Source organism: Numenius arquata, chromosome 2 (genome assembly GCF_964106895.1).
Source record: "Numenius arquata chromosome 2, bNumArq3.hap1.1, whole genome shotgun sequence".
NCBI lineage: Eukaryota > Metazoa > Chordata > Aves > Charadriiformes > Scolopacidae > Numenius > Numenius arquata.
The window spans coordinates 129,101,068-129,173,156 of record NC_133577.1 but is presented as its reverse complement, the minus strand read 5'-3'; positions in this window follow the sequence as shown (position 1 = coordinate 129,173,156).

Genomic DNA, 72,089 nt, shown 5'->3' with positions numbered 1-72,089 from the left:
ATTGAAAACAGCTGCACAGAAAGGATCGACTCTCCCATCAGATGCTGCATGTTAGTGATGATCTACCCAGTCCACGGATTATCCTATTCATATTGACAGAGCACCCAGCATCATGGGGGTTCTGACCCCAAATCTTCAGTGTTTCTGCAGCACAAGTAGTTGGGTGCCTGTTTGGGTGAACTGGAGCAACTGAGTTAGCATATCTGAAGAACAGCATATCCCTTTTAAAACAGCTTAGCTTGCTCATCCATGACCAATAGCCATGTTCTCAGCACTCCAGTGTCTGCAGATTTGTCTTCCTTGTGGGGAACAGGTCTTCCCAAGATTGTGGAAAGGGAACAGAACTTCACCGTCCCTCTGGAAAAGAGAATTAGAAGTGCTGAGATTTAAAACTCCGATTTTTGGGCTTGTCTGCCACCCTCCTCCTGACACTGTCCAACATCCATCCCTCACCCCAGATGCTTCAAGCAGCCATGCTTCTCACACTGACTCGGGAACACGGGCTTTTCCAATTAACCTGTCAGGAAGAGCAATGTATCATTTTCCAGCACTCGAGTCATTTAAAAATCAGCAGATCTCAGTGATCTGCTTGGCATGTTAAACTCCAAGTCAGTCTCAAGGAGGTACATGATGCTGGCTTCACCACAGCCTCAGAACAGATGCAGACCCCATGGACCACAGAAGCACCTGGTGTTGGAAGGAGATGCTGCATCTTTAAAAGAGGAGAAGACCACACAGCCACAGTGTAAAAGCCTCATTTGGGAACTTTGTTATATTATTATAAATCCATAACAAATCTGTCACTGGCAGAGACACAGTTTGGACAGCCATGCCCTAATTCACCAACGAACCAAAGGGATGCTCTCCTCTCGGGTCCTGTTACCTTCTGACTGTATCCCAGCACACTGAGGACCTGGGCTGGAAGTTTCAGATGCATCCAAAGGGCTCATAACTTGCACCTCTACCAGTCTGATGCCCTAGTCATGTTGATGAAGGTAAGCCCCCCATTTTGACACATCAGTAGTTTCCTATGATATAGAATCATAGAATGGTTAGAGTTGAAAGGCACCTTAAAGATCATCTTGTTCCAACCCCCCTGCCATGGGCAAGGACACCTCCCACTAGATCCGGTTGCTCAAAGCCCCATCCAACCTGGTCTTGAATACCTCCAGGGATGGGGCGGCCACAGCTTCTCTGGGCAACCTGGGACAGTGTCTCACCACACTCACACGAAATAATTTCTTCCTCATACCTAATCTAAATCTCCTCTCTTTCAGTTTAAAACCATTACCCCTTGTCCTATTGCTCCACTCCCTGATCAAGAGTCCCTCCCCATCTCTCCTGTAGGCCCCCTTCAGGTACTGGAAGGCTGCAATAAGGTCTCCCCGGAGCCTTCTCTTCTCCAGGCTCAATTTTTATATCTTTCCCTCCACAACCCAGCTCCCAGTATCAACCATCTTCTGGCCAGTATATCATGTCCTAGCTAAATATTTCTAGGCAGAAAGCACACACCTGAGGTCTGCACTTTAAAGCACATGTGAATGCCTGGGGACTTGAGGGGGGGTAAATGGTTTTCTTTGCAGGCTCCTCCTGTGCTCTTGGGGACATGATGTGGTTTTTTGCCTGTCTTCAATCACAGAACAAGAGCTAAGTGTTATTGATCTGAGACCTAGAGGGAATATTTCTGAGCAGTTCACCCTGGCATTAGTCCATCACTTAGCTGGTATTTATTATTCAAGGCTGGCAAGAGATTCCTGGCAGCGTGCCCTGGCCAGAGAGCAAACTGGTGACGGAGGAGCTGAGTGAGTCAAGGGCAAATGAAGAGGGGAAGGAAGAGAAGAAATTGCAAAGTAGATTTTCCCTTCTCAAATTAATGTAGGTTGTTCCCAAAGTCTCCCTCTGCAAAGTTGCCCCTGCATGCATTAAAAACCCAAAAGCAGGATGCACACATGGATCTTGGCACATGGTCAGCTTGAGCTGATTTTTAACTAAGACTTCAGGTAAAAATGCAGAAAAACACGACAAGAACAGGTCAAGACTTCACCCACCGAGAAAGCATGAAGGGTGCATGTGATGGAGTAAAGGGGCAGCTGTGACACTTGCAGAATGGAAAGGGGCTGTTCCTCAAAGCTGGAGGATCTAAGGGGAAGGGTCATGACAGTATCTGTACCACTGAATGAATAGTGTCATTTGGTTTGTTCCCATCAGTTAAGATAGTCTTCTCTTGCCTTATGATTAACAGAAAGACATACAGCCAAGTTGGTTGATCTACCCAGTCCCTTCTGAAGACTCCTATCAAAACCATCCTTTATTCTGTGCTAGGCAGTGCTGAGCTAATTTGACATGACCTGATGTAGCAGCTCCTCTTGAAAGCTCATCAGACCAACAGCACAGCAGATGCAAAGCAGGTATCTCTGCTTGCATAAAGGGGTAAGAAGTAACTGAGTCTGAAATAGAAACAGAAAGCTTTAGTGATCATCACTGGTGTCCTTGCCAAGGAAAAAAAATCAGGGAAAACACATCCTCAGCAGCCCAGTTCCGTGACAATTCCCTGTTTCTCTCCAATGGCCATCCAAGAGCACAGTGATGATTTTGGGCAATATCAGGGCTCATTCCCTGCTGATTTGGGGATAGAGGCTGCAAACTTTCAAGGACAGATTAGATGAAAAAAAATACGTCTACAGTATTAGCTCCAAAGCTGCTATCCCCATGCCAGTTATACAGGGCACTTTGCACAGATCCTGGCTTTGAAGAGTCAATGAAAACCAGCAGCAAATCATGCGACATGGAGCAGGCTGAATGAGGGCATCCTAAGGGGCTTGTAAGAAGGGTCAGAGGATCTCCTGGGAGGAAGGAGCTAAGTCGCTGCTTAGCCTGGCCCTAAACATTGCAGCAGGTTTATGGCAAAGCAGAGACAGATCAAACCCTCTGTGGGGTTGCAGGAAAAATCTATGAAAATCAGCTTCTGGAGAGACAGCAGGCTGGGCAGAGCCTTTGAGAAGTTGAGCACAAGGCACCTCTTCTTCAGAGGCTGTAAACTTGTTTGTGTCTTTCCAGGCAATAATTCTGCCAGTTCAAAAGCTCTTCTAACCTTTGCACTAAGATAACATTGGTAGAAAGGAAGGGGGGGAAATAATCCCCCAGGCTTGGTCAGATTAAAGAGCCCTATCTTCTAGGGTGCAATGAATTCTCCTGTTATTGATCTCTGGGTTCATCATTGAGACAGTGGACCAGTGGACCAGCACATTTGCTTGGTTCTCCTCTAGCTAAAAATTATATTAAGTTCAAATGGGATGTTGATAATAATAATAATAATAATAATAATAATAATAATAATAATAGTAATAGTAATAAATAGCACACCATTCCAGCTTTCTCAGACAAACAGTTACAAGGTTCGTTCAGCTCTCATTGATTTTACAAGAACCCCCAGGCACCAAATTTTCACATCTTGAATCATTGTGTTCCCTCCTTCTGGATGTTTCAGTCCTCCTCTAAATGTTCGTACCAAGACCTGGACAAAAATCTCCCTGTTTGGCTTCCACCTTAGGAATAGCATTTGATTTCTTCAGCTCACTGGTCTAATATCTCAGGTCTGAAAATGGGCTCATTATGAATGTCAGTCTAAAAATGCCATATAAAAAGCTCTCCAATTACTGCTGAAACAAACCAAACCAAAACCATGCAAACAAACAAACAAACAACATCAAAAACAAAACCTCCGTCCAGGCTCCTAAGGTGTTTTGGTTAACCAGCAGAAGATATGGCTGCTCTTCTCTTTGTGGGAGCCTGCAAAGGGCTCCCTGATCTTTCACATCAGTTATTCCTTGGATACAAGGCGGAGAGAACAAGGCTGAAAAAGTCAGAGAAAAAGCCTAAGTAGCGATGGATGCCCATTCCCATGAGCTGCAAAAACATCTTTTCCAATGAATTGTACAACATTGTCATGTTTCACACCATCGCTGCTGCCTTTCACAAAGCAAGGACTGTGGAAATGAAGCAATCAGTGTGGCTTGATAATTAAGATGGCAGCTACTGTGAGCTCAGTAGGTTTGGGCTGAAAGAAGGTATATTTTAATTATTAGTGTCCAATTAAATATTGAATAAGTTCCATTATTGTAGGGGGATTTTGTGTCTCTCAGGGACCCTCAAAAGAGTTAATTAGAGAGTCTGCACACTTGTAGACATGATGTGTACGTGCTTCCACCCCCTTCTGTGCTGCTACAGATCCCAATGCAAGAATGCAGGTATTTTCCACCCTGTGAGCCTGATTTTTCTGTGTTCTTTAAACAACCAAGTAGCAACCTGTCTTCAAGAACACGAAACTTGGCATAAATTGTGAAACGGATAGCTGATCCCCTGCTGCTGTAACTGGAGTAACTGGTTAATTTAAAGCAAGCATGTGCACGTCCAGCCTGTGGCCAGAGCAACGACCACAGTACGGACACATCCTCACCTTGGTAAGAACATGTCCGGCAGTGATCTCTTCCCTGACTGGATGTGGCTTCTGTTGCTGAGAACCTAATCTCAGACACCTTATTGTGAGTTCCTCTCCCACCACACCATTCATGAGCTTTTCAACAACTATGGCAATGTGTCTGGCTCTATTTATTTGGGAATGGACCACAGCCCTGTCCTTTAGTTGTCCCCATAGTTTAATTTTTGGCATGATGTCGGATTTTTGGCTCATGCCAAATAGTCCACTCCTAGACATCAAATAGGTAGGTATTCAAGGGATAGTACAGTACCATTCTCACTAAGTTGTTTTCATTGAATCATAGAATCATCTTGGTTGGAAGGGACCTTTAAGATCATTGAGTCCAACCATCAACCTAACACTGACAAAATCACCACTAAACCACGTCCCTCAGCACCATGTCTACACGTCTTTTAAATACCACCAGAGATGGTGCCTCAACCACTTCCCTGGGCAGCCTGTTCCAATGCTTGACAATGCTTTCAGTGAAGAATTTTTCCTAAAACCCATCCGAAACATCCCCTGGCACAACTTGAGGCCATTTTGTCTTATCCTATCGCTTGTTACTCGGGAGAGGAGACTGACCCCCACCTTGCTACAACCTCCTTTCAGGTAGTTGTAGAGAGCAAGAAGGTCTCCCCTGAGCCCCCTTTTTGTTGTTATTAGGGATAAGAGAGCTTAACCCTGTCAGTGCAAGCCATACCATACCAGTAGCTGGAGTAGAGGAGAACAGTGCCAGGACATCGCATCTGTTAATAAAGATGTAGCCTGTGATTAGAAATCAGGTTTTGGCATCAAGTTGCAGAAGTGCAGAATGAGCCAAATGGAGTGGCTGGCCACTCAGTACCTAGCACACCAGTCCATACCTGTCAAAATTTAAGGGTGGCCCAAATGTCCAACACCAGAGGGAAGAAAAGCAACCCTGCATGCCATTGGGAAAATGGCGCAATCCTCTCATTTTGTGGGGAAGAGGATGACGTGACCCCAGCTGGCAATCAATTTGCATGTGGCATCCATCAGGCTGATGCGAAAGTGAGCTACAAATGGAGTGCTTGTCATTAAGAGAAGATACATGGAAGAGCCAGAGATGGGGAAATAGTCCACTGGGGCCTATTCCTGAGGCAGCCCCATCTAGCAAATAGGATTATTGGTAATGATGAGATAATTCACTAAGAAGTCATGTCAGATTTAAGTGACCCTCCTAGATGACAAGGGAATGATGGGGAAAAGGGGGTTGAGAGGTCCCAGCTGGGTGTTGGCCTTTGTTCCCTGCCCAGCACAACCACTGCAATGGGAACCTGGGTGGGCTGGGGGTGCTGATTGCAATCTTTCGGAGTGAAATTATTTCTTTTCTCTCGAGAGAACCTTTTGAAGTTTTACAAACAACATTTCAGACTGAAACTGAATTTGCCTCCAACAGATAGTTTGTCTGTATTTTTAAGCCTTCTGTCATGCCACAGCCCATCTGTAACGCATACATCCTCCGAGAAAAATCCATCCCAAGGGAACCAACACAAAAAACAGCCAAGTCCCACAGACAGCATTGGTAGGAAAAAGATCTAAATCCAAATCTCGGGCTACCACAGTCACTATGTGACCAGCCAGCCTCTTCAATATTCAGGAACCCTCACGTGGAGATGAGCCAGAAAAATCTGCCCTGTTCACATCCCCATCAGCAAATTTGTGCTCATAGTTAGGCTGGCCTAAAATTAGAGTCACTCCAGTTTATTGCATAGTGTGTAAAGGACTTATACTGTAAGTCCTTTAAAATTCTTACAACACTGGATAAATTTCTTTCTACCTTCTCCCTTATATGTATTGGCAAATAAAAAGTGTCCTTTGACCTTGGTGCTTTAAAAAGGAAATGAATCCTTGTTTTAGTGAGAAACAAAGCTAAAAACAGTCTGAACAGTGAAGTTATTACTGTAGTTCCTAACATTTAGGGCTGTTCTCATTACATGGATACACAACTAGAAATGACAAAGCAGTCACCACTTGATTCATGCCAGCAGAAACCAGAACACATTTTTGATGACAGCCTTTTCAAATGTTTTGGGAGCCCTCTGAGAGAAAGATGGTAATAATTAGATAAATCACACTAATTTTTAATGATGACTATTGCAGTGCGGTTTCTCTCAACCAGGAAAAATAAGTGATATATAAGCCTGCTGCAATGCAGTCTGATTCTGTTCTCAGCTCCTCCCCTTGTTAGGGGAATCCACCACAGATAAAATAGTGATGGTCAGAGACAGCTGACATGAATCAGACTACCATCACCTTGTAAAGAAGTGTCATAAATAAGCAAGCTCACTGTTTTCTCTGTATTTTTTCTTGGCCCTCCATTATACTAGATCCTGTACAAGCCTAATCCAAAAAAGATGGTCCGTGCCCCATAATAAAATAATAAGATGAAAAAACGTGCACCTGAACCCAAATTCCCAAGCCCATCTTTTCCTCAGTTTCTTATTCATAGGGAGACTTCTCATGCTGAGTTTATTTTTCTTCTCCATCAGACAAGTTGTTCTAGGAACACAGGCTGTCTTTCAGAGGAAGACAACAAATTGATCCCGTTTAAAATTCTACTTCATCCATGACCAACCCAATTTAAAGTGCTATCAATCTGAGCGGTGGCTTCCCCCAAATGCAAACCAAAGATTTGCCTTTTTTTTTTGTTTCTTTGTGTTGGATTTCTTCACTGGTGCTGTTTGTGTTTTCTTTTGTTTTGTTTTTAAAAATGCACAGACATAACTGCATCATCTGGGTGAAGGCAGCTCACCAGCTGCCACTGTTTATTGATTTGTTTATCTTCATTTACCTTTACAGAAAAAAAAAAAAAAAAAAACAGGGAGCACAGTTTATGTCCTTCCTGTGACCAGAGCCAAGTGGCAGGGATTCTAGGCATGTGCATCTTGACGGAGAAAATGACCTCGAAGAACATGAGAGGGACAGCTTTTGAACACCTGGTGACCACATGATTTCAGTTGCAAAACTGCAACCAGAATAGAAATGCTGTGGGTGCATCACAGTGGTGCAACCAAGAGAGAAGTGAAGACAACTCATTGTCATCACAAAGTGTGATGGGTCTGACCTTCACCGTGGTCCTACAGAGGGGCGACAGCACTGCTCCTGCAATGTCTGTGCCAGTGCAGAGTGGATAAGGGACTCAACACACATGCTTTTTAAGATGCTGTGGAAAAAAAGGTTGTTGGTAGCCTTTAGTGCAAAACCTGAGAGCAATGACTTGGAACTGGATCATAGAATCATAGAATGGTTAGAGTTGGAAGGGACCTTAAAGATCATCGAGTTCCAACCCCCCTGCCATGGGCAGGGACACCTCCACTAGAGTAGGTTGCTCAAAGCCCCATCCAGCCTGGCCTTAAACACCTCCAGGGATGGGGCAGCCACAACTTCCCTGGGCAACCTGTTCCAGTGCCTCACCACCCTCACAGGAAAGAATTTCTTCCTGATATCTAATTTAAATCTCCCCTCTTCCAATTTAAAACCATTACCCCTTGTCCTGTCACTACACTTCCTGACAAAGAGTCCCTCTCCGGCTCTCCTGGAGGCTCCCTTCAGATATTGGAAGGCTGCTATGAGGTCTCCCCGGAGCCTTCTCTTCTCCAGGCTGAACAACCCCAGCTCTCTCAGCCTGTCTTCATAGGGGAGGTGCTCCATCCCTCTGATCATCTTCGTGGCCCTCCGCTGGACCCGTTCCACCAGGTCCATGTCCTTCCTGTGTTGAGGACTCCAAAGCTGGACACAGTATTCCAGGTGCGGTCTCACGAGTGCAGAGTAGAGGGGTAGAATCATCTCCCACGACCTGCTGGCCACACTTCTCTTGATGCAGCCCAGGATGTGGTTGGCTTTCTGGGCTGTCAGCGCACACTGCCGGTTCATGTTGAGCTTCTCATCCACCAACACCCCCAAGTCCTTCTTCTCAGGGCTGCTCTCCAGCCATTCTCTGCCCAACCTGTATTTGTGCCTGGGATTGCCATGTCCCAGGTGCAGGACCCTGCATGTGGCCTGGTTGAACTTCATGCGATTTGCACGAGTCCATCTCTCAAGACTGTCCAGGTCCCTCTGGATGGCATCTCTTCCCTCCAGTGTGTCGACCATGCCACCGAGCTTGGTGTCGTCAGCAAACTTGCTGAGGGTGCACTCTATCCCACTGTCCGTGTCTCCAACAAAGATGTTGAGCAGCACCAGTCCCAGTACCGACCCCTGAGGAGCTCCACTCGTCACTGGCCGCCAATTGGACATTGAACCATTGACCACAACCCTTTGAGTGCAGCCATTCAGCCAGTTCTTTATCCACTGAGTGGTCCATCCATCGAACCCATGACTTTCCAATTTTGAGACCAGGATGTCGTGCGGGACAGTGTCAAATGCTTTGCATAAGTCCAGGTCTTTAAGGTCCCATCCAGCCCAAACCATTCTATGATTGTAGGATTCTAGGGTTCTATGATTGGGGAATTAGGCTGTAGACAGAGAAAACCCTGCTCAAACCTGAACAGCACCTTGCTTTAGAGGTCCATGCTTAGGCTCTCAGATGGATCTTCAAAGGAAAATTAATTCAAACTGTAATGGGAAAACAAGAACCTTCATGTTTATAACAAGACTTATGAAACCTCTCTGTATATTTATGTATATGTCTACTTCTATACCTTCCCCTAACTTTTGGCAATTTCTTCTTTAATTCTAACCGATTTCCACTGCAGGGCTAATGGCATTAGCAAGGTGGAGTTCTGACAAGTTTGTAAGCAACTGGCAGCCAAGTAAAGAACACAAGTCTACCTTTGCTCTGAGGGAAAGCTTGCAAAATGAGTTTGCCCCTTATGAGCTACTGGAGAATCCATGTGAGATTGAGCACATCCCAGTGGTCCCACTGACGGAAAAGATTTGGCTGGAGTTTTCACCTTCTGAGAAGCTGGCATCGCTCAGACTGAGGATGCCAGTCCTTGGCAAAAGGAGGCTTCCTGAGTGCAGCAGTGTGGTGGAATGATTTGTTTCATTTAAAAAAGGCAGATTTTCTCTCTGTCCCCCAGATTCTCTCATCTCTCTGGACGTTTCTCTGCCCTCCTCACAAAGATGTACCCCTGACATGATGACACAGGAAACAATGTACAGGGGTAAATCATCTGTCGGCAGCATCAAGAAGCTGCTGTGCAGGGGGAATGGTCTGTCTTCCTGCTGTTGTTTTAAGGTTTCTCTTTTCTGATATAATGCTACACAAAGCAGCCCTGATATCTACCCTTTTCCAGATAATCTGCTTTCTGTTTGCAGTTTCTTTCTGATCATATCGACCAGAAGAACAAGCTGAAGCAGACAATTGCCTCCCTGGGCTGGCTTCCTCATGCCACTCTGCCCTCCAGACCGAGTGCCATGACTGCCTCAGCGCAACCATTGAAGATGGAAAACCTGAGGGCTGAAGTGCCTAATCCCCAGCAAATGCTTCTGCTGGCATCTACCATGAGCTTCTGTTCAAACTGTAGCAAGAGGTCCTTGTTGGAGGGATAAATCCCCTAGAAGATGATAAGGGGACTAGAACATCTCTCTGATAAGGAGAGGCTGAGGGACTTGGGTCTTTTTAGTCTGCAGAAGAGAAGACTGAGGGAGGATCTGATCAATGCTTATAAATACTTAAAGGGCGGGTGTCAAGAGGATGGGGCCAGTCTTTTTTCAGTGGTGCCCAGTGACAGGAAAAGAGGTAACGGGCACAGATTTGGACATAGGAAGTTCCATCTAAACATGAGAAGGAACTTCTTTCCTTTGAGGGTGGCAGTGCCCTGGAACAGGCTGCCCGGAGAGGTGGTGGAGTCTCCGTCTCTGGAGACATTCAAAACCCATCTGGACACGTTCCTGTCCAGCGTGCTCTGGGTGACCCTGCTCTGGCAGGGGGTTGGACTAGATGATCTCCAGAGGTCCCTTCCAACCCCATATCATTCTGTGATTCTGTAAAGACAAGAGGTGGCCTGTCGACATTAGGAAACCACGGCCAGTTAGCATCAATCATCATGATTGATACTATCAGGGAAGAGGGGGAGGGAGCAGTCAGCAATAGCTTGGGGACCTGGAACACATCACCATGTCACTGGGACGAAGGCTGTTCCCGCACTTTAACACCGGCTGGAGCAAAGCTAGGAGCCATTAATTGACTTTTAGCTCTAACTGTAATCCTGATGTCTTTTAGATGTCAATTAACCACCAGTAATAGGTGGCTAATTGTGTAAGATGGCCTTTCAAATGAGCTGTAAGACAGAGACCCAACCACTTTGTGGGCATTAAGGGTCCTTCAGCATTTTGCATGAGAGCGGGGAATGACGAGGGCAGTATTCTCTGGCCCTTCTCCAGTATCCTTTATTACGTTACACCCTAAGTCTGCATTGGATAATTTTTTACTGTAGCTTTATTTTTACCTTCACTTTAGCTTCCATCTTCTGTTTTTCTATGTCCAGGGGTGTACAGAGTTGTCTTATTGTAATTACATTTAAAGGTCAAGGCAGAAGTATCTCACAGGCGCACATTATGGGGTCTAACACCAGCGCTGTCTTTTGATAGAGGATAGAGTGAGAATCACAGCTGACAGCTCCTCCCATGACCTGCAGAGTCAGTGAAATCAGCTTTTGCAGAAAGCAACTTCTCCCTGCTCAGATGTCCTGAGATCTAAAGAGGTCCAGGTACCCTACCTGGGCTGGAGCTTTCCCAGGGGGAAGGGTGTGGTTGCACCTACGCTGTCAATGTCAATTGTCAAGCGTTAATTACCCAGACACACCCACCTTTGGGGGGTCACAGGGACTCCTACATGAGTTATCTGCTGTCTAATAGTAAGGTCATACTACTGCCTTTCCATCAGGAAGCTGCTGAGAGACGTACCTGTCCCCTGCCTGGTTGTGTCATGCCATTAAGTTTGAAAGAATGTTAAATCTTTCAGATATCTGCATCCTGTTGAACATAGTAGACAGAAATGGGGACAGAAACGAATCAGAAATATGCATCCCTGGACTGCATGGGCTTTTTTCACTTAGGCAACTAGGCTAAAAACAGGCTACAAAGAAACCTAAAAGCCTCAGAAGAATCACACTGCTTCAGGGTCTCAGAAGTTGTTCTGGCCCTAGCAAAACCATAAACAGTTATTACTTTTCCAGAAGCCACTTGAAATCTCTAAACACCCTCATTTTCCCTGACCTATTTCCCATTCGGTTCTCTCCCGTTTGGGGTGAGACCAGAACTGCACACAGCATCCAGAACCTAGAGATATCCTGAGACAAAGACCTTACATCTTTCCTTCTCTGTTCCTGCCACAATGATACCCAACATTTGACTTCCTTGTTTTGACCCATATGAACATTGAGCAGTTTTTTGAATAGGATACTCTCTTACATATATCTCTAATCCCAAGAGCACAGGTGTCTGTCACTGGGGGCTATTCTCCTGCAGCCTTACTGGTGACTGCTGTTACACTTTCCTTCAGGCATCTCTTCTCTGCACTAAAAGGTTTCAATTCATGTATTCTGGATTCTGCTGTCTTCATAGTCCAGCTCAGTTCATGGCTTCTGTGTGGAGAACCAGTTTTGTAATGACTCTTTCCCACCACAGAGTAAAGCTTCAAAAGGTAAGGAGCAGCTGTGAGGGTGCAATGAAAGGAAACTATCACCACCCATGGTTTCCCAGGTTGTACACAGGTGGTCACCCAGGCAGGGGTTCCCCAGGAGCATCCCACAGTGGGCATCTCATAAACAGCAATGGTGATTCCAGCATCTGTTTCTCTACACATTCCTCTTGCTTTCTCCTCCTCCATCTGCTGTATGAATTAACCACCTGTGCACTGGCACTCCCCAGGCTTGCAAGCAGAATGACACAGAGCACACGGTATCTTTTACATGCCTGCGTCGAATCCTCTCTCTGTGGAAAATCAAAATATCATCTGAAATACGCAGCAGTTGAAATGGGCCAGTATTTGACACCCATCCCTATGACAGCTGGCTCCTGGGAGGAAGGACAGCCTCCTTCACCTCCTCTTAGCCACTTTCTCCTCCAATCCAGGAGTAAAAAGGCAGGTCCTCTGTTTGGCTCACTGCATGACCCAGTTAAAACTTCAGTCCACTCATGAGGGAATGACCTCTCTGAGTAGAAGATGCTAGACCAGTTTGGTCCAAGCCACCAGTTGCAGACCAGTGGAGAGGAGAGAGATTTGCAGAGAGCTAAGATCTCATCTTTTGATTTCTCTCTATGTGACGATTTCCTTCTCTTGTGGTTGACATCATCCGCTGCCCACAATATTTTCTGAAGATTTCCCCTCCGACACTCGGTGCATTTATTGGAGAAAGACCTGTTCACGGTTCCTTCTCTCCACCCTCAAGGAGTTATGTTTCCAAGGAAATCAGGTGGTGGGATGCTGGGGACACAGGCTTCTGCGTTCTTACAATCCCTCAGATGGGCAGAGTGAGGGCAGACATAGGTTAATACACCAGCACCTACCCCAGCAGAGAGGGGAGAAGAGAAATCCTTCAGTGCCGACCTAGTAAATCAGGGAGTCGTTGATAGGAACTGGTGGCTGGAGAAGGCTATCAGAGTCTGAGATTCTGTTTGCCCACATGCCTGGCAAGTACAAACCACAGACAGAACAAGGGGGTTCCTGGTAGCATTGCTGGACACCTGCAAAGTCCTGCTGACAAACCCAGCAGGGAGGCTGGCTCAGAGCTTGCAGGTGGGACATCCTGAAGATAGGAACATCAAGGAGGGATTGTCTACTTTGGGATTGTCCCTGGTCATCCTGCCGTGAAGTTTTAACAAAGATCTTTGCTTTCAGGGTGTTCCTTCTAGAAAGCCAATGAAGGTACCGTGGTCTCAGCATCCTTTTTTTTTTTTTCACAAAAAATGTTAACAAGTACTTTCTATCCCTACAACTGAGTAGGGTGTCCTCAAGACTGAAGGTGAACTGCCAGTCTCCACCTCCCCTAAACCACACACAGTACTCCTTAACTTCCTCCACACTCTGCCTGTGAGGAACTGAGATATTCAGCTTCACTATTTACCTCTTGAATAATGCTTTTGTAAATGTTGGGAGAAATCTTTGCAATGAACAATGTCAATGATATTTTTTTTTTCTGTATGTTCCCCAAAAGCCTCTAAAGTCAACTAATCCAGCTATTTTTTGTCACTGGAGCTTCCAAGACTCTTCTCTAGACTCAAGTAGAGCACTTTTCTCTTTTGCTGTTGTTGTAAATTAGGATGGATGAAAATTTCCTCCCCAGAAGTAGAAGAATTTCAAAGGGAGGGACTAAGTGCTTGCGAAGCCCCTGCAGAGGGAAAGGCGTGTTATAAGAACCCGGTTGGATTTCTATGGTTGCAAGATGCAACTCTGATGTAGTCACTAGAAAGGAGCACCATTGCAGCTCACAGTATCATCAAACTGAATCAAGCCCACGGATGTACTCACAAAACCTCTGGACATTGTATCTATCACAGTGGACAGACTGAAAACCCATCACTGCAACATATCATGTATTTTTCCAGTGCAAGAAGACAATCACAAAGTGAGGCTACAGCCATGATCAAGGTTTATCTTTGCATGGCATCCGACTCAGTTCACCTAACGATTACAGCAGTCCAGAGTTCCTGCACCTTCTGCTTCAGGGCCTCCTTGTGTTTTGATAGCAGATTGGAGACAGAGCAGCACAGATTCACGGCAAGTGACACCACCCTTCAAGTGCTCAACTGATAAGAAAATCACTCAGGATGTCACTATAAGAAAAATGACTTGTGCATTTAGGAAGCATTTCCCCAGTGTGGGGGGTGCATTTCCCTGCAGAAGGGGAAAGAAAAAAGTGAACACTGCTCCCTGAGTGGAGATTATTGTCTCAGTAATTCCCATCCCTTACAGTTAGCCAAAACTTCACACCTGCAAGATGCTAGTTTAAGCTGGTCCCAGCAGCCTTGAACATATGGGAATTTCTGCTTTGAGATCATGCAGGGGGCTTGTTTTACCATGTTCAAAGGTAGAGGTTGATGCAGCAGGAGCCCATAGACCCGCATTTTTGTCCAGTCTTTGACAGGGCTGTGCTGTGACGCCATAAGCAGAGAATGTGATTGTGCAGGGCCTCAGTCTCCTTTCTGCAGAACAGAAATGAGAGACAAGATTGGCATTTGCAGGAATATGGCAATGTGTTGGCAAAAAGATCACGGATATGAAGTTCCCTTCTTTTACGACTTTCAGCTGAACAGTCTAAACATGTGACATGCTGCTTCAGACAGCAACATACCATTCTCTCCCTTTTTATCTAGGCGATTGAATTCGGGATCATCTTTTGGTCCAACCTGCATGTTACAACCAGTGGCACTGTATGAGTGAAGGAACCACTGTTGGGAGACCATTCTGTTTGAGCATAGTCCCTTAATGCAATTTTTGGCTTGACTGCCACAAAAAGATCAAGATGGAAAAAAGAGTATGTTGGGAAAAGAAGGGAGACACAATAAGCCAAATGTAGTCTTCACGGCAGCTGATGGAAGACCAGCCTGAGGTGGTTAGACTGCAAAGCTGATGTTGTGGGTGCTGGTTCCTGGTGCTCCAACCTGCACAACTCCCCAGAAGGCAATACCTTGTTGAAATTGGTATGATCATGTCTCCCTCTAGAGACTGTCTCTGCAACCTCCAACAGTTAGGATTTGCATTCTCCTAATGCTCAAGCAGTTCAAAGAGCAGGGATTGGGCTTTGCATCCAACAGGCTGGAGGTCATGTCCCTGGAACCATGTTTGTACTGCTCTCCCCAGAGCTGCAGCAGTGTTAGACACCACTGGAGGTATATCGCAAGCACATAAATAGCACATGCATCCCACTGACAAGCAGAAGACTAGCAATTTGGAGCTCTCCAGAGGAAGGACAAGCAATCGTTGTCAGGAGAGAAAGTAAGAGGCTGAATTGCATGGCTTGTTCACCCAGACACGCTGGCTAGACTGGTTTCAATGTGGAATTGACAAATAAGTATCTGTACTTAAAATTACAGTGAATCTGGAGTTGGATCTAGCTTGTTTTGGTTTCCCTCTGTTCAAATGACTAAAGACTTTGTTGGAAGGTATCCATATCTGGAGGAAGCTCAGAGCCTGACCAGGTGAGGCAGACAAAAGGGGAAAGCTGGAACTGCAGACCATCGTTGAGGGGAAACTGAGATATCAGTGGGAACCAAGTCCAAATCTGCAAAGTTTTATGGGATCTCATGCCACCTGACTGCCCTGAGGTATACGTATGGGACTAATCTATGACTCTAGATATATTGGAAATCCATGCTTTTCTGGAAGGGCACAGAGGAATTCTCTAGGACAACTCAAATAGATGTTTGTGTTTAGCCAGTTGAACTGTGCCTTCTCCATCTGCTGATTTACATGAGACTGGGTAGAAGCAGTCAGACTGACCAGGGGTAGAAGGTTGTTTACGTTGTCCTTCATGCCTTGAATGGAGATGTTGTACAATTATCTGATGCCTACATCTACATCCAGAATGCAACTCATCTCACCTACTTTTAGACTTGCAAAATCTGTATCCACTCTTAGAGGGCATCCCCTGTATTCAACAAGGAGAGGGAGTTTAACCTCACTTCATTGACTGGTTTAGATAACTCATCTTTCAGATGGTTTCTACTAGTTAAAGCAACCCCCGAGGATTTGAAGCTAATGGAGGAGCACTGGTGTGCTCACCACTCATGGACATTCAATTGGAGTTGAACGTGGTGTACTATCAGAAGCTGTCAACGTGTTTCCCCACAATGTGGTTTTCCATCAGCAAACATCAGTTCACAGGAGCCAAAAGTTCACCTGACACGAGAGGGCTTCTAACGAACATGACATTAAAATGGTTTCTCAGGTCCTGTCTGGGTCAGGGGGGCACAAGAGATGAAATTAATTTATAAGACATTTACATTTAGGTGTTGATGTCCACAGATGCTAGAGGATGATTTGGTTACCCAAACGTGTGAAACCATCTGAGATGCCCTGAAATATTTGATGTGGACCCAGCAGGCATGCCAAGGTCTTGCAGAGGTGTCTCCTTCTACAGCAGCATTTGGAGACCAGTTGAAAGCTTTAGGGCATCTCCAGTGTTGCTGGATACTTACGTTTAGCAGCTGCATCTGAAGTTGAGTCCACCCAGGATGTCAAGATAACTGAGTCTACTGATACTCCTATGGTTGTGACGAGTCTGATTTCAAGGCTGGAACGTGATGGTGAATCTACTCCTGCTCCAAAGACACTGACTTGAGTCCTGAGTGAGTATTCACTTGTTTTCACAAAACAAGACTTCTCCACAACCAAAAGGAGATAATTTAGAGGCAGGAGGCTGCTCTGGTGCTGTGAGGGCTCCTCATTCCTGTCCTTCCTGGGCCAAGACAGCCTTGGATGCAGCTATCTCACATCCCAGGTGAGTTCTTTGATGTCTAGGGTAGAAAACATTTCCTTTCTCTTGCATACCTCTCTGGTGAGCATTTCAAAGGCATTACTTTTATCATGATGCAGAATAAAAATTTATTTTATGTTTGTATTATTTTCTTGCACAGATGAATTCTTGATTTCTCTTCTGCTTGATGTACAAGATCTTTCCTAGTACCTGTGTTTGTAGCAGCAGGATTGATCTTTCATGGACCAGGAGGACTAAAGGAGGAGAACAAGCTGTGTTCAGAGTATTCATAGAATCATAGAATGGTTAGAGTAGGAAGGGACCTTAGAGACCATCCAGTTCCAACCCCCCTGCCATCCCAACCTCCCACTAGACCAGGTTCCTCAAAGCCCCATCCAGCCTGGTCTTGAACACTTCCAGTATTGAGACACTGAGACGAAAACTGGGAGACATCTCCACTTATAAAATGAGAGCCCAGGTGGGGGAGATATGGTACAAGGTGAGGGTCTTTCAGGGATCCTTCAAGCTGCACAAGTCCCTAGTTTAATCAGAGGATTAAACCCAGCAGCAGGGTAATGCGGATCTCCCCACAGCCTGCCCAACGCACCTCTGCAAATGAGCACAGGGACAGTAAACCAGGCACTTTACCTGCTCCTTCCCTCCCTTCATAGTGCTTGATACGTGAACCTGCACCTACGGAAAATCTCTGCCATTGACTCCACGAAAGAGATGGAGAGAGATGGGCTCGTGCAAATCTCATGAAGTTCAACCAGGCCAAGTGCAGGGTCCTGCACCTGGGACATGGCAATCCCAGGCACAAATACAGGTTGGGCAGAGAATGGCTGGAGAGCAGCCCTGAGGAGAAGGACTTGGGGGTGTTGGTGGATGAGAAGCTCAACATGAGCCGGCAATGTGCGCTGGCAGCCCAGAAAGCCAACCACATCCTGGGCTGCATCAAGAGAAGCGTGGCCAGCAGGTCGCGGGAGGTGATTCTACCCCTCTACTCTGCACTCATGAGACCCCACCTGGAATACTGTGTCCAGCTTTGGAGTCCTCAACACAGGAAGGACATGGACCTGTTGGAACGGGTCCAGCGGAGGGCCACGAAGATGATCAGAGGGATGGAGCACCTCCCCTATGAAGACAGGCTGAGAGAGCTGGGGTTGTTCAGCCTGGAGAAGAGAAGGCTCCGGGGAGACCTCATAGCAGCCTTCCAATATCTGAAGGGAGCCTCCAGGAGAGCCGGAGAGGGACTCTTTGTCAGGAAGTGTAGTGACAGGACAAGGGGTAATGGTTTTAAATTGGAAGAGGGGAGATTTAGATTAGATATTAGGAGGAAATTCTTTCCTGTGAGGGTGGTGAAGCACTGGAACAGGTTGCCCAGGGAAGTTGTGGCTGCCCCATTCCTGGAGGTGTTCAAGGCCAGGCTGGATGGGGCTTTGAGCAACCTGCTCTAGTGGAGGTGTCCCTGCCCATGGCAGGGGGGTTGGAACTCGGTGATCTTTAAGGTCCCTTCCAACTCTAACCATTCTATGATTCTGTGATTCTATGAAAGATCTTAGGCCAGCTGTGTCCCTATCCCAGACCTCATCTGAATTGCCTGCAAAGTGGCCTTGCTGTGAGGGGTTGGTTGTGCTGTTAGGTACTTTGAGACGAAGACACTTCCAGCATTCAAAGTAACTTTCCCAACATGAGGCAGAGAGAAAGGGAGACAGTGAGGGCAGCGCAGGTCAGAAAGGGCATGCTACCTTCCACCTCGGAGATCTCTAAAGCATCACTACCTGAAGAACGGGGCCAGCCATGGCTGCGGAAGGAACCAGAGAGGGAGGTTTCACAGAGAGGAGTTCCTGCTTTAAACCCTTCTAAAGTTTCTCCCCAAACAAGGATTAAAACAATAAAAATAACAATGCAGAAAGAAAGCTTCTGGGGAAGGAACTGCAGCAAGAAGGACCAAAAAAACCCAACTATAAAGAAGCAGACAGCAGCATTGCCCAGGTACAGCTGTCTGAGCTGGCGTTAGTGCTTTGGGGTGCTTGGAATATCTTCCTCACACACCACACACCAGCATGCACATATATAAACACACATCCCTATAAGCGGTGATAGTATTTTGTAATTAAAGGTGCCCCACAGCAAGTCTGTGCTCAACAGAATAATACTATAATCTTTACAAATCCCTTTGCTTCCTTGAAAGGATGCAGCTAAGTCAAAGACAGAGGCATAGGAAAAAATAATAGCACCAAAGGCACTCAGGATGCAATAAAACAGAGGATTAGATCTACATTACTTTCATTACATTATATTGTATTTTTATTATTAGGTCCACAGTTATCATTTAATCTTATAGCTGCTGTGTCTGATAGAGTGGAACAAAAACAAATGGAATTCATCCCCCCCACACACACCAAGGAATTGGAGATTAAGGAAAGATTAACATCACGTGTAAATGAATGAAAAATGTAAATTGCTGAAAAATGTAAATGGCCAAAAAAAAAAAAAAAAGGAAAAGAAAAGGAGGTGTGGTGGGGCTGGGGAACACTGGAAAAGCCGCCCTGGTGTGAGGCTAACTCCTTTATCTCTGCCTGCTTTTGTATGGCAGGAAGGCAGAACCAGGGACCTTGTCCTTGTGTTCCCCTGTGTATATAGGACTGATGCTCTGAACTGAAGGAATGAATCTAGCTTCCACTGAGAATCTCCTGCTGATGGAAACAGCCTGTCGTGCAGAGCAGTTTCCCAGGATGTACAAAGCAAGACTCAAAAAGCTCTTAACACTTGGGGTAGATGCTGAAAGTAGTGGTGGGGGAAAACCATGGTTCATCTCTCTTCCACCTTGTCCAGTTTACAGTGGGGAAAATCAACCCCCTTTTTTAGCTTGAGAGGCTTAAATCTCGTTTTCCTTCCTTGCCCTTCTCTTGTTGTAAACAAGACACAGCAGCCAGCAAGACCTTTGCAAGAGCAATGACCAGGCATCAGTTCAGCTGGTCCATCATCCTGCTCCGAGAGCTCACAGGGCTCGAGATTCCGCACCCATAGACTAGCCAATAGTTGTTCCTTTGCAGGATTAATTTCTGGAGGAGAGAAATGGCTGACACAAGCCAGGTATTTCTTGGCTGCAATCCTATTTACCGAGAGCATTCACAAAGGATTTACAAACCTAAAGGGGGATTTATAGGGAATTTAGGCACCTAATTCTAAAACAGCGATCCTGAAAATCCCCACTCATCCATCACCTAATCCCTGAGGCTCCTGAGCTGCACGGGTACCATTTTTTTCCCCCTTAAAGCTCTGCCTATAGGCATGTACAGAAGATCCTCGGTCATGGCAAAGCTGAGCAGCTCCTAACTAGAAATCCCCATGCTCTTTAGATTACCTACCCTGAGCATCCCTTTATCCATCAGCGGTCCCAAGAGACCCCGAGGTACTCTGCATTCACAGAGACAGAGATGCTGCTGGTATATTTCAAATTACAGCAGCTCCTTCTTCCCTCCATCTATACAATACCTCAGGATAGTCCCTTGGGATGAGGGGCCCCAAAATTCCTCCTCCACCTGACTCAAACTACTGTCTCCTGGTGCAGATAGAGAGTATAAATGAAGATGACTTGCACTGGAGACCAGAGAGCAGGTGGGGAGACAGGGGATGAATATAGCCCTGGGTGGACCCGAGAGTGAGGAGGAAGAAACCCCACCATGGACATCACACTCCTACCAAGGAAAACCTCTGGATGGCGGTGACTTGTCATAACCTTCTCCCTGGTTGCTCCTGAAGAGACCAAAGCTGTCAACCCTGGGATGCAGAAGGACACTGGCAGTGTAAGCATCACAACAGAGAAAGTGGAACATATTGCATCTACTGTGTTATTAATTCTACTTTTCTTTACAAATTAGAGAATATGGATGATTGGAATGTTAAAGTATTAATTAGGCTAGCAATAAACACTATTTTTTGCTCCATGTGTTTAGTTTGTTCCCTTTAGCCTATAAAAAAGATTATTATTGCAATTGTGCTTCTGCTAAAGTTATGACCTCTGTTGAAGTATTTCACACTCACTCAGGAGAGCTGATCTGCAGTCAGCCAGGGCATCTGAGCTCCAGATGTATGTGGTTTTAGGGGGACCTTTGTCCTCAGCATTTCTTCTTATTAGGTATCTGTGGGTGGCATTGCATGGTGCTTACCTTCATATCTGTCCAAGACCTATGGCTAGGGTTCATCTAAGCTAAAACATATGTTTGGAACAGGGACAGTCTCAGCCAGTCACCCTCAGACACCTTCACAATTTTGGAGAAAAAGAAAAAGAAAAGAAGTTTTCAGGGTGCAGTTTGCCTTTTTCTAAGGCAGATGTACCAGATAGATCAGTACTTGTCTCCTTGTGCTATACAAGAACCAACAGTGACTCTCTCAGACGCAGATCTACAGTGCAACCATCTGAATTCAAGCTTTTCTTCTGTATTCCACTCCTGCATTGTATCAGCAAGGTCCTGTGAGAGCCAGCACCTCTGACTCTAGAGTCCCTTTTGTACACAATCCTGCATGCAGAGAAGGTGGAAGCCCCAGGACTTTTTCTCTCAAAGGCAATTCCCCAGCCTGCACTTGCTACGTGTCTGGTGGCCAGTGATCTCAACCCCCAGGTCAGGATCATGTCTGCTTCACCTGCTCGCTGCTACATCTCTCTTGATCTCCCTGGCTTGTGCCACATGGACCTCTGAAGACAGGACTTATCTCACCTTCTGTTGTCCAAAAGTTAATATAAACTAACCTTACAAGAGAAAGTCGATGGAGAATGAAACTTCCAGATTCATGCCACTTTAAGGTGTGAGGAGCAAACTACCCTATGTGTCTGCTTTGACTGCAGAAGGAGCTGAGAAAAACAGATATTTAACTCTTAGATAGCTAAATTGAGGAGACAGCATGTGTTCTCTCCCTGGGTCTCAGTCCACACAGCCTGCCTGCTGGCTGGGCCATTGCTTTGGGTAGTGAATTCTGTTGCTTGCAGTTATTGCACTATAAAATGGTTTAATTGCTCTTTTCACCTTGTTTGAAATTGGGGTGATGATAATTCCTTATATGTGCCTGCAAACGTCTCTCTCGCAGACCTGCTTGGTGTTGGCCACCAACTCCTTTCAGGGTAGCAGACTCTAGCTGTTCATGCCTGGAAGCACAACCTGATTGAGATTTTTAATTTTATTGAGGTTTCTCTGTACACGGTTTCTCTATGGCCAAGGGGTCCCCCTCCACCCTTCTCACCTCAGGTTGCCTTTCAGCACATTGAAATCTATGCTTCCCGGAGCAATACACTCCCTGCATGCTTCTGCTTTCTCTCTAGTTAATGCATCTGAACTACATCTAGAGTCACCTTGACAGCAAGATCCTGATTTATCTTTAAATGGTACCTTTTCTTTTCCCCTTCCATTAGTTGTTCAATGCTTTATATTACCCACATACATGTGGCAACTGTCCTGTGCATGGTGTTGTAATCAACAAGGATAGCGCAAGGAAAATTAATTTGCAAAGAAGTAGGGGGTTAATGCCACTGCCATTCCTGAAGCTGAATTATTCTGGTCAGTCGTAGGATTATCACAGGGTAAGGGGGAAAGTGTCAGAAGATCCTAAATGTTCGTACCAGGCACAAGTCTGTTCCTTCCTTGTGATCTATCATTTTTCTATTAAATAAAAAAAAACCCCAACCCTCAAGCCTTCAGACATCCAGTGAGGAAGCCAAAACCAATTTCAGCCAGTTTGTATGGCCAGCCATATTTCATGAATAAGAGAAAGCTTTAAGTGACCAGACAGAGAACAACTTACAACTGGAAAATCAGTCATGTCTCCTATTTTGTGCTGTAATTATTTATTATCTGTCTTTCAGCAGTGCCCAAGGTTGCAGGCAGGATCAGAATCCCATCGGATTCATTGGAGCACACCCAAACACTAAGATATGTTCACTAACACGGCAAATATTGTCATCTGACTTATAAAATAACTAGCAGGGAACTAAAAGCATGAGGGAAGGACAACATTCAGCAGGCAAGGTGACATAGTTTCTTTAATTCTTCAGCAAGCTGAGAACTAGAAAACTTTAGAGCAGTCAGCCGCTGCATGGGGTAAAGAAGAATGTGTGAAGTTTTAGCTCACTTAAAGTCATTTAAAAGTTCACTGAGGGTCTGGCCAAAACCCCACTGAAATCAGCAAGAGCCTTTCGACTGATTTCTTTCCCCTGAGGAACAGTGCTGCAAAGAAAAGACTGCAAGTTTCAACTACAGAGAGTTGCAAATCACAGGGCATCAAAGTTTGAAAAACCTCTGAACATACCTCCCTCCAGCAATTACTTAACTGCTCGCTTTTGTACTGGAGGGAAGTAGAAGTTACCTGAAATTCTGTTTGCAAACACATTTCTCTGTGTGGCATTAGAGAGACATGCATGAATATAAAAGCAGCATCCCAGAACTGCACTGATGGGCATTGCTTACTGGTGAATGCAAACACCTTCAGAGCAGGACATCTGCAGTGCTTCCCTGAGGTCAGAAGAAGTGCTGAGCTGCTGTAGCTGTGGTAGGGTGGGGAATCTTGTTATTACTGAAAGAGGCCACCGTCATCCAGCTTCCTCAGTTTCTCTCTCCTCCACCTCCTCCTCCCAGCCTTACAGTCACACAGAATCACAGAATCACAGAATGATATGGGGTGGAAAGGGACCTCTGAAGATCATCTAGTCCAACCCCCCTGCCAGAGCAGGTCCACCCAGAGCAGGTTGCACAGGAATGTGTCCAGGTGGGTTTTGAATGTCTCCAGAGAAGGAGACTCCACCACCTCTCTGGGCAGCCTCTTCCAGTGCTCTGCCACCCTCAAAGGAAAGAAGTTCCTCCTCAGGTTTAGATAGAATTTCCTATAGTCAAGTCTGTGCCCGTTACCTCTTGTCCTGTCACTGGGCACCACTAAAAAAGGACTGGTCCCATCTTCTTGACACCCACCTTTTAAGTACTTATATGTGTTGATCAGATCCCCCCTCGGTCTTCTCTTCTCCAGACTAAAAAGATCCAAGTCCCTCAGCCTTTCCTCGTAAGAGAGATGCTCCAGGCCCCTGATCATGATCCCTTTGCTGTACCCTCTCCAGCAGTTGCCTGTCCTTCTTGAACTGGGGACCCCAGAACTGGACACAGGACTCCAGATGGGGCCTCACCAGGGCAGAATAGAGGAGGATGATGACCTCCCTCGACCTGCTGGCCACTCATATCCTTCAACCGACCCTGATGCAGCTCATGAAGCCAGACAGAAGTGATTCATTTGTGTTAACCTCTGTGGGTCTTGGTTAAACTTTTGCAATTGTAAGGAACCACACTGGCATGGCAACAGTCAGCTGAGGACAAGATTCAACAGCAGTATTTCTAATCCAGCTGCACTCCCCGCTATTTTGGGGTGCTGGCACAACACCTTCTGTGAGCATAGATGAGCAAATATGTTTTTCTTCTGTCAATAGAGAAGGCCCCCAAGTGACCCAACACCACAAGGTCTCAGGATGTCTCTGGGCTTGCCGTGACCTGAGCTGGGTGTCCCTCTGATCACAAGTGTCCCATTGCCAAGTGCTTGTGCCTGACCTGCCTGAGCTCAGCGCTGGGGACACCCTGCATGGCCAAGGGCTGCCGCCCTGGGCAAACACTGCCCAGCAAACACCAGCCTTTTATGTGCCCAGGCTGGGCACTGGGCAGCTCTGCCACTGATGCTGGGAATCAGGGAGAAGGGAGCAGGTGGCGGGGAGAAGGGGGATGAAGATACACCCAGGTTGTCCCAAGAGTGAGGAGAAAGAGACCCCACCATGAACTTCACACTCCTCCCTGGGAAGACCTCAGGGTGGTGATGACTTACTCTCTTAATGAGAGATTGTTACTCTCTCCCTGATTGTGCATAAGGGAGACCAACTTTGTCAACCATGGGATGCAGAGGGATGTTGATGGGATGGGCATCACACCAGAGAAAATGGGCAGATACTAGTAAGTTTCCTTGTGTAACAGTTCTTAAATTATTATTGTTATTGAGAATCATCTGTATCAGTTTGGATTATGAATGTTAGTTAAATAACTATCATGTTGTAGTTGGATTGGATAACAGTAATTTATTATTTCCTTTGTACACGGTCTGCTCCATTTTGCAGAATCACAGCGTGGTAGGGGTTGGAAGGTACCTCTGGAGATCCTCTAGTCCAAAGCAGGGTCACCCAGAGTAGGTTGGACAGGAATGCATGCAGGTGGGTTTTGAATATCTCCAGAGATGGAGACTCCACACCCTCTCTGGGCAGCCTGTTCCAGTGCCCCGGCACCCTCACATTAAAGAAGTTTTTCCTTATGTTCAGACAGAATTCCCTGTGTTCCATTTTGTGCCTATTTCCCCTTGTCCTGTCACTGGGAACCACGGAAAAGAGTTTGGCCCCATCCTCTTGAGACCCATCCTTTGGGTATTTATGAACATGCATTTTGCACATAAAAAAATTCTGTGTGACTTGACGACCATTTCAGACCAGTTTTCAAGGATTATGGTGGCAAGTGAGCTAAAAAATAACAGCAACTGAATCCCACAGTGCAATTGTGGAGTAGAGGAAAGTGGGAACCATGCTTTCTGGGCAGCTGGAGAAGGCATCCAGAGAACAAGACCAGGTAAAACCCAGGGGATTTGAATGGGTTGAGTATTTATTGGAGAAGGAATGCAGCAGCATGTGACCTAGTGATAACTGAATTTTTCAGGCATTTTTTATTTCGGAAGGGGAAGAAGAGCAATATGGGGAAAAAATGCTGAAAATCTAAAGGTGAAAGGTAGCTTCTTCCAGGCTATCTCAGTGGCAGTAACTGTCACTTTTTTAAAGAAGTGAAGGAGTAGGAACAGCAAAATAGAAACAGACTTGACAAAGCGGGCAACAAATGTGAAATAATACTGCTTCCTGGGCAGACAGTCTCAGTAGCAATGAAATAAATATTGGTTCTTGCTGAAAAAGTCTATCAAATACATATCAGCAAATCCTAGTGTTCAGGGAAAAAAACAAGGGAAGATACCGAGGTGGTTGTACCAGGAATGTTTTAAGAGCCTGAATACTTGGGTTGGGGAAAAAAAAAAAAAAAAAAAAAAATTACACATAAAGTGGAAAGAAGTCTGCAAGTTTAATACAAAAATAAGGGAAAACCCCAACTGTGGAGGAATAAAACTAAGAAGATTAACATGCAGAGTAAATAAAAATTAGTTAACAGCAGCAACAATAAAAGAAAGGTCTGGAAATCACTCAAAAAAAAGGGAAGACAAAGGGAAGAACCAGCACATTGTTTCAATGGGAAGGGAAACATATAGCCTGTGATGCAGGGACGGTGAAAAGTGAAGTATATTTTCAGAAGGATAGTAGGAAATTTCTATCTTCTTGTTAAAAATAAAAGGTTAATTGCGATCAGATAGATAATACAATTAATTATAAAATTGATGTAGAAGAGAGAACCCCGAGAGAGACGACCGGATTAAGCACTATGGAGGTAACATGGATGCATTTGACCCATCAGGACCTTGCAGAATCAACTCGAATGCTTAAGGAAGTGGCTCTGAGCAGCTAAGTCATTTCGTTCAATAATTCAGGGATGGCAGGTGAGGTCCCAGAGGACAGGAGAGCAGTGAACATGACAACTGTCTTAGAAAGAAGGAGGAAAAACAAAAGAGCAGTCAGACTCATTTCAATGCCCAGGAAGATCTTGGAGGAAGTTTCTAAATTTTTATTATAGGTTACACAGAAACTATGCCCCACACATCTAATTTACACTGTGATATAAACCATATTTACCATGCAACCACATGGATTTGCCACAAAGAACAAAGATGATGCACCTTCCTATATAGCTTTCCCCTGGATCCAGGAGGAAAAAAGGAACTTGTAGGAACAGGTAGGATATAGAGCTGGAACCAAAATCCCTCAAAAAATGTATATTTGCGTGACTGATACGGTGATGATGAGAAGCAATGGAGATCAGTTTGTCTGATCAAAGATCATCATCAAGAGCTTTTCAAAGGACTCAGCAAGGACAGATTGAGAGCTGCCTAGAAAGAGCTGGCTTTCTTCTGTATATACACAGAGATCTTCAACATCAACAAGTCTTTGGCTCCTTTGCTGATACCTACCAAACTCAGCCATGGTCATTCACAGCAAAGGACACACTCATCTACAAAAATAAGTCTTTTCCCTTCAAAATGTTTTTCTGTCTCACAAATCTGCATCAGCACCCACACATTATGATGCTTTGATCTTCCACACTACAAGCAGTAAACCCAACTGTATATGAGGGGGAGTAACAAATTCCAAGGGGCACATGCACATTCTGTCTGAGACCCTATAACTGAGGTCGCTCATGATGTTATCAGTTGTAGGCTTCTATTTTTACAGCAATATAGGTTGCCACAGTCATTGGTTTCCCCTGTTCTTGTGTCCCAGAAGAGATCTCAAGAGGCAAATGGGGGTGGAGAGAAGAGAGGTTTGGAATTATAATGTAAAAAGTCATGTGGTGCTGTTTTTTAGGTCATCTTGCCAAGTGGATAGATTAATCTTGTCTCTGAGGCCCATTGGCGGGATTAGAGAAGGCACAGAATACCTCCCCTCTCTTTTCAGCAGAGGTGCAACCCACCTCCTCCATTCCCTTTTTCCTCCTTACACCAGGAGCTCCCAGCAGCAGGAACTCATTTCAACAGATCGACACAATGCATCCTTTAACAGAACAAGTTCTGGAAGCTCTTCTTTGCTTTATTGATTTAACACATTCCTATTACAGCTTTGACCCTGGGGATCGTTGCAGCATCAAGAATGACAACGTGATTGCCCACTGCAGCATCACAACAAAGAAAGCAGCTTGCATCTCTGTGACCGCTGCCAAGAGCTATGGCAGTTTTATGGTGTGCCTTCTTGCAGGAGTTTGCGACTAGCATGGTGACCCAGGAGGTCTCTTCTGGTTCTTTGTCCTTTCTTCCCTTGTCACGAGTCCACAAAGGAGAAGGCTGGATTTGCCATCCAATACTTACATCGGTGGACATAGAGCAGCTTTGATTCTGAGGCCAGGAGGAAACAAAATAAACCCTGCTTGCTGGATTTTTTTCTCTTAAATATTCCAAGGACATTTTTTTAAATAGCAAAAAAACAAATCTTGTTTTTCTAAGCAACCTGCTTGACTTAATCCTGGCCCACCGCTGCTTTACAGGATGAAATCAGGCAATTTTTGAGATGCAGATCTACCCATCTCACTGAGGCAGCAGCGATCAATAGAGAACAAGCTCAACCTGCCCACAAACCCCATCTACCCATGCAGCAAGGTAAAGCAGGGACAGCAGACTCTCTTGCAATTCCACCACAAGAGCAGAAGGGATTGATGGCACATGCTAGACCAGACGTAGACTATTATGGGTAACCTAAGTGCTGAAAGCCCACTAGGTCCCTAGGCAGGTCACCCTGGGGTGACTCCAGCATGTAAATCATAAAATCATAGAATTGTCTAGGTTGGAAGGGACCTTTAAGATCATCTAGTCCAACCATCAACCTAACTCTGATAAAAAACCATCACTAAACCATGTCTCTAAGCACTATGTCAACCCGTCTTTTAAATACCTCCAGGGATGGTGCCTCAACCACTTCCCTGGGCAGCCCATTCCAATGCTTAATAACCCTTTCAGTGTAAAAATTTTTCCTAATATCCAACCTGAACCTCCCCTGGAGCAACTTGAGGCGATTTCCTCTTGTCCTATCACCTGTGACTTGGGAGAAGAGACCGACACCCCCCCCGCTACACCCTCCTTTCAGGGAGTTGTAGAGAGTGATAAGGTCTCCCCTCAGCCTCTTTTTCTCTAGGCTGAACAACCCCAGCTCCCTCAGCTGCTCCTCACAAGACTTATTCTCCAGACCCCTCACCAGCTTCATTGCCCTTCTCTGGACTCGCTCCAGCAATTCCATGTCTTTTTGTGGTAAGGGGCCCAAAACTGGACACAGCACTCGAGGTGGGGTCTCACCAGTGCCGAGTACAGGGGGATGATAGCGTCCTGAGTCCTGCTCACCACGCTGTTCCTGACACAGGCCAAGATGCTGTTGGCCTTCTTGGCCACCTGGGCACACTGCTGGCTCATGTTCAGCCGACAGTCAACCAGCACCCCCAGGTCCTTTTCCGCCAGGCATCTCCAGCCACCCTCCCCCTAGCCTGTAGTGCTGCATGAGGCTGTTGTGACCCAAATGCAGGGAGCAAAATCAGCTTTATAGCCACCTTGACCAGCTCCCATATAACTATATCAACACAGAAAGTGAGAAAAGAAGTAATTTCTCTTTTCTTGAGGTGTTGCTAGCAAAGCTAACCACCCCTGCTTAGCCACCAGAAAGACAGTCCTCCTGTCATCCTAAAGTAGACACTTACCCAAAAGAACCATGATTTACCGTAGTCTCCACTCTCTATAAAAGGATCCAAGGGCAACCAGCTCAGCTTTCTCTGCCTACACTTAATCATCCAAATCCCATCTGGAGTGACAGTATGGTTCTGCATCCCTCACAGTTTAAAAGGTCCATGTAATCTCTGAGAATACTAGCAATAGTTGTTAGCATTTGCTGATAACCCAGACATGTATTATTTTCTCTGAACGCCAATAAGGTTTGCTTGTTTTTCCTTGTAAAGAACTCTTTTTAATCTTTGTTTTGACCTTAAAAGACCTGCCAGTGTTAGTCCATGAAATCAGCTTAACAACTTTCCCGTCCTTTCACTTCTGGTTTATGAAAATAATTTCCCCATTGGTTCCACTTTCCTCCTTGATCCCTGCAATTTCACATTTGTTGTTGTTGTTATTGGTTATTTCTGACTCTCACCCCGGTCCCTAGCAGTTCCGGTTCCCTGCAGAGAAATTACAGTTTGCGGTAATAATTACTTTGTCGTGTTATCTGCTTCTTTCCCCCTAATAGCTATCAGAATAAAGCTGTCACCCAGCGCTGACCGTCTCATGTAATCAGAATACTACAAAAATAACCTTCCCCAGTGCTGGCAGTGTTTTTCTTGCTTTGTTTCCTTAATTGTGTTTGTTAATCAGAAAACACAATTAATTTTCTTGTTTCCACATCTGCAGCTTCATTTTTTTTCCCTCCAAGATGAGTTTAAGATTGTGTTCCTATTTATTTGGCTATTTCCTACCACCCTCCTGCTAAAGAAACCTGCATCAATCCTGGCAGGAGGGAACTCCAAATTTTCATTTGAGTTTATTTGTTTGCTTGTTTTTGCAGGTTATCCTGGTTTCACACTGACTGTGATTTTAATCCGTTTTGAATATGGGATTGCACTGTTTTTAAAATCATCCCAAAGCAGTAAAAGAGACCCTGGGTCCTTGGAGTCTGTCCTCACTCCATCACTCACACATCATCTGGCATACAACGCTCAGTGCCTTGGTGCCCTCAGCTGCATCACTGACACTAAGTGGTTTCATGGTGTTCTCTCTTGAGTTCTTCAGACAATTTTGAAGCCTTGATCAGGACTTTCAAGTACACACCAATTTCTGTAGGAAGCAATTTGAAGAAATTCTGTGTATTTTGAGTGCAAAATTTGTTCCTGTGAGGACAAAAATGTGTGTCCTGTGGATGTTGGGTAATTTCTAGCGCCAGTCCTCCCAGGAGATGTTACCTGAGAGCACCCTCCTAAAATGGCTCACATGCACACAGTTTTCTGATCGAAGCAGTGCCTACAGAGAAGAGTTGCCTTCCCTTGGAGATGGTTGTGATCATCTCTAGTTCCCTTAAGATGAGCCTAAGATGAGGATTAAAAGCCTCATCTCACCTCCAAAAGAGACAGTTGGAGTCACGCATGAAAGAAAGCATTTGGGTTTACCATTACATTAAGATGCACTTCCTTTTTTTTTTTTTTTTTTTGCACATATAATGCTAATTAACTTACTAATTAAGGGTATAGTTTCCTTTATCTGATAGTGGAGAGGGATATACTTGTTTACAGGAGGATTCACCCACCGAATTTCATAGAATCATAGAATAGCCTAAGTTAGACGGGAACTTTAAGATCACTGAATCCAACAATGAACCTAACACTGCCAAGTCCACCACTAAACCATGTCCCTCAGCACCATGTCTACCCGTGTTTTAAATACCACCAGGGATGGTGACTCCACCACTTCCCTGGGCAGCCTGTTCCAATGTTCGATAACCCTTTTGGTGAAGAAATTTTTCCTAATATTCAATCTAAACCTCCCCTGGCGTAACTTGAGGCTATTTCCTCTTGTCCTATGACACAGGATACATGAATGTGGAGCACAGGGCTCTCAGCTCACAGCAGTGTAGGCAGTGGCTCTGCAAGACAACATTGTCCCAAACAAACCAAAGGTCAGGCTTGTTTCTGCTTGGATGAATACAAGATCCAGCAGTGGAAACACGGGAGCAAAACACCTCCATGTAAAGCACACCAGTAAGCAAAGGAAATCTCCCAGTTCAGGACCTTAGAAGAGCCATGGAGATAGTACACGGACACTCCAGCAACAAAAGAGACAAATTTCCTCTGCTGCAAGACACGCTGCAGAGGAAACAACTCTGAGGAACTGAGCAGTAGTCCCTCATCACAGTCTAAGCGGTGGGAGCACGTTTCAGGCTGCCCACAAAGTCCTTGCTTAAACTTCATACTAGCAGAGACTGGTCCTTGGAAAACACTTGAGTTTGGGGCCATTCTGGGAAACAGGACCATGGGAATTTCTTACTTGAAAACAGATTGCACATCTCAGCTGTCAAATGTGAGGCATATTTCAGTAAGCCACTTATGATCAATCTACTGAGTGAAACATCAGGAAGGATTGCTTCAAATTCAAAGTAGTTGCAATCAACTGATAGGCAAATTATTATTCTATGCCACAATTATCCACTTGGTTGCTGTTACAACTCCCGCCAGCTCAAAAAGCCAACATCGTTCTGCCCTGGTGCTAAACCAGATAGCAAAGAGGAAGATAAGGGAGCAGAGAAAATGGACTGAAAAAGAAAGTAGAAACAATTTCAACAGGGATAGAACATCTGTTGGGGAAGTACATGCATACAAGGCAGGGCAGCAGTGCTTCAGAAGGATGCTTGAATGCTGTCATAGGTCACAAGATGAGTGTCTGCAAGATAGGAGATGAAGTCCCTGGGTTGAAATCGTTCTTCTCAAGTCAGTGTGAGGAAGGCTTCTGCTGGAACTATGCTCCTCCCAAAACGCATGGGGTAATTGGATAGTCTGGAAGAGGACCACAAAGGCCCAGAAAATAGATCCTGCTGGGAAAGTCAGCACTGCTTAGTGTAAAGGAGACAAAACTGAGAGGTGACTTGGTAATGGTCTTCAAACAGGCAAAAGAAGTCTTCAGAATCAAAGGCAACAGGCTCGTCCCCATTCCTACCATTGACAGGGGATTTCCATGGAGGACACAATAAGGAGCTTAAACAGCAAAGAAAGGAATGTGGGGCTGATATTAGGAGAATATCTAATGCTCAAAAAAAAGCCTTTGGCAGGTGTAGAGATTTCGTGACTAAAGATTCATGAAAGCAGGTTACAGGTGTGGTGCATCTATAAGAAAACCCCAGATAGGGTGGACTCTGTCCTGGGTTAAAGGAATACACAAAATGGAAAAAAAAAAAAAAAAAAAAACCAACAAAAAAAACCAACCTCTGCTTTTCTTGGTTGTCTTTAGTCTTCTACTGGCTGCTGTAACGATGCCTGTAACTTGCAGCAGGTGATGTGACGTTCAGCTTGCGGTCGTCATCAGTGAACAAGCCACGAAGATGTCAATAGTCATGACACGGTCCAACATAAAGACTCAAGAGGGTTGGAGCCATTGAATGGGTGGAGCAGTAGCGACTAAGTACTGGATGTATAAAAATCCTCTGTTGTGCTGAGAAGCTTGCAACATATTTCCTTAGACCAACAGCAGACTCACCCAGAGTCTCTGCCTCGCTAATGAGAGAGCAACCAAATACACCAGTTTACGAGGATACTTGCCCTCCAGAGCACTCCATGCAAACTGCAATATTTGCAATACAGACACCAAGGCCTCCCATGGTGGTCATGGCTAGCTATGAAATTCAGGGTGCTGGCACACAGAAAATATATTTGGGAGCAACTGCACAGACCCAAAGGAAGTAATGCAATCTAAATACTAATCTTTCATTTTATGAAAGGGAAAACTTAGGCACAAAGGAACTGTCTGAAAAATTCTTGTAGAAAAAGTAAGTTGCCGGAGAACCAGGAATGGAGTCTTTCAGGGTTGACTCCCACTTTGGTGCTTTCATGCCAAAGCATCTTGACCAGCAGGCTGCAAATGGATGCTTCTTCCTTTCCTTCTGCAGTGCCCCATTTTTCACCAAGAGGTTGAGTGTCTGTCTAGAGAAGCCTAGGAAGGCAATGCAGCTTAGGAAAACCACTTTTCACGTGAAGATTCCTTCCTATGTGCTTTTCCTGTTGGCCAGCTGAATGTTGCCACCCTGTGTCAATCCTCCCAGTTTCTCTTGGAAGCCATCCTAACTCACCTTCTCTGCTCATTATTCTCCAGCATCGCAGTCCCAGGGCAAAGATAACATCCCGGAAATAAGCTTCAGGTTGTAATTACAATATATATTGGTTTATAAATTCGATTGTTTAGCAGGGCAGTCTGCAGTCAACATTTGTGGAAAGAGGAGGAAAAGAATCAGATTAGAAATCAGGTGGAACAAAGGAGGCATGGAATGAAAACACAAAGGAAAAAAGAGATGATCAAGACAGAAACAGAAAGATACCACACATGGTCATTTTAATACTAAGGTCAAATTCAGTCTGGACTATACTTTTCTGATTATGAAAACTTCATTTTTAAAAAAATTTGGTTTGGTATTGACACAAAATCAAAAAGTTCACAGGATTTAGATTTTCCCCAAAACAGTTAAGGGACAGGGTTTTTTTTCCCGTCAGCTTTAATCCACAGACCACAGCAATGCAGGCTACCAGTGAAAGGAGATAGTCTTACACTATGGAAAAGCATCCAGGTTTGGGGTTGTTTTTTTTTGTTTGTTTGTTCGTTTGTTTCTAGGGATTTTTTGAGAGCTGTGATAAGGTGGTCTAAGATGAATGGACATCTGTCTTCTCTCCGTGGCTGGGAAGTCAGCAGCTCAGTGGGACGAGTCAGGCTGAGGTAGATACCATGGCTGGTTGATCAGCCTTAGTCCCTTGATGAGGAAGCACAGATTTGTATTGAGGGTAACATGAACTCACTTGTAGTCTATGTGCATCTGTAGTAGCTCAATATTGGCAATTGGCTTGATAAGTTGCTTCAAATATGTAGGGAAAAGTGCTAGTGAGCAGCTGTGTCCACTGGAAGATGCTGTGTAAACCTGCAGGAAGGATTGATAAACAGTTAAAACCTGCCAAATTTTCCATTTGGTGTCTGCTTGGAGGATGAGGTGGTTTAACTAGTTCTGTCCTTTTTCTCCGCAGTCAGTTTGACAAACTTAGAAAATGACATCTTCAAGCTTATATCTTCCATCATTGTCCTGCGTTGTAGCTTTCATCACTTCTTATGATTGTGCCACAGAACAGTCTTGAGAACTGGGGTGCTATTGCTCATCTTACATCAACGTACCTAGCAAAGTTGAAATGCTTCTCTACTTAGGGACCTGTGGAAGAAACGATAGTTGGAATAGTTAAGCTTTGCTATTTTCAAACTGGCAGAAGTTGGAGACACCTCTGGAGATAGTTTAGTCAAACCCTGCCCAAGCAGGATCAGCTAGACCAAGTTGCCCAAGTCTCTGTCCAGTTAGGTTTTTAATATGTCCATGGGTGGAGACTCCACAACCTCTCCGAACAACTTGTACCAGTGTTTGATCACCCTCTCCATAAAAAAGGTAGGGTTTTTTTTTATGTTTAAATGGAATTTCCTGTGTTTCAGTTTTTGCATGTTGTCTCTTGTCCTGTCACTGGGCACTACTCAGAAGATTCTGCCCCTCCTCGGGAGATTCTCTTCTCCCTTCTAGCAGGTATTCATATACGTGGAGAAGAGCCCTCTGAGTCTTCTCCAGGCTGCAGTCCCAGCTCTTTCAGTCTCTCCTCATATGAGAGGTGCTTCCAAGCTGTTAAATATCATCTTGGCTTCTCACTGGACTTGCTCCAATACACTTTTACTTGTACTGTCTTGTAGTAGAGAGCCCAGAAGTGGACCCAGCACTCCAGATGTGTCCCACCAGTGCAGAGAAGAGTGGAATGAGCTAAAAAAAGAACCAAATCTACCCAAAACAAAACAAAACAAAACAAAAAAACCCCCTTAAACTAAAACAAACAAAAAACCCCAAACAAAATCCCCCTTAATTTGCTTTTACCAGTAACAACATATGTTTCCAGCTATTCACCAAGATACTCAGAGGAGAAACTGCCATTTGGACTCACTGGAAAGTGAGTTTATATTTTTCCATCTCCGTACCATGTGCAGAGCAAAGGCACAGTGGAGCTGCCATAGACAACACAATCTATGCAGTAAAACAGACTCCCTGTTTTTACAGGAATGGTAGCTTGCACAGTACCTTCTTCCAAAATCTGTATGCCCTCAGAGGAAAGAGATTGTAAAACATCTGAGGCTGAGCTGCAGAAACTTTTTTTTATTTCGGCTCAGAAGGCCCAGATTTTCAGCCCCAGTATGGGCCAAGATTGCAGCTCCCATACTGACATGAAACTTTTCTTCCCTACTTACCTTGCTGCAAAAGTCAGACCTTTTTGTCCAAGGGCATTGCAAAAAAAACCTGGCTAATAGGCTGCAAATATGATGGTTTCTAATCTCTTCAAACATTTTTGGAGACGTTATTGCTGCAGCTCCAGCTATCTTGCCTTAAAAGCTGCATTTGAGCCTCCTCCAGAAATGACCTTTGTCAAGGGAGAGTCTAAGAGAGTCTAATCATGGAGCTGATTTTAATTTTTCTCTTAAATGTTTGTAACCCAAACATAGCAACAGCAGGAGGCACACGAAAATGTCTCTGAATTTTGATCTGCCAGACTCAGGAAAAGCCTCATGCTTATGTTAAAAACACAATCCTGTACTAATTTGCATGCAAGCCCTCTCCCAGTCTTTCTGTGAATTCTGTGCATGCACAGTTGCACAGTGGTGACCCAGCCAGCAGGCACGGATACCTCTGCTCTTTGGCAGATGGCACTGAAACCTCCCAGTCCCATGGCAGAAGCCAGGATCTTGGAATCAACAGCAGGTCTTTCCTGAGGGATTGCAGAATCATACTTGTCTCCTTTCTCCAAATCTCACAGATCTAAAACCAATGTGAAGCAATTCCCACTTCTAATCTGCTCCCTCACACATCAGCAAACCTTTTGGATTTTGCCCAGATACTTTGACTTGGAAACCTTCAAGTGACCCAGATACAAGGTGCTTCACAACCCTGTGCAATGGCTGAGAGAATATACTCACCCAGTTCATCTGCAGCACAAGGGAAGGGAGAAATCATCTGTTACATTAACTCATGCATCTGGAGGAAATGGACAAGCTTCAGGGCACACAAACCCTCTGTCAGACTTTTTTCCAAGCAATTAAAACCACCAGACAGAGACCAGATCTCCAGTGTTAAGAGCAGAGTCCTCTCCATTACAGCATTGGGAGATCCTGCTCCTTCCCTTTCCACCAGCTGAGAGAGGAGAACAAAGTGTTGGGGCAGGCATGGGAAAAAGAAACTCCCTTTTCTGGCTGTGACAACACATCCTCAGAAGCAGAGGAGAAAGTAGCATGGGCAGATGACTGCTAGTGGCTGCCGAGCATCCTATGAAATGGTTATTTTTTCTCAGATCTGCTCTCAATATACTGCTGACCATCTTAAAACTTCATAGTGGCAGCTGGCAATATGGATACTCTTCCAGAAAGTCTTGGAAAATATCAAGAGCTGAGACATCTTTGGATGACACACTGGAAGGAGAAGGTGGCAGTTCTGGGCAGTCTGCTTGTGCCACTGCTGCTGCTTGGTATAAACCAGAACCTCTTCCTCCAGAAACACTGACCTAGGACCTTTCACCAGCCCTGAATGATTTACCAAACAATTCCACTTGAGAAACCTACAAACCTGAGTAAGTCATATGCATTATTTATAGCAATTTCCTTGAATTCCAGATGCTCATCATAATTCATTTGCATCTCACTCAGCTCAACTCCAGATAGCCACAGGCTGCACAAGGGCTTCATTTCAACCATATGCCAGGCCATTACGACCAACAGGACTCTGCTAGCACCTGGAAAGGTCACTAATGGTTTGCTCTCACTGCACGTTCCTGTACTTCTCGTGAGCCTCATCTGACCTCACTCATACAAACACATAATAGAAAAATGCTGATGATCATGGCCAGCAGGTCAAGGGAGGTCATCCTCCCCCTCTACTCTGCCCTTGTGGGGCTGCATCTGGAGTACTGTGTCCAGTTCTGGGCTCCCCAGTTCAAGAAGGATGCAGAACTGCTGGAGAGAGTCCAGTGGAGGCTATAAATATGATCAAGGGACAGGAGCATCTCTCTGATGAGGAAAGGCTGAGACACCTGGGTCTGTTCAGCCTGGAGAAGTCTGAGAGGGGATCTCATCAATGCTGATCAATATCTAAAGGGCAGATGTCAAGACGATGGAGTCAGGCTCTTCTCAGTGGTGCCCAGTGACAGGACAAGGGGCAATGGGCACAAACTGGAACACAGGAAACTCCCTCTCAACCTGAGGAAAAACTTCTTTACTTTGAGGGTGCCAGAGCCCTGGACCAGGCTGCCCAGAGAGGGTGTGGAGTCTCCTTCTCTGGAGATATTCCAAACCCACCTGGATGCCTTCCTGTCCAACCTGCTCTGGGTGATCCTACTCTGGCAGGGGGTTGGACTAGATTATCTCCGAAGGTCCCTTCCAACACCTACCATTCTGTGATTCTGTGACTTTGGGAGACCTCCACCTTATTTACCCCAGTAAGGAGAAGAGAAGAACCAAAGGCACAACATCTCATCCATGCTACAGCTTCTCTACTGCTTTCAGGTGCTGCACCACAGTCTTTCAGAGGTGTCTATCAATGAGATGAGTGACTCTTTTTTCCAGGTCTATTGCAACTACATGGGCTCTAGCCTGGGTTCAGATCACTTCAAATCATGCTACAGCTGAGTCATGCAAGAGGTGAAGAAAGCTCAGTTCTCCGTAAGCTCAAGGCAGATGATTTGAGACTTAGTTACAGTCTGTACATAACCACAATATGGAGATAAAGAGCTTGTTTCATGAACTCTGTATAATCATGTTACTCTGATTATCCAATGCAAAGTCTGTGAGTTGTTCTGTGTCTCAGTTTCCCCATCTCTTAAATGAAGTTGAAGACATTTCTTTTCTCCAAACCCATGCCTGCAAGGCTTAATTGTTGTCTGAGATGTTGAGCCCTAGGACAGGTATGGAGTAAAGAGCTGAACAGGACTCTCAGTCTTGTCTGAAGCAAGGTAAATTGAAGTAATTTCCTCCTCATAATCACCTCTGGATTTTCCCTCTTCCTAACATAAACAATGCCCTTCTTTGTGTTGGTGTGTCTCCCAAATGAGCGAACAGCTCACAAGGTCCAGACCTCCCCAGGAGTAGCAGGCAGCATCTGCCTGTGACACAGCCCTTTGGACATTATATTCCTATCCTAGATGTTCCCAGGCTCCCAGATAATAGTGTTACTTGTTCTGGGTTTGATCTCTTGCGGATTCACACAGCCAAATCAGGGCAATGGATTGTGTGTGTCGCTTATGCTCAAACGTGCTGGGTTTTCTGATAGCTCCAAGATGCCACCTGACATACACACCTTTTTTCCAACACCCACTCGTATGCCTCCCCCAAAAAACCAAACAGTGAATCACTGTTAATTGAAAGTTAATTGAGTTTGAAAAAGAAGGAAGACATCTGCATATGATGTTGTTTTATTTTTACAATTAGGCAAATGAGTTTTCAAGCAAACTTGAAATAAATTTGGGAGAATTTATGCCAGCATTAGGACAAACATAATAAAAAGCCATTAGCAGGTTTATTGCAGCAAAGAAAATCCATTTAGTGCTTTACTGGGATAGGAATGGTAGAGTCAGGTAGTGTTGTCTTCAGGCATTCAAAGGGTTAAAAGCCCCTTTATAAAACTGGGTTTGGTTGGGGAAGATGATGAGGTTTTTTGCTGTGTTGGTGGTTCTTTGGGAAAGAAAGCCCGGATGCAGGCAGCTTAAATTCCCAGCCTAAATTACCCATTTGTTAGAGACTAGGTGATGGTGAGCTCAGCTGGCCAGAAAGCCTAAGGAAACTGCTGTGGAGGGAGCTATGGAGAGCCAGTTAGTAAGGAGCACTGGGCGTAAGGATTTTTTTGGGAATGAGTCAGACTGAATGAGGGCTTCAGATGTTTACAGGAAACTGGTGTTATTCTGTGAAATTGTCCCTGAAGGGACAAAAACTTGCAAACACTGGCAAGATTTTAAAGCAACAGCATCTCCCAGCCAAAATTTGTGCCTGCACACACACAAGCGCACAGCAAGAAACTAAATTAAAACCAGAGACAAACTCCAGATATTTGTAGATCTCTGAGTAAATAACTGTAAAACCCTCTTAAATTTTATTATAAGTGGTCTCCCTGCTGTAGCATTTGTACTTTCCCTTTTTTTGGAGACCATCCTGCATTACAGCCAGCTGGGATCACCCGCAGCTCTAGGGCGACACCAAAGACCCCAGAGAGCTGCTGTGTTTCCCAGGACAGTTCAGGGTGTTCTCCATATGCAAGCCACCAGGGCCACTCAATGAGCAGGTGACAGGGGTTAGCAGGAGCCAAGTACTCTGTGTCTGCTTGGTGTCAGAAAGGCTGCCTTTGCTTTATCAGAGCCTGGATCTTTATTTGTGTTGATATCTGGAACGAGCTTGGGCACCGAGGGACTTGGTGAAGGAGGGAAAATACTGGGAGTGTACGTATCCCACCCAGGCTGACAGCTCTGCATTGCCAATGCTGAGCTCAACCTCATGTCATCGGGCCGTATTCAGACCGTCCTGAGCCACCTAGAGGCGGTGGGTGGGTGGGAGCAATGCAGGATGCAGCCCAAAGCTGCTCGCCCACATCATCCACGGCCAGTGCAGAGTCACTGGCAGCACATCTCCCTGCCTCACCTTCTGTGCCAAGTAGCCTGACTTCTGTTGCTCTTTTTACCCCTGTACTCTAAAAGTTTTCTAAATGGAGCCGACATTTTGGATAGGTTTTATACCATAAACTTTAGCCTGGAATCATTCACAATTTGCTTTTATCTTGTATAACACCAAGAACCATGGGACTGAGGTTTTTCTTTACTGTAGTGTCACGACACTAAATGTGTAAGCCCTGACACTATTGTCCTCTTCTACATCATTGCATGTGGTATGTCCTCAGCATCCATCACAGGGATGGCAGGGACTCACCTTTGGCTCTGGAGGAAGGTGGTGGAAAGTTTGTATTGTGCAGGAAAATGGATCTACACAGGACTTTTGGCAGGAACCAGGCATACATTTGTTGCTAAACTTGGATGGACTTGGACATTAACAAAGCCTACAGTGTAGATCCAGACCAGCATTCCTCATTTCAGGGACTGCTTTGGCTCAGGAAGAGGGAGCCAAGGGAGGGACAAAGTTATTTGCAGAGGAACATTCTCATAAAAATGTTTAAAAATTAAAGAAACATGGAAACATTATAAAAGGAAACAAGCTGGCTGCTCATATCCATAGTTGTACTTACCAGGCTGCTTTTTTCCAGCCCACTTACACCTGTCCTTTCAGCTATGATTTACAGGGTGAGCAGTCTAAAGACACAGAGAAGAAAGCACAGTTCAGGATGCCCAGCCAGGGCTGTCTCTACCAACATCTGTGCTTTTTGAGGTGGTCACAGATACCTTCCAGGATGGGTTTCATGCCAGCTAACACAGTCCTAGATGCAGACATGAACTGAATCATGTCCTGGGTGTGCCTGTTTCCCTCCAGTGGTTGTAAAAGGGTTGAGGCTTTGATATGTGTAGGTAGAGATGTCTCTTTCCAGCCAGATAAACCCAAATGGAAAAGCTGACCTATCCACAGGGCATGACACTGGTCTGTATCCCACTCCTTGCTCTCATTGTCACTTGTTGAGTGAACTTCAGGGGATCACTTTATTTCTGCCTCTTTCTCCTCCAACTCTTACAGTACCTTTTCTTCAGCAGTTCCCCAGGGCTGACCAGAAGAAGTGTGTGAATACCCGAGAAAAATAAAGAGAGAGCAGAAAGAGGGACAGAAAAGGATTGGGAAGAAGAAGGGAGAGGGCATGTTTTGTTATGGTAGAAGAAAGGAAGATAGTCAGAATGGCACTGGAGACAAAAGCATCAAAGGAAGAGAGGTTTAAGCTTAGCTCAGCTGCAGTCACGAAACCTCAAGCCATGCTGGAATGTTTGAATAACTTGCAGCTCATGAACAGCAAGTTCTGGGGTTTTCTATCTGTTATCTCAGTTAAGCTTTGTCCTGTATCACATATGTGTCTCTGAGTGTGCAAGATGCTTATTTTGTAACTAAGCCATGATGCTCACCATTAATATTACCCCTACTGTCCACAGTTGTCCTGGTTTCAGCTGAGATAGAGTTAATTTTCTTTCTAGTGGCTGCTGTGTTTCAGATTTGATATGAAAGGAACATCAATAATGCATATTGGTTTAGTTGTTGCTAAGGGATGTTTATACTAGTCAAGGACTTTTTTTCAGCTTCCCATAGAAGTTGAAGGAAGAAGCTGAGATGGAGCAGAGACAGAACAACAGAATGGCCAATGGAATATTCCATACCATAGCTGTCATGCTCGGTGTATATAAATGGGGGGCTGGCCAGGGGAGGGAGAGAATCCGTGATTTCTTCTTGGGTTGGGCATTGTGCCATGAGAGCGACTTATGGCTTGTATATGTTTTTACCGTTGTTATTATCATTGTTATTTTCCTTTTCTGTTATTGTTCTATTAAACTGTCTTTATGTCAACCCACAAGGTTTTTTTTTTCCCCTTTCCCCTCCTTTTCTCCCTCCTCTCCGTGCTGTTCTGTGAGGGAAAGAGAGGGTGAGCAAGAGGCTGCATGGTCCTAGCTGTTGACTGGGGTTAAACCAGGATGCCAATGCAGAAGTAGACAGGAACAGTTTTGCATCTAAGACAAACATCGCAGTTAAATTGACCTAACTAAGCTCTGTCTATAGCAGTAGCCTAACCAGAGTCATGACATAGGGCCAAGCAGTCACCACAAGCGGTCCATACTTGGCATGGGTCCTGCAGCAACTTTGCCTGCGTCCAGACAACATCCAGACAACACTTCCCTGAACCACACTCAACCACAGCTCAGGGGCTCTCCCAGGCCAGGGCCATTCCCAGTAGAAAGCACTGACCAAGTCGCTGTGATGTGGGGACAAGGGAGCTCAGCAGTATGGATGCAAGCCATGCTGTGCCAGCTGGCCTCAGGATCTGAGAACTGGCCCTGGCTTGTTTTGTTTCTAGCTCAGTCTAGCAGTGCGCTCAACAGACCCAGAGCTACTCATTAACCAGCTTCGTTCGGAGTACCACGTTGTCCTCCTTTGGAAAGTGCCCACAGGAGGCTGCAGCTCCTCTGTTTGTAGCCTCTATTTACAGGAGTTTTTCGAGAGGCAGATGTACTCTCTCTCCTGGTTTCCCAGGAGAGCTCCTAGCTAGCAGATCTACGGCAAGGCCACAACACAGACCTTTTGCTACCTCTGTCTACCCAAACAGAATTTGTGAGCAGAGGAAAAAGTCAGAGATCACCTTATTCTTTAGCCTAAGGATACAGGAGTTCTAGTTTCCTGCAGCTTGGTCATATGAGAGTGAAACTGTGGCCTGAGGAACAGCAGCAGCTTCACGGCTAACAGGGCAACCTTAAAAAAAAAAAAGAAAAAGAAAAAAAGCTGCATTGTTTATTGTTTGGGGGGAAAAAAAAGGCAACTTTCTGTCATTTTGACAAGGTCACATGACAGAGGCCCCTGAAAAATATTTGCAAAGTTGCAGCTCTCAAACCTTCCAAGTGACGAAGCCATAGCAACCCGTGCCGGAGACCAAAGGGTATGATCAATGTTTGCAATTAAAATCTCTTTTGTTTTGTGCTATTCACATACAGCGACCCTTGCATTTTGGTCAACAGAGCGTACTCCATGAAATGTTCAGCTCAGGCTTTGTTCTGTGCCCGTGTTCATTCTCTGAAGGCAGGGAAACAAGAGCCATCCCAGCCAGCACATTATCTGAACCCTGCCTGCTATTGTTTGTAGCAACAACAGTGAACACAAGGTCCCCCCCGCCTTTATTTTTTAATTCCCCACAATACACCCTTCAAGATGAAATTAGCAATGTATACTCTAATTGTGTTTTCAGAGTCATAACAATGTGAGCACATGGAGCGAACAATGCAACGACTCATTATTAAAGAAAAAAAAATAATTAAAATCTCAACAGAAATGATACTTGGGTTGGGGAAAAAAAAAAAAAAAAAGAAAGAAAGAGTTTGTGCTCATTTTTAGTTGCCAGCTAGTCTTTTGTAACAGCTTTTCCTAATAACAGGTTGGTTTCATTTAAACACGAATTAACAAGTAGTATGTTTTCCAGCACTCTATCTGCAAAAGCCACAGGGAAACTATACCAAGCAGAGCTCCTCAGCTTGTAGCAGACTTGCCCCAGTTAGCTTTATGATGCGGAAACCATAATCGCAATATCTTTATACGATGATCTACCCTTCCTCTCCCACATCCCACGGGGAAGGCAGGACCTTCAGCACTGCAGAGCAGCCCTCTGTCATTTGAACTGTACGATCTGGTAGAAATGCAAAGCTATTATCACCTAGCAAATACATCATCCTCCCAAAAAAAAGAGTAAAAAGAAAGGAGACTCCAGGGAATCAAGGACAAATCAGCTTGACTTCAGTGCTCAGAAAAATCTTGGAACGAACAGTCAAGCGATCTGTCTCTTAGCACCTAGAAAACAGCAAGGGGATAAGTAGCATCCGGCCTCAATTTCCCAGGAACAAATCATGTCCCACCAACCTAATTTCCTCCTATGACAGTGTAATGATCCTTGAGGGTCAGGGGAGCAGCAGCAGATGTAAGACAGCTTAACCTCACTAAGGCTCTTGACATGCTCACGCAACATCCTCTCCATCAATAAATACCTTAGCTACTTGATCACCCTAAGCTGGCAATTGCTCTGATCAAAAATCAGCCAAATAACTGGGTTTAGTTGTCCAAGGTCCATTTGGGGGTCCCTGTCTACCACATTTCATCTTGCCATGTCAAATATTTCAGGGAGATGCCAAGGGAGAGCAGAAAGACAAAGAGAGAGTGAGACAGAGCCAGCAAAGGAGTTGAAGACCTGGCTGGACTCTGGAGCAGAGCCAGCGCTAGGAAGGGCATGAAGGACACCTCCTCCAGCCAGCGGTCAGAAGCACTGACCATACACAGCTTGTTTCCCCAGAGTACTGCTGCTGAGATGCAGATGCTCAGGGAAGCATCTAAAGCATCAAAAAATGCCCCCCAAATCATGTTAATGTCTGTTCCAACACCTGCAGGTCTTCCTGTTGAAGCTATGGGATGGAGCTGCAGATATTGGTTAGGTCAAGGATAACAGGTAACAGACAAGTGCTCAGGAGCTTGAAGCTGTATCCTCCTGGATATAGTCCCTTGGTGGAAAGCAGATCCGATCCTGGCTTTCTGCTTAAACAGAAAAAGCAGGAAAACTCAAATCACTGACTAAAAATGCAATGCAGACTTCTGCAAGCTTCTCCAACCCCACACATCTGCCTTGAGACTGATGCAGAAAAGTCACTGCTGGATTGCAAAAGGAAAAAAAAAATAAAAAAGATATTTTGCATCTGGCTTCAAGACACATTTAAAAATAAAATTTGAACCCCCAGACAGTGAGATTGAAGTAAAATACCAACTCTCTTCCCTCCTGCACTCAAATCGGGAGCTATTGATGGCTTAAAGACCTTGTCTTAATTTTCTCCATGACTAATCTATTCAGTTTTCACTTAAGGAACCCTCAATGGTATAATGAGACAGCTGTTGCCTTCTATCCCTCCCCCAACTCCCCCAGCTAGGAAATTAAATTTAAAACCACTGCTTTAAATAGGCCTGGCACTGTCTCATCTCCTCTTGAGTTGCTCTGGGAGCATCAACCATAAGTGCAGGTGTCAGGTCAATCAGAATTCACCCAGGTCTTTGGGTTTGCTTGAGTTGGTAGTTTGTAAAGAAATATAGATATAAAACATCTAGATCTTACTGCTGTGTGCTGGTGGTTGAGTTGGTTTGGGTTTTTTTTTTTGTTTATTTATGAGTGGTAGATGGGCTTATGTTGGGATTTTCAGATAGATTATGGGATATTGATGTGAATCTGCCATTGGCAGATTAGAACCCAGCATGTTAAATAAGATTTGAGGTGTGAACACCACATACCATCCTGGAGAAAACTGAAGATTGAGACATGAGTGGGAACTGAGGACAGACCCTACCTCAGCGGTCTGAGCTTTACACTTTCTGGATCTGGCTCTACTATAGTGCCTGGGGGGTCTTTTCTAAGCCCCCACAATAGCACCCAGAATCCTGTATCGTCAAACTCTTTGTGGTCCCCTTTTCCCCTGTGTAAAGCTTGATGGGGTGTTGTGAGTCAAAAAGGTCATGGGGTTTGAGTGCTGCTCAGTAAATACTGGAGAAGGAAGCACATACAAACGAAAACCTTTGCTTTGTGAGGGACCTCACTTCTGACCCTGTCACCCATATGGCCATGAGTAGGTGTTTTCCCTGCTCCTGACCTCTTTCTCTCCTTGGTTGGATATGGAGACATAGCAACAAAGCCATGGTAATACATACCAGAGGGAAATTGGGGTCATCTGTGAACCCAGGGGTGAAAGAATAAGCTGCGAAAGTAAGATGAAAGTCCGAGGCATTAACTGGGAATCATGAAATTGCCTCTCCTTAGTTACTTCAAGTTGCTGTGGACTAAAGGCTTGTGCTCTGCTGTTGTTTCAGACGGCCTCCACGGTGGGTTCTGCCGGCTGAGAGTGGAGACCTGCTCTCCCATGGCCATCAGAGGGTGCAAAAGATGTCCTCACCCTGTAGTTTTTGAGAGCTGGTCTCAGAAAAGCAATTCAGTCAAATGTGCCTTGGCAATTGCTCCCCTAAGGATTCTGAAATTAGTAGCTTCAGACAGAAAATGATAGGCATTTTAATGCAACACGGGGAAAATATTCCTCTGGTTCTTGCTTCTACGCTCTGATTAGGAGAAAATCACATGAACAAGAACACAGTTTCTGGAGACTTCACCTTTTACATGAGCAATGTGTTTTACACTCTCGCCCTGGCTCCCCCTTTCATGCTGCCCCCCCTTCTTCCCCATGCATTTCCCTTATTTCACTTATTTTTAACTCCCTTTGATCTCTCTGCACAGTGTCTTATAGTCTGTTCAGCTAGCTTTTCAGCTTAAGCGAAATCTGCTCCATTAAAGGAAATCTTGCTTAAAGGAAAGAAATACGGAGCATGGGGGTGCTACACTGTCATGGTCTGTCCCCAGCTTTCTGAGGGGCTGACTGGAGAGCTTCTGCCAGGCAGAAGAGTGGCCACAACTAATTGCTGTGGCTGGGTTTGCAAAGGGCGGGAAACTGAGCATTCAGTGAGGCCCACGATCATGAAGGATCATTGATTTTAGGTGATGAACAAGGGAGCTTCCCTTCAGGGTTAAGCCAGTTGAAGCATCCCTGAGCTGTTCTTACTCATTGATCCCTTTTCTGTACATACTTGCCACCCATTCACATCCCATATTCACCTGTCCTTACCCCAAGAAGTTCAGAGCATCACCTGTAGAGGAGGCAAACAAGCATTTATTGCCACTTTCTCATGAGGAGCTTATTCCCATTCATTCTCACGCCTGCGTGATCCCTTAGGTAAAGCAAATCCTTACCCTTATTCCTTTGCAGTGTATTTCCAGTGCAAGTTCACATCCCAGTCAGTAACTCAAGCATTCCCCAGATCCTCCCAATAACTCCAGCAACACCAGGGGCTGTTTCATTGACCCCAGGCAGCTGAATATTCAGCTGTCCCAAAATAAGACATAATGGGGAAAGAAATATATAGACTTCTCACTGACTTTATTGACCTCTCAATTAACTACGTTATGTCAAGAAGGGACCCAGAGGGTCACCTCAGCAGATGCCCCAGGTCCATGGACAGCTGTATTCCAAAGGTAGAACAGACATTGCTTTGCATATTTTATGCCATACCCTTACTGACCAACTCCTTCCTTGTGCCTTGTCTTTATGGAACTTCCTTATGGCATATGGAAGGAGTTGGACAATGTTACAGAGTATCTTACATTGAGGAAGTAGTTAATAATTTGCCTATGCACCTGGACACGCATAAGTCCATGGGGCCGGATGGGATTCACCCAAGGGTACTCAGGGAGCTGGCGGGAGAGCTCACCAAGCCTCTCTCCATTATCTATCAACAATCCTGGTCAACAGGAGAGGTACCAGATGGCTAGAGGGTGGCCAATGTGACGCCCATCTACAAGAAGGGCCAGAAGGAGGATCCGGGAAACTATAGGCCTGTCAGTCTGACCTCGGTACCGGGAAAGATCATGGAGAGTATTATCTTGAGTGAGCTCTCACGGCAAGTGCAGGGCAGCTGAGGGATCAGGGCCAGCCAGCATGGGTTTATGAAAGGGAGGTCCTGCTTAACCAACTTGATCTCTTTCTATGACCATGTGACCTGCCTTCTAGATGCAGGGAAGGCTGTGGATGTTGTCTACCTGGACTTTGGTAAGGCCTTTGACACCGTCCCCCACAGCATTCTCCTGGAGAAGCTGGTTTGTGTCTGTTTGTGGGTAGGTGTGGTGTGTGGTTGTGGGCGTTTGTTTTGGTTTGGTTTTGGTGTTTGGTGTTCTGGGTTTTTTTGTTGTTTTTTTGTTTGTTTGTTTGGGGGGTTTTTGATTGTTTTTGCTGTGGTTTTTTCTTTTTTTCTTTTTTTTTTTGTTGATTGGACTCGATGATCTCAAAGGTCCCATCCAATCAAAAATATTCTGTGATTCTGTGATTCTGTGAAATCACTGCATCCATGATTTACCTGGAAGGTCACCATGTCTACAGACAGACACAGGAGAGGTTTCGGGGAAGAGCAACAAGGATTAACTTCCTGTGAAATATCTCATGTAAATAAAGCCAATTAAATTATACTTTGGCATATTAGAAAGGGGAGGAAAGGGCACAGACAAGAGGATGTACTTAAAACGAGGGAGGCAGGCTAAGAACGGCTCTCCCCTCTGCCTCATACGACAAGAATGAGACAGAGATATTCGATGCAAAGGAAATCTCTTGTCATCCAAAGTGTAATTAGGCGGAGGGACTCATTTCCATAAGACGTCAATGAGGCCAGGAACTCAGCCAGACCCAAAGATGGCTTGGACATTTATAAGGATAACCCGAACACCTGAAGTTGTAACAGCTAATGTTAAAAAAACTCTCAAGAGGGATCTAACATCCTATGTTTCAGACTTTAAATTAATCTCTTAGGTATTAGGAGTATACCTCATTATGAGGGAACAAAAGATTTTCCCTCTCTGTCTTGGACCATACTGACACTTTTCTTTGAAACTTCTGCCAATGACCACAGCCAGAAAAAATGTCCAGATCACTGGGTAGTGGGAGAATCCCTGTGTGTCAGGAGAGAAGACATCTCTAAACTATGTACATTTGATGGTCTAGCTCAGAGGCAAAAGGGAGCAGGAGGCAAACCCTGCACAGGATGGTAAAATCATGCAGCTCCCAACTCCTGTTTTTATCTGTCACAGGGGTTGTTCACACCTGATTTCCCCATGTGATGAACCCTTGGGGCTTGGTCAGGACAGCAAGGAGGTATCTGTGCACCTCTGCCCACGAGGAACCCACCATTTCACCTTGATGCTCCTGTGGTTCATCCCACTTTGGGTGCCCAGGAGCCCTCATTAACTCAGTCCTTCCAGCCACAGGGAAACATCAACCATCTTTGCCTTTATTCTGCTTCTTCATTACCAGCCCCAGTGATCTTATTCCAATTTTAAAGGTTTATGGCTTGAGACGGAGCATTACCTGGTGTGGACCCTGTGGATAAATCAGCCAGCGTGTCATTACACTAAACAGAGGGATTTTACAGCTCAGGAATTTGAAGGCCAATGGCTCTCATTGCAAAATCTGCACTGTAGCATGGAAATAAGCTTCGTCGTTTCAATGTGTTAATCAGTCACCTCCTTCGAGCCCAGAGCACCTCTTTTAGCACTCAGGCCCCCAAAATAACAGCGTGCATTTGTCTATGGCATCCCCTCCTCAGAAGGAAGGAGCTGTGTGGGAATGGTCATGGGCTGAGGTTTGTTGGTGTTCCTCAGGTGATTTTGAACAGCAAAATATTCCCTGGGAGGAGAGCTGCTCTAGGAGCATCTCTCATTCTAGGTATCTGCATCCAGCAAGCCTCAGGACTTCATTCCTCAGGTTTCCTCTTGGCATCTCCTCTTCATGATGCATAAAGAGTCCCTGAGAGCTTTACAGTGCCAAGGAGCAGTTTTTAATGGACTGCCCATTTCCCAGTGGAAAAGGCCAGGAGCTCACAGCTTTGGGTAGATGATGGGAATCTTTAGATGTATTCCAGTTACAGAAAAATGAAAATAATGAAAATGTCCTTTATATCAGGGTAACTAATCCTGCTTAGGCTGTAAAGCTCTGGATGAACAGTCGATTCTACTTTCATGTCAGATCCTAATCTGACATGCTGATAATGAAGAAAGGGAGGAGAAATCAGAGGGAGGAAATCGGGAAGAAAGCTGTGTCATGGGCGGGAGGAAGGATTTGTAGGGGAGGGGGAGAAGGGGAATGGGGGAAGAGGGAGGGAGCATGGACAGGCTTTAAAATGAAATTGAATATTAGGAGGTGGAAAATAAAATGGAGACAGGCTGCACTGAAAGCGATACAGGCTGGAGACGGAGAGAGACAAAGAATGACAGCGGATCAGTTTAAGCTTGAAAGAATAGAAAGGAAAAGAATAATAATGTTGGCTTGTGAAGCTGAAATCAGATTATAGTTTTCTCCAGTGAATTAACTCTCCTGTAATGTAGTGCAGGGGGGTTTACGGAGCTGGTTTGATTTCCCCATTGGGTGGGATGGGGACATTAAACTGAGATGTGTGTGTGTGTTTCATTATAACCCTGCGTGTGTGTATGTTAAATCTCTCAGGGAGCGCCCATGCATGAGACATGGTCTGTATATTTGTGTGTGAAGTGAGATGTTAAATGCGTTTGGGGTTTGGAGGAAGCCACATAGTGAAATGGGTGCGTGTGTGTGTCTTTGGGAGGGTGTGACATTTAATTTCACTGTGTGTTTGTGTCAGGCAGTAAATCACAGTGTACAGAGCCCCTCTAAAACCCCAGGGACTTCTCCCCAGGATACGAGTGATGGGAAGCCACCTGCAGCTGAAGGTCCCAAGGGCTCAAGAAGCAGGTGGGATGTCCCAGCGCCAGGGTGGAGGAGTCAGCTGGCCATCAGGTGGTTGACGTGGGAGCTCACAGCTTCTTTTGTGTCCTCCACCCAATGGACTGAACAAGAGTGGAGATGTGGTGGGGACACTGGGGAATCCATCTTACAGGCACAGAATCCCCTCCCTCATGGAGGTTTGGCTGGGGAAGAGGAGCCTGGATGGGAACCAAAATCCTTTCCTTCTCAACCATACCCATAAATCTCAAAGCCAAAGAAGTCCAGCCTTTTGGTTCTGGTTTCTCCAGCTCTCTGGGATCCCAGAGCGGCCTGAGAGTGGGATGAAGTCCAGCTCAAGCTCTGCCAAATCTTCTCACTTGCTACCTCATTGTCAAAGATGTATCCTGTTAAAGCTGCCCAAGTAGGTTACAGGTCCCCACCTTGAGATGATCAGTGCAAATACCGCAGCTCTCCCAGTGGTTATCTGTTACAAGGGGATATGTAGAAGGCTTCACCTTCATGAGACCTGCAAGACTGCCTCCCTTGGGGTTCCCAGACCACCTCTAAATGGGAAGTTGTAAACATCAGAGAGGAAAAGGGGAGAGGGGGTCATGGGACTAAGAGTTGAATGAAGGCAAGGGTGCTCAAAGAGCTAGGATGATCTCTCCATGAGGAATGAGAATATAAGTTAGGGTGCTACAGAGATGACTGGGAAAACACATGGTGGAGGCTGTAAAATCATGACTGTCAAGGAAAGGATGAGTGGATAATGATTGCTTGTGGTCTTTTCCAGTGCAAGAACTTGGTGGTCCCAGGGAAGGTGTAATCGAGCTGTGAAATTTCTTGCCACTGGATATATAGTTGGTTCTTAAAGTTAACAAGAGTTCAGGGAAGAGCAGAGAAGTTCAAAGAAAAATCCAGTCCATGTTATTAAATCCACAGAGAACATACTTAGTCCTGGAAGTCCCTGAGTCTCAAATGGTTGGAGGCAGAGAAAGTACCAGGGAGGAAACACCACAAACCCTTGCCTTGTACTTAATGCATAATGCATATGCCTATAGCCACTTGTGGAGACAGTGAGTTAGAATGAGCGACCTGTGCAGCTGGTCTGTATTATCTCTGAAAGGGGCTGAATACTGCCCCCTTACTCTGTGCCATGTCATCTCCTGTGTATCATGCACATTGGAAACTGAGTCACACAGATTATGGCATGTCTAGTCAGGGCTACCTTCATATCTAATATGCTCCCCTCCTGCTTTGAGCAGACAGGACCTCACCTCTCCAAACACACCTGGGGAGGTGTCTTCAAGCTTCCTTAGAAGCAGAACATGGTCAGGGAGCAGGAAAGGCTTTCAGCAAAGTAAATATAACTTGAGAGGTTGACGCCGTTGTGTAAGTAAGTACTGCATAACCCTGGGGGGGCTGAGAAGGATTAGAGTCATAGATTTTCTTTGTTAGAGCAAGACTGTGCAAGTGAAAATGGGGTTACAGCATTTGAAACCAGAACCAGACTTGGGTCTCCCCCACAGAAACACAGTTTGTGGACAGCAAAGGGAAGATTTCACTCCTGCAGCATCTTGTGTGTGGCTTTTGCACGGCCCCCATCTCTTCTGTATTCAGGACACAAAGCCATCCCCAGCGTGCTTTAGATAAGGGCAGGCCCATCCATACCTTTCCGACACTGTGTTGTGATACAATGACATGCCCAATCCAACTTTCTTCAGCAGCAACTCTGCAGGACAGAGTGCCTGAGAAATGTATGGTTCCCTGCAGCAGCCATGGGATAATTAACCCTGTCATTTGTGGTTATATGGAGTGCTTTGTTTCACCAGCCTGAGGCTCTGGGCTTTGGTATTGCTTCTTTTTGGTCATCTCCTCCCAGATTCCTCTATCTGCTAGGAAACAACGTGATAAATTACTCTCTGCTAACCACTCTCTGCATTTCTGCAGCACCTTGCGAAAAAGTTATCACTAGGGGAGCCACAGATGATGCTGAACTTCAATTAGGCCTCGCTCGCAAATTAGTTGTGCAGGGTGACATTTTCCAATCATGCAACATTAGCATCCTCCCTAATTATGAAAATGTAAAGCTAACTTCTGTTTCATAATAAATTAGGTTTGTTCTCTTGGTATCTAAAACACACAAGCACGTACACAGTGTAATTTCAACTAGGTCTCTTCTGCCTGTTTTGCTGATGCTGAGGAACAGTCACAACCACAGTCACCTCCCTTTCCTCTAAAGGTCAGACCTGGTGGGAGTGTGTCTGATAACACTGGGCAGGGGGAGGGATATCAGCAAGAAGGTGCAAAAAGACACTGAGGGAATAGGGATTTTTTTGGCCTGTTTGAGCTGGTGGGCATAGCCTTAGACGTTCCCACACCAACCAGCATCTTTCTCCAAGGTGGAGGGAGAAGGAGCAGGAGGGAACATCACCTCCTCTCCTTCCTCCATTGAGTTTTTCCACCTCTGGTCTACTCAGCTCACATGTGAAACCCTGCGAGAGGTATTGGAGCTTCCCCTCCATCACAAAAGCATACCCATAACAACATGAGATTGCAGATATACTATGACATACTCGACCATATATATTCCCAACATATTCAGGCAGCAGAGCACACAGGTAGAAGGATATAAGTAAAAAAAAAAAAGAATTACTAGAAGAACAAGCTTTCCTATCAGAGAACAAGTTTCTGTAAACATCATAATTACTCAGGAAAAGAAAAAAAAAAAAGTCAGATATTTTTTGCACAGCCAGAAGAATAAGAAGGAAGGTCCTTCCTGGAGCCTTTCCACAAAGCTTGGGGAATGTCTCTCTCTATTTAAGAAATACCACTTAGAGATGTCTCATTATAGTTTACTGCTGGAAAAGGGATCAGGAACTACCTGGCTCTTGCCAGATAAGTTTTGCAGCTCTGCCGTGTGTTTCATGGAGACCAGCAGACACTGTACACTGAAGGAGAGCGTGATATCTTCTTTCTGCCTCTCTTAAAGCAGGGCTCAGCCACGGATCCACCCCTCCAGCCCTCCACAGTTCCCAAGCTATTCTGTGTCACTAAAAATAATGGGACCTCTACGAACGGCCTGGGAACAGATGGGTTTTCATCCGGCTGAGCTTCTGTTATTGAACCAGTAGGTTCAAGTAATGCTAAAGATGCCTGAAAAACAAGGTGCCTAATTATTACATCTCTGCATCAGAAGTAACAGGAAGCTACAGAGAGTAGCTGACAAGCAGGTAAGTAGTAGACTAACAAGCAGGGTGGCTGGAATCTGTCACAGTGCTAATGAAGGTCAGGATAAGACACCTGCATATTTTAAAGAATGAGATGTGTGCATCTGAAAATGCCCAGATGTGACATTTAAAGACAGAGATCATAAACTGAGTGCAATCACTGCTAAGAAGTGGAGCCTAGGAGCGCACAGCATATATGGGTAAAAATATTAAAAGCAATTAAAGAACTGAAAGCAGAGAAGGCTTGGGGTCGTTGGAGAAACTGGAGAACCAGTAGCCTCTGGAGTGCCAAGGGAAGTCCAAGGGAGAAGCCAATTTTGCTGTGTAGTAGCCCCCATGATGTGGTTGACATCTTCTGAAAACTGGAGGCAGGCAGACTGCACTCAGCTTCGCCATCTATGAAAGGGGGAACAGCCGAAGCGAGGGGAGGGGATTTGCAGTATACTTCTCTACAGAATAACCTAATTCATCACGAGCACACTGCAGAGGCACTTAAATAGGGCAAGGGAAAGCCCTGTGTAAGCAAGCTTGCTGCAAAGCCCAGGGAACAAAACGGTGGAAAGCACAGGCAGGGCTACACAGGGAGCAGGCTGCAAACAGCAGCTCCCCTGCTTCCAGCTGCAGTTTTCATTTGAAGGCTCATTTATTGCTGCAAAAGTGAAAAAAACCACAGCCTAGTTCGGTTCAGTAATGAATTGAAAGCTAAGCCTGTACTTCACAACCCGATGATGTTAAAAAGGTAATGTCCTTCCCAAAACTACCTGCATAAGTACTAGAAAAGGTATTGGGCAAGCCCTGTGGTCCTTCTGGGTTTTGCTGGGCAATGAAAGTCCAAGTTGTGGGCTGTTCCCAGCACAGCCACAGCTCTCAGTGCTCTTTCTCAATCCCAGGTGCTAGGTATATGCAAAAACTTCACAATAACACGATGATGCAATAATAAAGCAAAAAATGGTAGCCGAGGGGGGGGGGGGGGGGGGGGAAGATTTGTTCCCCTGAGACAGCAGGATGTTTCCTCTGCGTGTTCTTTTCCCATGCTCTGAAATAATCCGATTTTTATCTGCCACAGTCCCTTTTTTTCTTTTTTTTTCCTTTTTTTTTTTCTTTTTTTTTTTTTTTTTGCCAATCAATTCAAATGCAGCAGCAAGCCGACAAGCATTTTGAATAATGAGTTTGTTTTCGGGGTCGAAGGGTTGTGCTTGCTCATCCCGGCTTTGGAAAGAGCTGCCTTTGTGTTAGCAATGCCAAAAAGGGAGCCAGAGCTGCAAAGCACACTAGGAAGGATCAATACTTTAAATGCATTAACACTGGTGAGTTGCAAATGAAGTTAGCGGCCGCTGAGCATCACTGATTTCACAGTAAGTCTCAGTTCAGTTGGTTAATTTCTCTGAAGGATCAATGCCACAGCTGATGGTTACTGAAGTTTCTTCCTTCACCAAGCACAAGGGGGGTTTGAAATGAACTCTACAGGGGATCACAAACCAACTCGGCCGTGTAAATAAGAGGAGCACGGGTGTGTAATTCTCTTAATCTGTCAAGACTAGCACAGCAAAGACATGAATCATAAAAGCTGAACTAAACCAGCTTCAAATTTGGGACCCAAATTTCACAGTTCCTCTCATTATATGGGGTCAATCAAAACTGCCAGATCCAACCTCGCCCTAGCTTTCAAGGAAATTGGACTTGAAAGCCATGACTTCTACCCAAGCAGAATGCAAATTTTGTATAAAGTGGGCAACTCTTGCAATATTGGCTCTTTAAAGTTGTAAAACTTTTTAGGCAACCTTATGGAAATCCTGTAAACTGCTGCCTTTATACACATTGGTGATTTCTTGGGGGGCGTTGGAGTCAAGTCACCCTTACAGAAGCAAACGATCTGTAGGCAGAGCCTATGACTCCCACTCCAAGCAAAATTGAAAGGGGATAGATACACAGGTGGGAGAATGCAGGCAAAGATCTAAGAGGAGATGGGGGAATGAATGTTGGGAGAAGCAGAAACCCAAGGGCTGGAGGGAAGGAAGAGGCAACGACACAACTGAGGTGGAGAAACTTTGTCTGGAAGGACAACAACTTGGAGAAGCATAAGTAGGGAAAATGGTGAACAGAAGAATTCAACCCATGCTAAGTTTATTGCATGGATATTAGCAAAATAAACTCACCAGTTGAGGCTCAGGGAACCCAGGAACTCAGTGTGATGACCTGCATTTTGAGCTGTGTGATAATTAAGCTAGTCTCAACTTTCTGAAGGAGGGTCTGACTCCTATACTCTCAATTTAGCCATGAGGGCTCCGTTGTAGCTCTGTATTTACCATGGATTTGGGTCTCAGTCATTTAAAGGACAGAAAAGCTTAGCACAGGATGCCAGCTGAATTTAGGGCCCTAAAAACACAAGTCTGCAGCCCCCTTAGGTAGCTGAAGAACTTTCTATCTCAGCTTCCAACTGTAAACAGGAGGATATCTACCTAGGAACAGAACAATGGAAATGTTCATCCAAAGCAGACATAGATACGAGGCCTTGTTATTGTTCTAATTTTATTTTTTAATTTTTTTGCTAATTGTCACAACTTTGAATAGACAAAATTCCCGGCTTTGCCTGGAGGCATATACTGTCTTGCAGCAACCTTCATACTGCTACCCTATCACAAGAAATACCTTTGCTTCTTTCTTGTTAATATTTCCAGCTCCAAAGGATACAAAAGTTATGGGTCAGATTCCTTCCAAAAAAAATACAGATTTAAATAATAACTGAGCTTTCCAAGTTTTGGCCTGCTGGAAATGGTATTTCAAAGCCTTTTCTTCCCCACCTCATGAAGGCTTGAAACATACTTGTTTCCTTTTTCAAACAGAAGACAAGAATCACAAGTAATCTTGTGATCCCAGTAAAGGTGCTGGATCTTTAAATAGAGTTGCTTGATGTACTTGAAATTCCATGACTAAAACAAAAAGGGAAAAAGTAGACACTTTTTCATGCACATTTTCACCAAAAAAACCACCCCATCTTGTATTTTGGGATAGGTGGCCTTAGCTTAAAAAAAAAGTATAATGAGACTGGTGATAAAATTGGAGAGCTGTCAACACTGTGCGTTCTTGCTATACGTGAAAAACCACTTAGAAAGGAGAAGAGACTACGTCTGTTTTCACGCATAAACGGAACAGGTGGGAAACTTGCAAATTGGTGACAACATTTTCAAATTTTGACCAAAAAAAAAAAAGGCAACAGAAAAATTTTCTCCCCCCGAAAAGTTTGCTTTTGACCTCCCCTTTGTTTTAACTCTAAAAACTACAAATGGTGTGCTAGGTTATTGTTCTGTCGCACTCAGAAGATTTTCAGTTTCAAAGGGAAAATGCATTGGAATTACCATCAGCTTCAGTGGTGCTAAGGCCTTCACCTCAAATTTTACTCAGCCATCAGCATAAGGAATCCTATTCACCTCGTATGGGACCCCCCATGGCTCACATACATAGAAACATAAAATCATAGAATGGTTTGCATTGGAAGGGACCTTAAAGATCATCGAGTTCAACCCCCCCTATATCTTACTAATATCTAATCTAAATCTCCCCTCTTCCAATTTAAAACCATTGCCCCTCGTCCTATCGCTACACTCCCTCATCTCCGTACGTACAGGAGAACAGGGAGAAAACCCTTTGGGGAAAGGTGTCCTTGAGAGAATGCGGCCCAGAATTTTTAGAATAAAAGAAATAAGACTTCCTGGTCAAGGGGAAGTTAAGGTATTTGATTATAGAAAAGCTATAGGAACTGCAAAGCCCCTGATCCATCCTTTAGACTGGGTTTTTTTGCCAGTCATGTCTCCCTGGGAGACACTGTTGGCTGGACATTTCCATCTGTGTGACAGGAAGACTTTGGAGTTGATGCTTATGAAACAGTTCTCCCAGAGAATAAAATTCTTCCTAAAGCTCATTAGCTGGAAGTTGGCCGGCACTCTGAGGATGGAGACTGTGTCAGGTTTTCTAATCTCTTTTCTGGATGGCCTCGTTCCCCACAGAGATGCACAAGGCTTTGGAGAAACCCACAGAGGTTTGGGTCTCGATGCCGATACCTCCTGGAAACAACAGCCACAGACTAATTGTATGGGGACATTGTTCGGTGTTCTAATTGACAAGCGGCTGAATATGAGCCAGCAGTGTGCCCAGGTGGCCAAGAAAGCCAACGGCATCCTGGCTTGTATTAGAAATAGCGTGACCAGCAGAAGTAGGGAGGTGATTGTGCCCCTGTACTCAGCACTGGTGAGGCCACACCTGGAGTACTGTGTCCAGTTTTGGGCACCTCAATCCAAGAGAGATATCGAGGTGCTGGAGCGGGTGCAGAGGAGGGCAACAAAGCTGGTGAAGGGCCTGGAAAACAAATCATATGAAGAGCGGCTGAAGGAGCTGGGACTGTTTAGTTTGAGGAAGAGGAGGCTGAGGGGAGACCTCATCACTCTCTACAACTACTTGAAAGGACACTGTAGAGAGGTTGGTGCTGGTCTCTTCGCACAGGTAATTAATGACAGAACAAGAGGGAATGGCTTCAAGCTCCAACAGGGTAGGTTTAGACTGGACATGAGGAAACAATTCTTCACAGAAAGAGTGGTCGGGCATTGGAACAGGCTGCCCAGGGAGGTGGTTGAGTCACCATCCCTGGATGTGTTTAAGAGCCGTTTAGATGTGGTGTTGGGGGATATGGTATGGGGGAGAACTTTGTAGTGTAGGGTAGATGGTTGGACTCGATGATCCCAAGGGTCACTTCCAACCTAGACGATTCTATGATTCTATGATTCTATGATCCTATGACATGTTTCCTTTTATCAGTTTGGAGTTTAGCACCTGGACACCTCACTGAATATCTCCCTTTCACTTTTATATTCTTCCTGCAATTGATGCAGGGGAATGAAAAGAGTCAGGTTTGCACCAGCAACAGTTGCAAGAAGAAAGCATGCAGGTGGTTAGAAGATAAGCATTGCAGGGTTTGAAAGGCTTTTAGGTAGCTTAACACTTACTTAACCAGCTGTTAATTAAACAGAGCATGAATATTTGTTACAAAAGTACCTGCAGTGCCCCCTAATGCTCTTCCTAACAATTGGTACAAGTCTGAATTAGGGAACAGGATATTTTCAGACCACAGCATCAGCTGCTTGATCCTCTGAGGTGTACCAGCCAAATTCTCAACCTTGTCTGACCCCTCTTAATTAATGGTATCCAACAATATGATCGGGAAAGGTGATTGGGAGATTTTTCTTCAAGAAAAGATCCATCAGCTATTTTTTTGAGAAGAAACCAGGTAGTCCTAATTTCTCTGGGGTAATTATTGCAGACAGGCTGAGGCAAAGAAGTTGAAGTGCATTTATTTCATCCTAAGAACAATGCTAATTCAAAAGCCCATTAAAAATGGCAGAGAGAGGAGTAGTTCAGCCTCCTTCATCCTTCACAGCTTTACACTTTCTTAAATTCCTTCCCATGGGTGTTGTATCTTCTCTCTGAACTGGGTAGCGTTTTGTATCAACCCAGTCTGACCAATGCTGAAAATTCATCCTTCGCTCCTTATTTCTCAGGCCATCAGCAGGTGGCCAGATGACCATCTATTTTCTATTACATGACACCCCAGAACCTCCCTCAAACTTGGTTTGCAGTAAATGCCTGCCGAAATGAATAAGTGCCACGAAGTTAACAGATGTAGCTGTTAGGGATTTTAATTTCTTGAATGTTCAGCACGTATCGGACTGCCCTTTCTCAACTTCCTTGTCAAGAACAGCACTTGGGCTCCTGGGTTAGGTGTCCTCAACATGCAATATATTAATGCTGGTAAGTAAAACCAACAGATTCTACCTAGAATTGGTGCCTGACAGAGAAACTAAATAGACCTCTTTAGCAACTGGATGGCCTTATATTTCAGTGGTATTGATCTACTGAAGCTGAAGTGTTATTTCGGCCATATTTCTGCTTGCAAAAGTCTTTGATGCCATGCAAAATTACTTAGTAGACAGGCTGTGAATTACAGTCTATAACCATTAGCAGACTCCAGTGTTAAAAAAAGATTTGTTTTAGCCCTCTAAAAATGACATATGTAATCCTGGTTCTTTTCATATAAATCTAAATCAGGAGAAATTATGCTCTCTGTATAATATGTTTCTTCATATGTAAAAAAAAAAAAGACTAGAATCAGGCCTCCAACAATAACTACATGTCATCTGGGATGGGCGTACAAATGTCCGTTCAATGTCTTGGGAGCCAATCTGCACCCATGTGTAGACAATCTTGGTTTACTGCTACTCCAAACACAGGACAATTGTTAGAATACACAGTTTGGACAGAAGCAATATAGATTTTTATTTCCTATCCAGCTCGATGCAATGAAAAAAGCATGATACCATACAGTGGATGTTCAGCCCTATATGAAATTAATTATTTACAAACTGGCTGCTTTGATCCCTGTTAAAAATGGTTGTGACCACTTCATACCCTCCCATACCTCCAAACACCCGGCATCCCTACTGCCAAATAATGCTGAACAAGGTTATACATTCGCCTGCCAGGAGTGGAACACCTTATCATAAAATCAAAGTTGTCATAAGTGTTAACTCACCATTCAAAGCCAAGGAGTTCTTTGGCTTCTCCAGCCCTTCATCATATTGTTCAATATGGAGCCCTCCATACTCACTGCCATCCTTCACATCTTTCTAATAACCTCTAATATTCACAGTAGCTCTCATCCCTGCAATGATGTGTTCAGACTCAGACCGTCTTTAGAAAACATGTTATGTTCAAAAGCTTGTTTATGGGTGAAGAGGAACAACACTTTGTATATATAAGTAAAACCAAGAATTTATTGTTAGTGTAACTGGAATGTTAAGAATATAATAATTATTAGCCTAGAGCTAATTTTAACAAAAAAAAAAAAATTAATGCAGTTAAAATTTTTATTCAGTCAATTCTGGGTTTTTCCCATTCTCCTGGTGATCTGCTCACCCACACACAGCTCCCCGGCTTGGTGGTTTCAGTCTGCTACTGGTGGGGTGTTACAGTATCTAGAGTCCTTCACTAGGAGGAATATAGTGTTCATGTTGATGGTTTTTTCTTCTTCCCTCCAGGATTTGCTTGGGATCATTTTTTATAGTTAGTTAGTTAGCTAGTTCAATTTTTATATGTTTGCTAACACACTTTTACCCCTTTGCATTTTCTCCATTGGACTGCTTCACTGGTCCTGTCTCTGCTTCTGGAGACCTTTGCTATCATATCAGGCCTATGTTTCTCTACACTTTGTTATTGTTTCAGACTTGCAAACATCTCATTCTACAGAGAGCCACTGCCTGTTATTGTTACCTATATACAGCTATGACTGTGTCACACAAAGATAAATAGAAGTAAAATAAATTAGCCATAGACAACCTGGTCAATTAGAGAAATTTATGTTGTGGTTAAACCAAGTAAAACAAAGCTACAGACAGGTCAAGAGAAGATCAGACAGCATTTGCCTGTGAATCCTGAGTCCTGAGGGTTTGCAAGCTCCATAGAGTTTATGGTCTGTCGTGAGCAATGGCAACACCCTGTTACAGGGCCGCATGTTCTTCCTTTGGTCCATCCACCTCCTGTTAATGCTATTATTTGGCAGGGGAAAGGGGGTGCATTCAGTTTCTGGTATTTCATTAGGAGCCTTTTCCTTAGTAGAGTCAATAGAGAGAGGAAGCAGCCAAGAGACGGTCTCTTCTCACAAGTCACAGGTGATATAGGACAAGAGGAAACAGCCTCAAGTAGCACCAGGGGAGGTTCCGACTGGATATTAGGAAAAATTTTTACACTGAAAGGGTTATTATGCATTGGAATGGACTGCCTACAGAAGTGGTTGAGGCATCATCCCTGGAGGTATTTAAAAGACAGGTTGACATAGTGCTTAGTGACATGGTTTAATCACGTTTTTTTATCAGAGTTAGGTTGATGGTTGGACTAGATGATCTTAAAGGTCCCTTCCAACCTAGACAATTCTATGATTCTATGATTCTAAGAGAGACCTGGGCAGTCACAGCACCCAGAGGTATGATAGTGGCTCTGGCTGATGCCTGGAGTAAAGCACTGGGAATGCCACCATCAGTGTGTGGGAAACACATGGGGCAATTCCCAGTTCTAGAGCTGGTCACTTGTTCAACCAGCGCAACTAATTGCTCTCCGCCCCGGGGTGCTGCTCCACACATTGTACAGCAAGACAATTTTAGAAAGCCTTTCTGACAGTGGAAGCCTGAGCCATCTACTTGCTAGAGTCTCTGCTCAGTATCTCCCCATGCTACTGTCCATCTCTCATCTAAACACTTCTCCACTTCCTTTCCTACTACAGTTGTCAGTGGGCCCTGGTGTGGGAAGGTCCTGCCTGCCTGAGAGGGGAAAAGCTAGTTCAATGCTGTGATGCACAGAGGGCCATATGCTCTGTAGGCTGGGAAACAAGGGAAAAAACTGGTTACAATTCAGAAATGAGAGTGCTTGAGAGAGATGTGGCTGGATGGCAACCTCCTACTATCTTCCAGATAGCAACCTGGCAGACAGGAAGCAATTAATCTGAGGCACCAGCAAAGCAGGATCCTGTAACCGGGAGCAAGGGATGGACAAACTGAGGTTGCAAAGGAAGAGAAAGCCAGGGAAAGAGGAGGGATAGACAGAGATGGAGGATTAAAACAAGCACCTCCAAAAGAAACAAGAAAGCACAGCAGGGAGGGTATAACCCAGAATGGCAGATGGGAAAATGGTGGGTTTGGCCCTGTTGTCTGGTCATTGCTTGGACTCACATGCTGCCAGATAAGAGACAAGCAGTTTTGGTTAGACATAATCTCAAAAAGGGTGCTGAGGGGCTGGAAAATCTTAATTTCATGATGTCTCAGCTTCATTTGCTCTTTGATCCATTCTCACTGTGGCGAAGTGCTGCGGGAGTTTGGCTGGATGAAGAAGAAGAGGAAACCCAGCAAATGTCAGGCAAATCTGGCCTCCGGGATAGGGTAAGACCACGCTGCTCTCTTTAAAAGGAGGGAGGACAAGAAGGCAGCATAAAGGTGGGAAGCCCCACAGAAACCTTCAGGACTAGTTCAGCCCCTGGAAAAAAAGTGAGCCTGGTGGCCTCATTAAGCAGGACCATGCTATGGGGTGGCAACACCTTTATAAAAGGCAGCGGCTCCTTTCCCACACCCGTGTGCAGGGGCAATGGCACTGACCTTCCTTTGGAAAAGCACGCAGGGTTTTAAGGCCAGAAAGTGCTGCTTCAGCACTGTTATTTTTATTCAGAGGGAGTGCTTCAGAGGAAGAAGGTTTTTTTAGAACTATTTTTTTTTTTTTATGGCTGTTCATCCAAGTCCACTAAGAGCATTCGGCTCTCATCCTTTCTGGGCTGCATAAAGTAACACATGCCACACCTGTACCTATGTGTCTCACCTGACGCTGCTTTTGATTTGTGCGAGAAAATACCTTAAAAGCAGGGAAATTAATTAGAAAAACCCCAGCAGACTTGGCATAGGCTTTCAAGGTAGTGCAATGTTGCTCTCCTCTCTTCAAAGTGAGGAGGAGTTCCTTAAAAGTGCTTAAAAGTATTCAGAGAAAGGAGCTGCTCAGTTGGCCCTCGGCAAGGTCTTCCCTGAGTCCTGGCTACTTTTCACTTGGAGATTTCTTGGTTCTGCCCTTTCTGCCAGGGGACGGGGACCGAGGTTGAAGGTCTACAACATCACAGGAGAGGCTGCTCCCTTCAAGTTTCCAGTCCCATTTTGCTGATTCAAAGATATGGGTATTTTGTTGGGATAATCAGCTGCAACTTTTATCTGAACTGAGCCTCAGGCACCTCAGAACTTTTCCGGTTGCTGGCTCCTGGGCTTCCATTATGGAGTCATGGGATTTATTCCTCCTGTGGCCTGTTACAAATTTAGATCAAACAGCTGGGCATTTTTCCAGACAGACCGGAGTTCAGCGTGATTTTGCCTCCTCCCTAGAGCCTGGTGGATCAGGAGGGCATTACAGGTAGAGAACACTCAGGCTAATAATCACAGAATCATAGAATGGCTAGAGTTGGAAAGTACCCTAAAGATCATCAAGTTCCAACCCCCCTGCCATGGGCAGTGACACCTCCCCCTCCCACTAGACCAGGTTGCTCAAGGCCCCGTCCAGCCTGGCCTTGAACACTTCTAGGGATGGGGCATCCACAGCTTCTCTGGGCAACCTGTTCCAGTGTCTCACCATCCTCACAGGAAAGAATTTCTTTCTAGTATCTAATCTAAAACTCCCCTCTTTCAATGCAAGGTCCTTTCTGCAAGGACCAGGAAAGCAAATCCACTCCTTTAGCCTCCAGCTGGTATCTTCTCCCCACCTTATGTGATACCCAAAACCTGGCTTCCTCTTTAAAACATTTAACTGGGGAAAGCATTTGTTTCCCCCAATTTGTTTGCAGGCAGAAGAGAATATATTTTAAGAGCAGAGAAAGCAGCCCATTTTGCCCTGCAGCAGCTACGGTGTGCTTTACATTAGAGAGAGATTGATAACTTTATAGCACAGCACTCCCAGCCCATCTCCGAAACACTAAACACCCACTCACTCCAGAGCCAGTCCCTCTGCACGCTCCCTACATAACAAGGGAGGATTTACAAGGCTGGGGATGGTAAAGCAATACTTCTGGCTATAGCCAGTGCTGGGTTTGCCTTCTCTCACTCAGAATCATAGAATAGTTCAGGGTGGAAAGGACATTAAAGATCATCAAGTTCCAACCCCCCTGCCCTGAGCAGGGACACCTCCCACTAGAGCAGGTTGCTCAAAGCCCCATCCAACCTGGTCTTGAAAACCTCCAGGGATGGGGCATCCACAGCTTCTCTGGGCAACCTGTTCCAGTGTTTCACCACCCTCACAATAAAGAGTTTCTTCCTAATATCTAACCTAAATCTCTTTTCTTTCAGTGTAAAACCTTTACCCCTTGTCCTATCACTCCCCTCCCTGATCAAAAGTCCCTCCCCATCTCTCATGTAGGCCCTTTAGTTAGTGGAACAAGCTATAAGATTTCCCTGTAGCCTTCCCTTCTCCAGGCTGAACAACCCCAGCTCTCTCAGCCTGTCCTGTGGAGAGGTGCTCCAGCCCTCTGAACATCTTTGAGGCCCTCTGCTGGAACCACTCCAACAGGTCCATGTCCTTCTTATGTTTGGGGCCCCAGAGCTGGGGGCAGCACTGCAGGTGGGATCTCACGAAAGCAGAGTAGAGGGGGAGAATCACCTCCGACCTGCTGGCCATGCTTTTTTTGATGCATCCCAGGGTGTGGCTGGCTTTCTGGGCTGCCAGCACACATTGTCGGCTCATGTTGAGCTTCTCATCTATCAACTCCCCCAAGTCCTTCTCCTCAGGGCTGCTCTCAATCCATTCTCTGCCCAGCCTGCATTTGTGCTTGGGATTGCCCCAACCTAGGTGTAGGACCTTGCACTTGGCCTGTTTGAACTTTCAGGAGAGTGGAAGAGATGGGTCATGGACCTTGGCTGGGGAATGTATCAAGTCATCAAATTTTGGGAAGATTCTGGTAACAGTGAGGATGACCTTTGGGAGTATGTCTTAATCCGTTCAAACAGTCCTGAAACATCAGTTCCTATCTAAGCACACATTCCTTCTATCTGGGATCAAGAATGGTCCTCCAGTTTCACTCCACTGGAAGAGGCTACATGCTCAGCCCTCAGCAAGGGGAGGAGTAGCCTGGGACGGGGTTTGGGGTGCCAGGCAATTTAATCCTCCTCTTCCATTAGGGTGTTTGTTATCAACCAACTCAAACATGTCAAGGATGTTGCTGGGGGCATGAGTCCAAGGGGAAGAAGAGGACAGGGTGAACTCATGACTGTTAAGCTCTTATTGGTCTGAGCAGGAACTAAAACATGCAGATTTGGGGAATCTCCGAAAAAAGGGAGGGGATGCAGTCCTAGGCTGGAAGACTCTCAGCATGGGAATGGGCACTGCTAGGACTGCCCATGTACTTGCAGCAAATAAATGGGTGGTCAAGGAGAAAGCTGGAGTGATCTTTGTGTGCAGAACTGGTAATTCCAACTCATCCTGTGGCCTATGGGTTCAGAGCATCTCCACGCCAGGGTTTCTGTACCACACCTCCTATACTGCAGTGCTACCGAGGGGTAGGGAGGAGGGGGAAGAGAGACTGTTACCGGAGCTGGCATTTTAATATTGAAAGGTTGTGAAATCTAATAAGAGCTACAAGGGAGGCTGATGTATTTTTTCCTCATGCTACGATGAAATTGGGATTCAATAAGTAAATGTGACAGAATATGCAATTTCCCATAGATTTCGTGCAGCAGGGCGCTTCCTGCGTAATAACCTTAAACCAGTATTTTTTTCCTTACCCCAGCTAAGATCTCGTGCCTCCATCTTATCTGAATAATAGTTCATCCCCATAAGTGCAGGCTGCCACTTTAGCTGCACCTTATCACTGCCTGATGGTACATGGCGAGCAAAAGTAAATATTTTTTTCCCCCTTTTTTTTCCCCATAATGATATCTTCCTGCTTCTTCTTGTAAGAAATAAACCTGAGCTGTGAATGCATGGGGGAAGAGTAATTCTTAGCTGGCTTAGGTCTCTTTTATGGTCCCCAGGTGTACAAGGCCTTTGAAACATGTTGCATTAAGACCTCTTGGAGATGCCTTTTGCTTTCAAGGCTATGTTGACCATTGTAGAGATGATGGAAAAACTGCAGCAAACCTGGTCCCATTCCTGGGGAAGAACACTTCACCTATTTTTCTAAGTGGCATCACATGTTGGGCATTGGCTCATGACCTTGATCCCCATGGTCTAACTTTGGAGTTGGATCTAATTTTGAGGTTGGCCTTGTTTTGAATGGGGGGTTGGGCCAGACAACCTTCAGAGTTCACTTGCTGCCTCAATTATTTTATGGCTTTGTGCATAGTTATGCTTTAAAACCCCTGGTGTGAAGGGTGAAATGGAGGTGTGCACAGATAAAGGGCACAGGGACATAATCACAAGTGCTTGAATGCCTGCATTTTCACCCATTATTGCTTGTCAGCAGTAATGGCCTGTCCCCATAACCTCCCCCTTCCCCAATTTTGCAGAGTGAGCTTCTCCCACGAGCTGTTCATGTGCCCTTAACTCCCCCTTCACTGCGAAAAAAATGCTCTCGCTTAACCTACTAACTGAGCTTTATTTCTACATGTGCCCCCGCCAGGACCTGAAACATGTTAGCTCAGATTGCTGCCCGTTCCTAATCATCTGAAGCAGTGAAGTTAAAAAGGATTCTTAATCAATAAACAATCTGGCTTTAAGCAAACACGTTTTACTTTGCAGCTGAGGGGAGGTAGAAGCACGCAGGCAGGCAGTCCCAGCAATCCAGGTTAACTTCTGGAGCTGCCCACCACTTCGATGGCTTGGCATGGTGAGAGCACCCTTCCTCCTGCCAGCCCCAAGAGGCTCCAATTGCCAGCTTAGGCAGCGCATCCAGAACCAAGAGGTACCCAGGGTAGCTAAAAACTACCTCCCTCCCTCTCTGCTCCAGGTTCGGTGCCAATGTAGCAGAGAATTAAATCCCCATCACTACCAGGTTGGAAAACCGCAGTAATAAAATGTGCATAATGAAGCCCTCCCTCCTTCCTCACCATCAAAAGACTCGGTCTTTGTTATTTCAGGCAGTTTGATTTTGTCTTATCGCCTTCAAGCTGAGTATATGATGATTTTATTGGTGTGCAGTGTTATTCTGCCTGCCCTTGGGAGGCAGAGGTTTAGATGACAGCCCTGGTGAGGCAAGGTGAATAGAGTTTTTCAGCTGTCCTCCAGCCACGCTCAATTAAAAAAAAAGAAAACCCACCAAACAAATTAGCTAATGCGCAGCACAAAAAGAAAACCCTGCATAATTAAACCAACTGGTAACACCGTCCAACCCGAGAAGGGTCAGACTTGGATCTGGCACCGCAGGCAACAGTGTCTCTCTCCTGCTAACGCTTGGCTTGAATTTCAGCTCGGGATTTGAGTGTCTAAATTTAATGGCCCATCTGATTCAATGAAACTTATTGTCATTGCCGGTTAACTTGAGTTGATATCAAGATAACAGCTTATGAGCAGTTTCTGTGTGGTCCTGATCACTGGTATTGATTTCAATAAGGTATGGGCTGGATCCTTGACACTCTAATTCTGAAATCAATGAACCTGGGACGATTCACTCCGCCTGAACACCAGGGAAATCAGGTACATGTCTTTGACAATAAACCAGCCATTTAAATTATTTGTGCAGTTCTTTAAGGAGCCCTGGCAGGCAAAGTAGAGATCCTGCAGATGTAGATAATATGCCAGCCAAGTGAAAATTCAGACGTCTTGAGCAGAGGGATGAAAGGAAGGGAATTTACTGATTCTCACTGAAAGCAGTGTCCAGTGTGTTTACTGAAGGGCAATGAGAGAGAGAGAGAGTCAGGCAACCCCATCCTGGGGAATGTGAGCAGGTAGGACAGCACTCACTTTCCTTTGGGATGGAGGTATTAGGTGTAGGGGCAAAGGCAAAGTGGCTTTGAGTTGCAAGTCCTGCATGATTATTCACAGCATATTGGACCTAACATTGATAATGGCTCCTGTTCCTGGCATCCCATCACCAGGCCAAACATCCCCCAAATAAAACAAAGCAGAGCAGAAGACATTAAAGAGAGGGGAGAGCTGGTAAGGAAGGAGCTGGAGATCCACCTTCCATTCCTGGTGGAGCACTGTGGAGAGACACGTACTGCAGCCATTATGAAAATACAGGACTCCTAATTCAAGCAGAGCCCTGGATGAGTGGCACTGAAGAAGAGTGCTCTCCATAAAGACTAAAAACGCTCTTTTCCCTCTCATCTGACTCAGCAGAAAGTGTGATGCTCTGAATGTGAGTCTGAGAGCCTGCTCCACAGACAAGATGGAAGTAGACCTAGTTGTGGTGTGGTGCCTGGCTTAGGGCTAGCTCTTGTTACTGGAACAGAAGCACTTCTGGAGGACACCTAGCCAGTGCTCCCCAGAAAATGACCCTTTAGTGAGGGTTGCAGTACAATAAAAAGAAAAACCTCCTGCACTGAGGCTTTTTGAGATGTTTCTTTTCTGACACCCCAGCAGACAGCGATGGTTACACACTGGGAAAATACCTTGCTACAATCAAAACCACTCTCTTGTACCCTCTAAAGAGGCAAGTGTCACCTCAGAGGTGACTCTTAATGCTTTTTTCCCACATTTTTGAGAGGATGGACAGAAGACTGGTACACTGATTGCTGCAAGTCTTGGATGCGCTAAAGCAGCTCAATCTCCAGCAAGCCCAATGGCTTCAGCCAACACCTCCAATCTCATTCCTCCTTGCATTTAAGCACTGGCCATTTCTTGCAAGCAGAGAAGCCACACACAGATCCTGTAGGCAGTGGTGCTCCTTGACCCTTCCCAGTTCCTTCTGGACTTTCTGAGTAGCAGATGTGAGCCATCCCAGTGCACATTTCCTCAAAGGGGATGCTGTAAGTGTTAACACCTACTGCTACCCTGCCACAGCTCTCCTTATCATAAAATGCATTTTATTTCACCACAGCTCTCCTTATCCTAAAACTCATTTTATCCTGCCACTCTTCCTCAGTATCAAGTTTTTTATTAGATTAATTTGGGAGCTGAATTCCAAAATAAAGGAAATCAGACTTTTCACTGGTAAGGCTGGTATTCTGGTAATCACAAAGCTTCCTCAAAGTTTGGTCCATCACTCTGAGCTCTGGATGCGGGTTTCCTCAGATGGAGAGCTCGCTGCCGTGCCTCTGCCACTGTTGTAGCCTAATAAATAAAGCGGGATTTCCCTGTTGTTTGCTTCTTTCCTTCCTCCCTCTAGGAAACTTGAAATAACTCAGACGATGTGGCCCCCAGTGGTGCTGAGGCCGGTATTGATTTATGCAGGTGGGAGCTAATAGCTGTTTTTAAGATAATGGCAATAGCCCAATAGCAGTGAGTGTGGGGGAGTGTCAGATAGTCATAGTCCATATTTTTTCTCTCTCAGTGGCTTCCAGATCATCTCAGCTCCATTTGGAAAGGAAAAGAAGGAGGTGCTTTTCCCTTACTCTTCGTGCTGGGAATGGCACCTGGCATGTGAACAATCCATCTGTCCATCATTCAGCATCCACCAAGAGGAGAGGTTCTGCAGCAGGGACTTCAGCTGCAGTTTGGAGGATGATGTAGAGGCGGTGTCATGGGTTATGGCTCTCTCCTGCCTTCCCAGCTGCATGGAGTACTTGGGAATGCAAGTGAAGAAGAGGTCTTGGAGGGGGAAGGAAGAATAAATTCCCGATTGCCTGAGTGTGCCCAGATCACTGGATCATCTTTCCCCTGAGTCTGTACATCAGAAATGTTTATTGAGCTTTCTACCTGTGATTTACGGCTGGACACAAGTACTGCAATCTCTCTCTTTCTCTCAATGATTGAATGTGGCTCCTTCATAAACTCCCAGTTTGTTCCTCTGTGCCTGTGCTTGCTCTGATAAATGTTCTCCTTTGCCGAGGAACCTAAAATACTTAGCCCATTGCATTTCCACCCCCCTTGAAGATTTACACATTGTTTGCAAACAGAATTTCCCCTGCCGCTGCTGAAGTGATGTCTTTTTCCCAAAGCATGAGAGGAGGCGATGTGCAGGGAGAGGTGAAACGACACAGCTAACCACCTTGCCTAGCTCTGCCTGTTCCCCATGGATATGGGAAGTGACACATTTCCACCAAGTAATTACACATTGTCATTTCACTGTGCGCCATGTGATGCTTTGTGGAAAACTCTCAACTCCCTTCTTCAGAGAGAACTAAGCTGAGGTGATGGCTGTGAAGGCAGATTATTCCCCTGGAACCTGGGGGTAGCCTTCAGAAGTGTTACTCAAGCAATCCGTGGAGTTTTCTTCAAGGTCCCTCAAAAGATGCAATTTAGGAAAGCAGCCCTAGGAGCAAAACCCCTTTGATTTAAAAATTAAACCCGGTCCAACAGTTGGACCCTAAACCCCATTTTTCACGGGACACAATTTAAATTCACATGTTGACCATGACTCCCAAGTGGTCCAGGTTGTGGCTGGGCTGAACCTTGGCCCCAGATGTTCTTCCTCACATCCAAGGCTGAGGTTTGTGACCAGATGCCCACAACACCCTCCAAATTCCCCAGTGAGAGGAAACAAAGAGTGAAGGAAGTGAATGGCTGCTCTTTAGAGGAGGAGCAGGAGATGAACAGCAGGAAAGCTGAAGCACTTGTGACGACACTTGCAGTTTTCACACACACTCCTCTGAATCCCACATAGCTGTTCTGGGTGACAGTGTCCATGTCCCTTGTCATTTGCTATTTGGGAACATTTCCACAAAAGGATGCTTGATCACACTAGCATTCAAGGAATGTCCACTTCCCAGCAAACATCCACATAGGCATAAGAACAAGGGTAGCAGTGTGAAAAAAAATTATAATTTCCTGTTTCTCTTTTGCTCCCCATCTTTTATCTTCCCTCTCTGAACTTTCAGCCACCTATTTGGTAGCAAAAGCACTTGCCACCACTAGCCCTGAGGTGAGGACCAGCAAGGAACCATTTGGAAACAGCCCGCTGGTTTGAAGCTGTTTATCCAAACTAGCCGGAGAAGAGCTATGAATAACAATAAGCATTCACTGAGATCAGAATCCGTTCAGGGACAGATGAAAAGAGCTACGTTCATCCCTCTGCAATGAATAATTCAGCCCTCCTGAACTTGGAAAATTGGCTGTTTAGTGTGCCTTACAGAGGAGGAAGAGGATGGAGATCAGAGGGACCAAGGATTTTGTAGATACCACTAGGATGGTTTAAGCAGCCAAGCTAAAGGCAACGGGGCGAAGGTTTGGAGGGATGTTAAATGCAAGACCTTAATGTTCTCAGGATGCATTTGGCCCATTCCAGCATGAACAAGTGTAATAAAGTAGAAAGCCCCAGCTGAATTAATCTGAACTGGCTTGCACATGACAGATCAGAGGGAAAAGTTTTTAGAGCTGGAGTTATTGCATCGCAATCGGTCCAATAAAGCTTGTGCCAGAGAAGACAAGGGAATTTTTTTCTGGCTTTTAAGTTAAGGGGAAAGCACAGATCTACGGAAGACACATAAGACAGGTTTCTGAAGACAGAAAACCATGTTTTCAGTAGCTCTGTTGCTCACATCTTTAAGCACAGAATTTCAGCTGTCCCTTTTTTTCATTAAATGGGTGAGCATTTTTTTCCAGTGGTGACAGCTTCAGATTCCCTAATTTTCTTTTGGACCTGGAATTCCCTTCTCTGCCCGAGCTCAATGCTGTTTCACAATGCCAGACTCATCACCTCAATTCTCTAGAGCTTTGACAGATGGAATTAGGATACAGCGGTACTGCAGCAAGGCTGCAGATGGTGGGTTTCAAACCACTGACTTCAGCACCAAAATGCTTGTAATTGCCATTTTAAATGGAGACGGTTTCCCGGGGAAGATGCCAGGCTCTCCTAGGTGTTGCAATGAGCTGCTAAAGGGAGACACACTAACAACCCAGAGCAATGCTAATAAAGGGCATCAGGAGCAACTTGCCCTTT